The 68,930-nt window shown below is 54.3% G+C and overlaps 2 protein-coding genes and 2 long non-coding RNA genes across 17 annotated transcripts in view; 3 read left to right on the top strand and 1 right to left on the bottom strand.

The window, feature by feature from the left end:
• The window catches only part of SPON2 (spondin 2), a 3,271-nt gene extending 765 nt beyond the window's left edge, over nt 1-2,506 (top strand). The window contains exons 2-6 of the mRNA XM_070462411.1: nt 1-55; nt 377-600; nt 674-865; nt 983-1,157; nt 2,182-2,506. The exon at nt 1-55 is cut by the window's left edge and continues 171 nt beyond it. Of these exons, the coding sequence (XP_070318512.1) occupies nt 1-55; nt 377-600; nt 674-865; nt 983-1,157; nt 2,182-2,366 (831 nt within the window). The 3' untranslated portion in view covers nt 2,367-2,506. The remainder of the gene's footprint in view (nt 56-376; nt 601-673; nt 866-982; nt 1,158-2,181) is intronic.
• A 21,646-nt stretch (nt 2,507-24,152) lies between these two features.
• LOC139033421 (uncharacterized) lies at nt 24,153-44,598 on the bottom strand. The gene is made up of 2 exons (XR_011485997.1): nt 44,498-44,598; nt 24,153-28,302 (listed from the first exon to the last, which is right to left on the bottom strand). It is a non-coding gene; the product is annotated as an uncharacterized lncRNA (long non-coding RNA).
• LOC139033422 (uncharacterized) lies at nt 40,198-42,481 on the top strand. The gene is made up of 3 exons (XR_011485998.1): nt 40,198-40,652; nt 41,374-41,520; nt 42,297-42,481. It is a non-coding gene; the product is annotated as an uncharacterized lncRNA (long non-coding RNA).
• On the top strand, nt 44,260-68,395 carry RNF212 (ring finger protein 212). Of its 14 annotated transcripts, none has more exons than XM_070462588.1 (13): nt 44,260-44,409; nt 47,120-47,181; nt 49,367-49,441; nt 51,330-51,791; nt 53,792-53,848; nt 54,574-54,632; nt 55,277-55,326; nt 55,395-55,478; nt 56,347-56,392; nt 57,785-57,848; nt 64,403-64,602; nt 66,810-66,879; nt 68,003-68,085. In XM_070462588.1, exons 4-12 carry the CDS (start codon nt 51,626-51,628, stop codon nt 66,843-66,845), a joined length of 762 nt encoding a protein of 253 aa, XP_070318689.1. In that variant the 5' UTR covers nt 44,260-44,409; nt 47,120-47,181; nt 49,367-49,441; nt 51,330-51,625; the 3' UTR covers nt 66,846-66,879; nt 68,003-68,085. The 14 variants fall into 14 exon arrangements, with proteins under 14 accessions (XP_070318689.1, XP_020755116.1, XP_020755117.1 ...); XM_020899457.2 differs by lacking the exons at nt 44,260-44,409; nt 51,330-51,791; nt 64,403-64,602 and adding exons at nt 44,630-44,768; nt 53,154-53,253; nt 68,210-68,395 and having other exon boundaries at nt 68,003-68,124; XM_020899458.2 differs by lacking the exons at nt 44,260-44,409; nt 51,330-51,791 and adding exons at nt 44,630-44,768; nt 53,154-53,225 and having other exon boundaries at nt 55,418-55,478.
• Nucleotides 68,396-68,930: the final 535 nt, after the last annotated feature.

Below are 68,930 nucleotides of genomic sequence, written 5' to 3'. Positions count from 1 at the left end.
TTCCCCAAGCAGTACCCATTGTTCCGCCCTCCCGCGCAGTGGTCGTCCCTGCTGGGTGAGTGCAGCCCCCGCCCTGGCCCTGGGGCGCCCCGTGGGGACCAGAGGGGCTGGTTACCCAGCAGAGGCTCCGCACCCCTCACTTCAGTGCAAGAGATATTTGCTAAGGTCTTTCATGCACCGCAGCTGTGCCCAGCCTCAGGACCGTGGGGGGGCAGGGTCACACAGCAAGGTGCCGGGGTGGGGGGCGGACGGCGTCCCTGGGGTGCTCCTCACTCAGGCAGGTGGTGCCCGTCCCTCAAACCCGGGGTGCTGGGTTGAGGGTCCAGGCAGCGGCCCCAGGGTGGCGCTCACCCAGGCTGGCGGCGGCACGCCTCAGGGGCCGCACACAGCTCGGACTACAGCCTGTGGCGAAAGGACCAGTACGTGAGCAACGGGCTGCGGGAGTTCGCGGAGAGGGGCGAGGCCTGGGCGCTGATGCGGGAGATGGAGGCGGCGGGGGAGCGGCTGCAGAGCGTGCACGGCGTGTTCTCCGCCCCCGCCGTGCCCAGCGGCACCGGGCAGACGTCCGGCGAGCTCGAGGCCCACTCCAGGCACTCGCTGGTGAGGGGGCAGTGGGGCCGGCGGGCAGGCGGGCGGGCGGCTCGGGGGCCCCTGCTGAGCACTCGGCCCCCAGGTGTCCTTCGTGGTCCGCATCGTGCCCAGCCCCGACTGGTTCGTGGGCGTCGACAGCCTGGACTTGTGTGACGGCGGCCGCTGGCGGGAGCAGGTGGCCGTGGACCTGTACCCCTACGATGCTGGGACCGACAGCGGCTTCACTTTCTCGTCCCCCAATTTCGCCACTGTCCCGCAGGACACGGTGACAGAGGTGAGGGCCGGCGGCTCTCTGGACCCTGGGAGGGTCCCGGGGAGGCCCGCGGAAGCCCGCAGCGGGGGGCTGGCGCCTTGGTGTGCCCCAGGTTTGGACTCGCCCCCTCCCCTGCAGATCACGGCCTCCTCTCCCAGCCACCCCGCCAACTCCTTCTACTACCCGCGGCTGAAGGCCCTGCCCCCCATCGCCAGAGTGACTCTGGTGCGGCTCCGGCAGAGCCCCAGGGCCTTCATCCCACCCGCCCTGGGCCTGGGGGCCGGGGGCAACGAGATCATGGACAGCCTTCCAGGTGAGCGTGGTTCCCACCCCACCCTTCACACATGTGACCCCGCTGCCAGGTGCTGGCGCTCCCAGCAGACAGGAGCGGCTCTCTGGTGTGGGCGTCATTCCGGCGGATGCTCGGACACCACCTGGTCCTGGGCCTCCAGCTCTGGCCTCTCACCCTTAGAGACCCTTGAAAATCAGTGTCTGCCCTGCAGACTGACCCCACGGGGAATGCCTGTGATGTGACAGCCGCCAAGGTCACCGAGGCGCCCCGGCTCCACGTGCACCCCCCAGGGGCACCCCCCACCCCAGGGCCCGCCGGGATCAGCCCCACTGCCAGACTCGAGTACTGATCACCAGGCCACACAGCCTGGAGAGGTGATCCGTCCATTCTGAGCCAGGCTGCTGGGGGGCCACGTGGGGCGGGAGGACGGGTTACACCGGGAAAGGCCTCTGGCGCTCAGACGCCCAAGCCCAGGCCCTGGGGTTACGTGCCTTCAGAGGGGGGTTGGAGAGGAGTGCTGGGCCCTGGACGCAGGCTGGTGTGCTCAGCTCCAAGCTGCGGAGCAGACCTGCACAGCGTTTCCAGCTTCAACTGCCCAGAAGTGAGTGGTGAGATGTCACAGTGCCCACCCCGTGTCCCTGCTGACTGAGGACGAGCCCAGGGGGCCCCTCTGGTCTTCCCGGCGCCGGACGCTGGGGTCGGCGCCGCGGAGAAGGGGCGAGCGTGAGGCTGTGCGCGCTGGGCGGGTCGGCTTCCCCAGGGGTGGGCGCCAGAAAAGCAGAGCGGGCGGTGGAGAACCCACGGGTCTGTGATAGTCAGCGCGCGGTTCCCCGCCCCTCCTCCTAACTGCGCGGGTGGAGGGTCTCAGGACGGAAACCCCCGCCAGTCGCCCCGGTGGCTTTTAGGGGGCCTGCGTGCTGGCGGCGCCCTGGGGCTCGCTCCCAGCGTCCTCACCCCGCCTGGAGGCGGGTCTGGGGCGGGGAGCCCTCCCCCCCTGCGGCCCCGCCCCCTCACCGCCCCCCCCCCCCCCCACCGTCGCCCCCAGACCCTGAGACGCCGCTGGACTGCGAGGTCTCCCTGTGGTCGTCCTGGGGGCTGTGCGCCGGCCCCTGCGGGCGGCTGGGGGCCAAGAGCAGGACGCGCTACGTCCGCGTGCGGCCGGCCAACCACGGGGCGCCCTGCCCGCCGCTGGAGGAGGAGGCCCCGTGCGACCCCGACAACTGCGTCTGACACCCGCGCCCACCCGCGCCCGCGCAGAGACTGGCCCCCGGCCCGGCTGCGAAATACCTCAGACCTGGGGCCCCGGGTCACCGGCCTCGTCAGGGTCCCATCCCCGCTCCAGAATAAAGACCCGTGTCTCCCACACCACAGCCGTGGCCTCGTGTGTCCCCGGCGGAGTGGGGCGGCAGGCGGGGCGCACGCGCCACCGGACTTTTCCCCAGGAGCAGGTGTCAACCTGCGGGGATGAGCCGGGGACCACCACGCACACAGGCGCACACACACTGCACACACACCACACACGGCACACACATCGCACATACACGCAGGTCACACACATACACGCCAGACATGGCACACACACGCAGGACACACACATCACACATACATGCAGGTTACACACATACACGGCACACACACACACACAGGACACACGGCACACACAGGACACATACACGCAGGTTACACACATACACACCACACAAACACACATACACGCCACACATGGCACACACACACAGGACACACACTGCACACACACCACACACGACACACACATCACACATACATGCAGGTTACACACATACACACCACACATACACGGCACACACACACACACAGGACACACGGCACACACAGGACACATACACGCAGGTTACACACATACACACCACACAAACACACATACACGCCACACATGGCACACACACACAGGACACACACTGCACACACACCACACACGACACACACATCGCACATACATGCAGGTTATACACATACACGCCACACACACAGGACACATGCTGTACACACACCATACAGAGGGCACACACACAGGACACACACATATGGGACACACACGGCACACACACCACACAATGGCACACACATCGCACATACATGCAGGTTACACACATACACGGCACACACATCACACACACACAGATTACACACACATACAGGCCACACACGCCACATGCATTGCACACACATGGCACACGGCACACACACATGGCACACGTATTGCACATACATGCAGGTTATACACACACACACCACAAACACACAGGACACATGCTGTACACACACCATACAGAGGGCACACACACAGGACACACACATACGGGACACACACATACATCCACACATAGCACTGACACAGGACACACACACACACGGGGAGCTTGAAGGACCAGCAGCATGAGGCCTGCTGCACCCGAGGCCTCTGACCATTGAGGCCCCTGAACTTGCAGTGGAGCCCTGAGGCCTTACCGTTGACCAGCCCCAGCTGAGATCAAGCCATACCCTGACACCCGCTGACCCCTGGCCCCTGCCATCACACCCTCTGACCTGTGACCCCCAGGTCCTGCCCTCACCCCTCTGACCTGTGACCCCCCAGGCCCCGCCCCCACACCCCTGAGCTGTGACCCCAGGCCCTGCCCTCACACCCTCTGATCCCAGGCCCTGCCCTCACACCCTCTGACCCCAGGCCCTGCCCCCACACCCTCTGACCTGTGCCACCCAGGCCCCGCCCCCACACCCGACCTGTGACCCCAGGCCCTGCCCTCACACCCCTGACCTGTGACGCCCAGGCCCTGCCCTCACACCCTCTGACCCCAGGCCCCGCCCCCACACCCTCTGACCTGTGACACCCAGGCCCTGCCCCCACACCCCTGACCTGTGACCCCAGGCCCCGCCCTCACACCCTCTGACCCCAGGCCCTGCCCTCACACCCCTGACCTGTGACGCCCAGGCCCTGCCCTCACACCCTCTGACCCCAGGCCCTGCCCTCACACCCTCTGACCTGTGACCCCAGGCCCTGCCCTCACACCCTCTGACCTGTGACCCCCAGGCCCCACCCCAACACCCCTGACCTGTGACACCCAGGCCCTGCCCTCACACCCCTGACCTGTGACGCCCAGGCCCTGCCCTCACACCCTCTGACCCCAGGCCCCGCCCCCACACCCGACCTGTGACCCCAGGCCCTGCCCTCACACCCCTGACCTGTGACGCCCAGGCCCTGCCCTCACACCCTCTGACCCCAGGCCCCGCCCCCACACCCTCTGACCTGTGACACCCAGGCCCCGCCCCCCCACCCCTGACCTGTGACCCCAGGCCCCGCCCTCACACCCTCTGACCCCAGGCCCTGCCCTCACACCCCTGACCTGTGACCCCCAGGCCCTGCCCTCACACCCTCTGACCCCAGGCCCCGCCCTCACACCCTCTGACCCCAGGCCCCGCCCTCACACCCTCTGATCCACCTCCTCTGGTGGCAGCGCCTCTCCTCTCTGACGCCTCTTCCCATAAGCTCAGCCTCGGGCCTCCGCACCATCCTCTCCGCAACATTTCTGTCCCTAATGGTCACCCGTGATCTCTGGGACGAAGGAGTGAAAGCAGCCGCCTGTGACCCGTTCCTCCCCACCCACGCGGACGGAAGCCCTTGCGAGCCAGCGCCTGGACGGCCTGCCGACAGGCCGCAAGTTCCAGGAGGAGCCTTGCCTGCCCAAGGTGCCCAAGGCAGAGGCACTCCGAGGACTTACGGGCACAGTGCTCCCCGGCGTGGGTGCCGCCCACACCCCCAGGAGCTCAGGAAGAACCCCGCCAGGCACCGGCCGCCCCACGGGCCCACCTCCCTGCACAACATGCCGAGCCCGCTGGGCCAGTCTCCGCGGGAGGCAGGAGCACAGACGTTCCTACGGCGGGCAGCAGGCTCCTGGCCAGCGGCTCGGAGGTGCGGGGTCACCTCGGAGTGGACAGGGAGCTTGACTTGCCTCCTCTGTTTTGTCCTGACACGGAGCTGCTGGCCGGGCCCAGTGGGTGGCGGGACCCAGGGCCAGCCTGCTGAGGAGGAGGCAGGAGTGGCCAGAATGTCCACTGCTGGGGAAGCGGGGGGGTCATGAGATAGCAAGCAGGTGGTGCGGGTGGGGTGGGCAGTGGGGGCACTGGGGGGGGGTGCTGGGCAGAGGGTGGGATGCTGAGAAGTGACAGGAGGGGTCTTCCTTCAGAGCCAATGGGCCAAACACATCCAAGTCTACTCCCACGGAGACTCCACGGAAACCACAGAAAATGATGTTTAGATGGCAAAATCCAGACGCCTGCCTTGGGCACCAGGTTTGCCCCTCACCCTGAGGACACTTCTTCCATTCCCTCTGTACAACCAGACCCCTAACTCTGGACAGACACACCATTTAAGACACCGCCTTTTTCATAAAAGGTGGGACGTACTCTCACCTCCTTCCCCACTTCCCAAAATAAGCACACGAAAAGGGGACGTGGGCCTGGAGCAGAGGGATGAGGTTAGGCCTGCAGGGCTGCGGCTCAGCTCCGGTCAGCAACAGGGTCTGGAAGACCCTCCTGCACTGAGCTGAACTCTCAAGGTCAGCAGTGGCCCTTGAGTAAGGGAAGAGGAGAAACTAATCTCTCTGTAGAAAGCTTTCCTAATCAAAACCAAGCTGTGAGTGCAACACAAAAACCACCAATTAAACAAGAAAACAAGTCATTAAAATGGAAAGTCAGCAGGAAAAAAAAAAAACCCCAAGATCACAGATAATGAAATTGTCAGAAATAAAACACAGAACAGCAACAAAAAATGACCAGTCAACAAGGGATAATTAGAAACAAACAGATAAATCTGGAAAAAAAACATTGTGTGGAATGACAGTCCTCAGTGGGTTGAACAGCTGAGCTGGGCATAGCTGGAGAAAGAATTAGTGAACTGGAAGATATACCACCCAGAATGCAGCACAAAAACACAAAGAGATGGAAATATTCAAAAAGATAGGGGATATAAATGACAAGTTATAAAATGTTTTAAATCAAACTCTGAAAGATATAATAGGGATAATGGGGAAGAGATGATATTTAGAGAAAAAGTGAAAGTTGTAGGACCGGCTGAAATAAAAAGGTATCTTCAGAAACAGAAAACACAGTATATCTCAAAGATGACAAATGAATGAAAGCAATCCATGTCCAATAGGGATAAAAATCAAACAATGCAGGGGTGGGGAAGGCTGTTGCCCTTTTAAATCCCCAGAAGTCGCTTCAGCTGGAGGGGGAGGGTGTTGAACCATGAGGAAGGTGCAGCAGCCATGGCCACCCGCCTGTTCATCTGCTGCTGTTATTAGAAGCAGCAGCGCTGACAGCACAGTCCCCAGTATCTGCTCAGTTCAGTTCAGTCGCTCAGTTGTGTCTGACTCTTTGCGACCCCATGGACTGCAGCACGCCAGGCCTCCCTGTCCATCACCAACTCCTGGAGCTTACTCAAACTCATGTCCATCGAGTCGGTTAGATGCCATCCAACCATCTCATCCTCTGTCGTCCCCTTCTCCTCCTGCCCTCAATCTTTCCAAGCATCAGGGTCTTTTCTAACAAGTTAGCTCTTCGCATCAGGTGGCCAAAGTATTGGAGCTTCAGCTTCAGCATCAGTTGTTCCAATGAGCATTCAGGATTGATTTCCTTTAGGATTGACTGGTTTGATCTCCTTGCAGTCCAAGGGACTCTCAAGAGTCTTCTCCAACACCACAGTTCAGAAGCATCAATTCTTCGGTGCTCAGCCTTCTTTATGGTCCAGCTCTCACATCCACACATGACTACTGGAAAAACCATAGCTTTGACTAGACAGACTTTGTCGGCAAAGTAACATCTCTGCTTTTTAATATGCTGTCTAGGTTGGTCATAGCTTTTCTTCCAAGGAGCAAGCATCTTTTAATTTCATGGCTGCAGTCACCATCTGAAGTGATTTTGGAGCCCAAGAAAAGAAAGTCTGTCACTGTTTCCATTGTTTCCCCATCTATTTGCCATGAAGTGATGGGACCAGATGCCATGATCTTAGTTTTTTGAATGTTGAGCTTTAAGCCAGCTTTTTCACTCTCCTCTTTCACTTTCATCAAGAGGCTCTTCGCCTTCTGCCATCAGGGTGGTGTCATCTGCGTGTCCGAGGTTACCGATGTTTCTCCCGGCGATCTTGGCCCCAGCTGGCGCTTCCTCCAGCCCGGCGTTTTGCTCGGTGTGCTCTGCGTGTAAGTTACTGAGCAGAACAACGGGCCACGTCCAGAGGAGTACCAAGTTCAGCAGTGCGACAGCAGACAGCCTCGGCGCACTCTCTTCCCAATTTGGAGCTAGTCTGTCATTCCATGTCTGCTTTTAACTGTTGCTTCTTGACCTGCATACAGATTTCGCAGGAAGCACGTCAGGGGGTCCGGTATTCCTATCTCTTGAAGAATTTTCCACAGTTGGTTGTGATCCACACAAAGGCTTTGGCATAGTCATAAAAAAGAAGTAGATGTTTCTCTGGGACTCTTGCTTTTTTGATGATCCAACGGATGTTGGCAATTTGATTTCTGGTTCCTCTGCCTTTTCTAAATCCAGCTTGAACATCTGAAAGTTCTCAGTTCACATACTGTTGAAGCCTAGCTTGGAGAATTTTGAGCATTACTTTGCTAGGGTGTGAGATGCGTGCAGTTGTGTGGTAGCTTGAGCATTCTTTGGCACTGCCTTTCTTTGGGATTGGAATGAACACTGACCTTTTCCAGTCCTGCAGCCACTGCAGTTTTCCAGATTTGCCGGCACACTGAGTGCGGCACCTTCACAGCATCATCCTTTAGGATTTGAAATAGCTCAGCTGGAACTCCATCACCTCCACTAGCTTTGTTTGTAGTGATGCTTCCTAAGGCCCCCTTGACTTCACGCTCTAGGATGTCTGGCTCCCATATCTGTACAGAGTCTTGTGTACCCACCCCAGTTCCTGCAAGCCGTGTGTAGGGTGCCCAAGTAGCAGAGGCATGGCCCCCCATCTAGTGACTCAGGGTTGAGGGGTGGGGAGCCACTACCCACTGAGAGTTCAGATGGACCAAAATTAACTACACTTTGCCATTCAAGGCTTCCCCTGGAAGCGGCAAGCCTCCAGAAGACTCCAGAGTTCCGACTGCCACATCAGAGGATTCTGCCCCAGCAGTTGTCCAGGTGAGAGACAGATTCTCACCTCCCAAGTGTTTCCTGCTGTGCCATCTTCCCCTGTCTTCCAACTCCTGTGTCTGTTGGGCAGAATAACATTAGTTCCTTCATAGGAAACCCTGGTGTAAAAAGTGTTTTGTATTGGGCTGCTGTTGCCTTTAAGCTTTTTCAGAGGACAGAGCTAGGAGATGCTTTTGTGCTGAAGCACATCTTTTAAAGTCCCTTGGTGTTAAAGTCTCTCAGTTTTTGTTGATCTGAAAATGTATCTAAGCACTCATTCTTGAGAGCCGATACTGAGGTCACGACTCTGGGCTGCCAGCTCTTTGCTCTCAGCATGTCAGAAACTCTGTTGCGCTGCCTTCTGACTCCCTTGCTTGCCGTTGAGAATCTGCTGTCTTTCCCACAAACACTCCTGTATAGGCGATCTCTCCTCCTCCTCTGGGTCCTTGGAAAGTCTTTGCTCAGCAGAATGACAGAAGTCCCTCCCTATTAGCCATTACTTTATGTGGAAATGGATTAAATGTTCTAATCAAAAGACAGACACTGGCAGAATGGATAAAAACACATGACCCAACTATATTTTGTCTGCAAGAGAATCACTTTAAATCCAAAGACTCAGAGGAATTGAAACTGAAAGGACAGAAAAAGACACTCCTGCAAACGGGAGCCAGGAGAGAGCAAGGGTGGCTAACACACAAGCATCGTGCCAAACAGGCCTTGAGCCAGAAACAGTCACAGGAATCTAGCATGGTAAACATTGATGAGGCTCTCAATACAGCAAGACAATACAACAGTCACAAATATTTACACACCTAATGATAAAACATCAAAGATGTATGAAGCAAAAATTGACAAAATTGAAGAAATAGTTTGACAATAATAGATGGAGACTTCAATACCCCACTCACAATAATGGACAGAACAACCAGTCAGAAAGCAAGTAAGGAGACAGAGGACTTAACCAACACAGCAAGCTAACTAGATCTAACAGAAGTGCACAGAACACTGTACCGACAACACACACACAGTCTTCTGAAATGCACACAAGACATTATAGACTAGGCCATACATCAGGCCGTGTGTGTGTGTGTGTGTGTGCGTGTGCGCGTGCATGCGTGTGTGTGTGTGTGTGTGTGTGCGAGTCACTCAGTCATGGGCAGCTCTTTGTGATCTTATGGACTGCAGCCCGCCAGGCTCCTCTGTCCATGGGATTCTCCAGGCAGAATACTGGAGTGGGTTGCCATTCCTTTCTCCAGGGGATCTTCCTGACCCAGGGATTGAATCCAGGTCTCCTTCATTGCAGGCAGATTCTTTACAGAGCCACCAGGGAAGCCCAGGCCACATATCAAGTCTCAATCGATTTTAAAAGGTGATGTCATCCAAAGTATCTTCTGCAACCACAACAGGATGAAGTTAGAAATCAACAACAGAGGTGAAATTTGAACATTCACAACTTTGTGGCAATTAAACAACACACTATTAAACCAGTGGATTAAAGAAGGAATCACAAGGAAATTAGAAAATGCTTAGAAACAAATGAAAATTCATGCATGCATGCCGCCAGGCTCCTCTGTCCATGAGATTCTCCAGGCAAGAATACTGGAGTGGGTTGCTATGTCGTCCTCCAGGGGGTCTTCCTGACCCAGGGATCGAACCCACATCTCCTGCATTGCAAGCGGATTCTTCACCCTGAGCCACCAGGGACATTGAAAATGAAAACACAAGATACCAAAGCATGGAACGCGGAGGAAGTAGTGCTAATGGGGGAGACTGCAACCGTGAACAGGGCTTCTCAAGGGGTGCAAGGGGTAAAGAATCTGCCTTCCAGTGCAGGAGATGCAAGTGATGTGGGTTCAATCCCTGCATTGGGAAGATCCCTTGGAGAAGGAAATGGCAAACTACTCCATCATTTCTTGCCTGGAGAATTCCATGAACAGAGGAGCCTGGTGGGCTACAGTCCGGGGTCACAAAAGAGTTGGACATGACTGAGCGCGCACACACACACACACACACACACACAAAAGGGTTACAAGAGTACTATGAGCAACGGTACACAAATAAATTAGATAATTTAGTTGAAATGGACAAATTCCTGGAAATACAAAGCCTACCAGGACTGGATCATGCAGAAATAGGAAATAAGAATAGAAATATAACTAGTAAGGAAATTGAATCAGTAATAACAACAATAATAAAACTCTCAACAAAGAAACTGGACCTAATGGCTTCACCAGTGAATTCCATGAAACATGGATCTAATCTCAACCTTTCTCAAACTTTTCACAAAAACTTAAAGAGGCGGGGATACTTCCTAACTCATTATTTGAAGCATTACCCTGAACCGAAACCAGACAAAGACACTAAAGGAAAGCTACAGACAAATATCTTTTATGAGCACTGATGCAAAAATCATCAACAAAATATTTGCAAACTGAATTCAACAGCATATGAAAAGGTTTGTACACCATGGCCAGAGCAGGACCACTGATATCTTGGCCTGTGTTGCTAGGCAACAGGATGCCCACGCCCGTTCCTCCCAATGTGGTCCTCAGCCCAAACCGAGCGGAGCCTCTGGATAGGGAGTCAACACTTGCCCTCAGAGCTGGTCCACAGGGCAGCAGTGTCCCGTTGGTCCAAGATGCACATTGAACACTGATGAGGGAGAACAACCTCTGATCTAGAATTTGCTTTAAAATACTCCAGGAAAAGTGTGAGTGCGCCTTGTGTTGGTTAAATGAAATAAGATTGGGGTTCATCACACAATCCCCTGGTTTTATGTGCTTGAAATTCCATAATGAAAGTTTGGTGGAAGTGCATGGAGTTGGAGCAGTCAGGACGTCTTCAGGGGTCAGGCTGTGACACAGTAACGGCAGACATTCTGGAGGTTCTCACAAGCCAGGGGTTCTACTCTGAGCACATCACACGTGTATTACGTGGGCTTTACAAAGCCCTGTGAGGCAGAGACTATTATCATCCCTGTCCTGCGGGTGAGGAGACTGAGCCGCCTCAGTCTTGGAGAAGGCACGTATGGGCGGGGCAGCCCAGACTGGCCCGTGTTCCGGCCGTGGACGCCCCCCGTGGCGCTGCCCACAGGCCGGTGTTCCGGCCGTGGACGCCCCCCGTGGCGCTGCCCACAGGCCGGTGTTCGGGCCGTGGACGCCCCCCGTGGCGCTGCCCACAGGCCGGTGTTCCGGCCGTGGACGCCCCCCGTGGCGCTGCTCACAGGCCGGTGTTCCGGCCGTGGACGCCCCCCGTGGCGCTGCTCACAGGCCGGTGTTCCGGCCGTGGACGCCCCCCGTGGCGCTGCTCACAGGCCGGTGTTCCGGCCGTGGACGCCCCCCGTGGCGCTGCTCACAGGCCGGTGTTCGGGCCGTGGACGCCCCCCCGTGGCGCTGCTCACAGGCCGGTGTTCCGGCCGTGGACGCCCCCCGTGGCGCTGCTCACAGGCCGGTGTTCGGGCCGTGGACGCCCCCCGTGGCGCTGCTCACAGGCCGGTGTTCGGGCTGTGGACGCCCCCTGTAGCACTTCTCTGAGGGACAGCCTGGTGGCTGTTATGGTCTGAATCCATATGCTGGAATTCCGACGCCCCCTCCGTGATGGTGCCAGGACGGGGGCCCTGGGAGGTGACGGCTGGGACCACTGCCCTCACAGGACGCCCCTCAGAGCTCCCTCGCCCCTCCTGCCACGGGAGGATCCAGCATGAAGGCGGCCATCTGCGGACAGAAGCAGGCCCTCACCAGACACAGCCGGCCTCCAGGACCGTGAGAAACGAACGTCTGTAGTGTGCGGCTGTACCGGCCCAGACAGATGGAGACCAAGGCCCAGGAGGGGCTGGGGAGCCGTGGGGGCCGGCAGGGAGCAGCCAGCACGGTCCCTGAGCACAGGCGAGGACAGGCCGCAGGGCCAGGAGGGCTGGGGCGGGGTCATGGTGAGACGCCGCGGAGGACCTGTGCTCAGCGGCCGCTGCCACACCAGGCCCCCCAGGCCGGCGTGCAGCCCCGCCCTGCCGCACGCTCCTTGTCCTGGAGGCCCCTGCGTGCCTGGCGCGGAGTCAGGGCCTGACGACCCTTGGCTCCATGCCTCTTTAAACATCTGGACTCCCTGCTGTAACATCTGTTGCCACCTACAGCTACAATGAAGTGTCCTCCTGGAACCTAGTGTACATTTAAGAATGTGTTGTGCTAAGTCGCTCAGTTATGTCCAACTGTTTGCAATCCCATTGACTGTGGCCTGCGAGGCTTCTCCGTCCATGGGATTCTCCAGGCAAGAATACTGGAGTGGGTTGCCATTTCCGCCTCCAAGGGATCTTCCCGACCCAGGGATCGAACCCGCGTCTCCTGCCTCTCGTCTCTTGCATTGGCAGGTGACTTTACCACCAGAGTCACCTGGGAATAAACTTTATTTAAAAAATTAAAGGAAAAACATTGGCTGCCAGAGCTGAAATGTGGTAAATCACACCAGGTGACTGTAACTCTTTTTAATCAGGAAACGGAGCCTTGGAAAGTTGTTCAGGGCGAGGACTGGGGTCATAGTCAGGTCTCGCCCTGTCCCAGGCAGGAAACTTTCACTTCAGCACCTGAGCCTTCCTCTTCCCTGCGTCCTCACCAGCCTCCCCCGTGTCTTCCTCCTCCCTGCGTCCTCACAAGCCTCCCCCGTGTCTTCCTCCTCCCTGCATCCTCACCAGCCTCCCCCCGTGCCTTCCTCCTCCCTGCGTCCTCACCAGCCTCCCCCCGTGCCTTCCTCCTCCCTGCGTCCTCACCAGCCTCCCCCCTGTGTCTTCCTCCTCCCTGCGTCCTCACCAGCCTCCCCACTGTGTCTCCCTCCTCCCTGCGTCCTCACCAGCCTCCCCCCGTGCCTTCCTCCTCCCTGCGTCCTCACCAGCCTCCCCACTGTGTCTCCCTCCTCCCTGCGTCCTCACCAGCCTCCCCCCTGTGTCTCCCTCCTCCCTGCGTCCTCACCAGCCTCCCCCCTGTGTCTTCCTCCTCCCTGCGTCCTCACCAGCCTCCCCACTGTGTCTCCCTCCTCCCTGCGTCCTCACCAGCCTCCCCCCGTGCCTTCCTCCTCCCTGCGTCCTCACCAGCCTCCCCACTGTGTCTCCCTCCTCCCTGCGTCCTCACCAGCCTCCCCCCTGTGTCTCCCTCCTCCCTGCGTCCTCACCAGCCTCCCCCCTGTGTCTCCCTCCTCCCTGCGTCCTCACCAGCCTCCCCACTGTGTCTCCCTCCTCCCTGCGTCCTCACCAGCCTCCCCCCCGTGCCTTCCTCCTCCCTGCGTCCTCACCAGCCTCCCCACTGTGTCTCCCTCCTCCCTGCGTCCTCACCAGCCTCCCCCTGTGCCTTCCTCCTCCCTGCGTCCTCACCAGCCTCCCCCGTGTCTCCCTCCTCCCTGCGTCCTCACCAGCCTCCCCCTGTGCCTTCCTCCTCCCTGCGTCCTCACCAGCCTCCCCCGTGTCTCCCTCCTCCCTGCGTCCTCACCAGCCTCCCCCGGTGCCTTCCTCCTCTCTGCGTCCTCACCAGCCTCCCCACTGCGTCTTCCTCCTCCCTGCGTCCTCACCAGCCTCACCCGTGTCTTCCTCCTCCCTGCGTCCTCACCAGCCTCCCCCTGAGCCTTCCTCCTCCCTGCGTCCTCACCAGCCTCCCCCGTGCCTTCCTCCTCCCTGCGTCCTCACCAGCCTCCCCCGTGTCTTCCTCCTCCCTGCGTCCTCACCAGCCTCCCCCCTGTGTCTTCCTCCTCCCTGCGTCACCAGCCTCCCCCCTGTGTCTCCCTCCCCCCTGTGTCTCCCTCCTCCCTGCGTCCTCACCAGCCTCCCCCCTGTGCCTTCCTCCTCCCTGCGTCCTCACCAGCCTCCCCACTGTGCCTTCCTCCTCCCTGCGTCCTCACCAGCCTCCCCACTGTGTCTCCCTCCTCCCTGCGTCCTCACCAGCCTCCCCACTGTGTCTCCCTCCTCCCTGCGTCCTCACCAGCCTCCCCCCTGTGTCTTCCTCCTCCCTGCATCCTCACCAGCCTCCCCACTGTGTCTCCCTCCTCCCTGCGTCCTCACCAGCCTCCCCCCCGTGCCTTCCTCCTCCCTGCGTCCTCACCAGCCTCCCCCCGTGTCTCCCTCCTCCCTGCGTCCTCACCAGCCTCCCCACTGTGTCTCCCTCCTCCCTGCGTCCTCACCAGCCTCCCCCCCGTGCCTTCCTCCTCCCTGCGTCCTCACCAGCCTCCCCCCGTGCCTTCCTCCTCTCTGCATCCTCATCAGCCTCCCCCCTGTGTCTCCCTCCTCCCTGCGTCCTCACCAGCCTCCCCCCTGTGTCTCCCTCCTCCCTGCGTCCTCACCAGCCTCCCCCCCGTGCCTTCCTCCTCCCTGCGTCCTCACCAGCCTCCCCCCTGTGTCTTCCTCCTCCCTGCGTCCTCATCAGCCTCCCCGCTGTGTCTCCCTCCTCCCTGCGTCCTCACCAGCCTCCCCCCCGTGCCTTCCTCCTCCCTGCGTCCTCACCAGCCTCCCCCCTGTGCCTTCCTCCTCCCTGCGTCCTCACCAGCCTCCCCCCTGTGCCTTCTCCTCCTGCGTCCTCACAGCCTCCCCCTGTGTCTCCTCTCCCTGCGTCCTCACCAGCCTCCCCCGTGTCTCCTCCTCCCTGCGTCCTCATCAGCCTCCCCCGTGCCTCCTCCTCCCTGCGTCCTCACCAGCCTCCCCCCGTGCCTTCCCTCCCTGACGTCCTCACAGCCTCCCCCTGTGTCTCCTCTCCCTGCGTCCTCACCAGCCTCCCCCCCAGCTCCCCCCCTGCGTCCTCCGCCTCTCCCCTGTGTCCCCTCTGCGCCTGGTGTGGCACTCCGAGTCCTCTTCCGGCTGTGCCTTCTCGCCTTACTTTGTCTTCATTCACCTTGGAGCACTTCAATCCCTTAAAGTAATAGGTCCGAAGGAATTCTGACGTCACATCAGCAAGGCCACAGGGTCAGACGACTTTGATCTGCCCCTGGGACTTGCAGCTCCTGGCCAGGTGCTGCCACCATGTGTCACTTCTCACAAAATCAATTACAATAAAACGAACCACAGGAATCAAACACTCCGCAGCGTATCATGAGTTGCTCCATTTCTAAAGCAGTACAGGTGGCTAAAGCAACGAAATCACAAGTTAACATTTCCTTTTGAGTTTTGTTTTTCACTTCACTGCTTTTTACTTCCCGTCGGGAACGAGAGGAGAAATGCTATAGAAGACATTCCGAGCACCCCTGATACAGGTGGGTTAAATGAGTTGCTGAACACTTGAACTCAGGATGCTGTCTCTTGGCTATTAGGTTATTATGCTACTTCTTGATGTTAAGTATTTGGCAGAGAGAATCACCCTGTCCAGTTTCCTCCTGAGACGTTTTTTTGCATATCAAATTATGCAACTGACTCAAAACAGGCTTAGAGTGAATTGCGTCAATCATAAAAAGGTAGCCAGACACAAAGCCCAGAACCCCAGCTTGATTTGTTTTGTGTCAGGTCTCTTCAGTTAACAATCTCTGTGCCATGAACATGCTGATTGTGTTGAATTCTTGAAAGATGCCCAGGTCTCTGACTGGTTCGTAACACAAGGCAAAGCAGCAGAGGTCAGGTGTCTTCTGAACTCAGCCTCATTAAATCGAGGCTGATTTATAACATAAAAAGAGAACGCAGGCGTGTGTTATGTATTTTCATACAACTCCCTTACATTGACGTTTTGAATTCTCCTCTCAAATTATCTTGCCTCACATCTGAGTATTCTGTGCAAACTGTCATACTCATCCCCGCTAGAAACCCCAGGAGATTGCGCAAGTGTGGAGCAAGTGAGACTGCGAGTGAGAGCCTCGGGCTGATGGGATGGAGGAGGCAGGTGAAGTCCTCTCCACTGCGTCCTCTAAGCCTCCCCCCCGTGTCTTCCTCCGCCCTGCGCTCCCATCACCGCCCCACCGTGCCTTCCTCCTCCCTGCGTCCTCACAGCCTCCACGTGTCTCCCTCTCCCTGCGTCCTCATCAGCCTCCCCCTGTGGTCTCCTCCTCTGCGTCCTCACCAGCCTCCCCCCCGTGCCTTCCTCCTCCCTGCGTCCTCACCAGCCTCCCCACTGTGTCTCCCTCCTCCCTGCGTCCTCACCAGCCTCCCCCCTGTGTCTTCCTCCTCTCTGCGTCCTCACCAGCCTCCCCCCTGTGTCTTCCTCCTCCCTGCGTCCTCACCAGCCTCCCCACTGTGTCTCCCTCCTCCCTGCGTCCTCACCAGCCTCCCCCTGTGCCTTCCTCCTCCCTGCGTCCTCATCAGCCTCCCCCCTGTGTCTCCCTCCTCCCTGCGTCCTCACCAGCCTCCCCCCCGTGCCTTCCTCCTCCCTGCGTCCTCACCAGCCTCCCCCCTGTGTCTTCCTCCTCCCTGCGTCCTCACCAGCCTCCCCCCCCGTGCCTTCCTCCTCCCTGCGTCCTCATCAGCCTCCCCCCTGTGTCTCCCTCCTCCCTGCGTCCTCACCAGCCTCCCCCCCGTGCCTTCCTCCTCCCTGCGTCCTCATCAGCCTCCCCCCGTGCCTTCCTCCTCCCTGCGTCCTCACCAGCCTCCCCCCTGTGTCTTCCTCCTCCCTGCGTCCTCATCAGCCTCCCCCCGTGCCTTCCTCCTCCCTGCGTCCTCACCAGCCTCCCCCGTGTCTCCCTCCTCCCTGCGTCCTCATCAGCCTCCCCCCTGTGTCTCCCTCCTCCCTGCGTCCTCACCAGCCTCCCCCCCGTGCCTTCCTCCTCCCTGCGTCCTCATCAGCCTCCCCCCTGTGTCTCCCTCCTCCCTGCGTCCTCACCAGCCTCCCCCCCGTGCCTTCCTCCTCCCTGCGTCCTCACCAGCCTCCCCACTGTGTCTCCCTCCTCCCTGCGTCCTCACCAGCCTCCCCCCTGTGCCTTCCTCCTCCCTGCGTCCTCACCAGCCTCCCCCTGTGCCTTCCTCCTCCCTGCGTCCTCACCAGCCTCCCCCCTGTGTCTTCCTCCTCCCTGCGTCCTCACCAGCCTCCCCACTGTGTCTCCCTCCTCCCTGCGTCCTCACCAGCCTCCCCCGGTGCCTTCCTCCTCCCTGCGTCCTCACCAGCCTCCCCCCCGTGTCTTCCTCCTCCCTGCGTCCTCACCAGCCTCCCCCGTGTCTTCCTCCTCCCTGCGTCCTCACCAGCCTCCCCCCTGTGTCTCCCTCCTCCCTGCGTCCTCACCAGCCTCCCCCCTGTGTCTTCCTCCTCCCTGCGTCCTCACCAGCCTCCCCCCCGTGCCTTCCTCCTCCCTGCGTCCTCACCAGCCTCCCCCGTGTCTTCCTCCTCCCTGCATCCTCACCAGCCTCCCCACTGTGTCTCCCTCCTCCCTGCGTCCTCACCAGCCTCCCCCGTGTCTTCCTCCTCCCTGCGTCCTCACCAGCCTCCCCACTGTGTCTCCCTCCTCCCTGCGTCCTCACCAGCCTCCCCCCCGTGCCTTCCTCCTCCCTGCGTCCTCACCAGCCTCCCCCCTGTGTCTTCCTCCTCCCTGCGTCCTCACCAGCCTCCCCCCCGTGCCTTCCTCCTCCCTGCGTCCTCACCAGCCTCCCCCCTGTGTCTTCCTCCTCCCTGCGTCCTCACCAGCCTCCCCCCTGTGTCTTCCTCCTCCCTGCGTCCTCACCAGCCTCCCCACTGTGTCTCCCTCCTCCCTGCGTCCTCACCAGCCTCCCCCCCGTTCCTTCCTCCTCCCTGCGTCCTCACCAGCCTCCCCCGTGTCTTCCTCCTCCCTGCGTCCTCACCAGCCTCCCCACTGTGTCTCCCTCCTCCCTGCGTCCTCACCAGCCTCCCTCCCCCCCGCCTCCCGAGCAGAAGCGACCAGAGAGCCGTCCGGCCTGGTCACCGCTGCGCGGCTCGGGCCCTCGCTGGGCACGCGCTGGGTGTGGCACTCCGAGTCCTCTTCGGCTTGTCTCTTCGCCTTACTTTGTCCTTCATTCCCTTGGAGCACTTCAAAATCCTTAAAAGTAATAGGTCCGAAGGAATTCTGACGTCACACTCAGCAAGGCCACAGGGTTCAGACGACTTTGATCCTGCTCCCTGGGACTTGCAGTCTCCTGGCCAGGTGCAGCCACCATGTGTCACTTCTCACAAAAATCAATTTACAAAAAACGAACCAAGGAAATACAAACACTCCGCAAGCAGTATCATCGGCAGTTGCTCCATTTCTAAAGAAGCAGTACAAGGGTGGCTAAAGCAACAGAAATGCACAAGTTAACATTTCTTTTGAGTTTTTGTTTTTCACTTTCAACTGCTTTTTACTTCCACGTCGGGGAACGAGAGGAGAAATGCATAATAGAAGACATTCCGAGCAACACCCTGATAACAGGTGGGTTAAATGAGTTGCTGAACATTGAACTCAGGATGCTGTCTTATGGCTATTAAGGTTATTATGCTAACTTCTTGATGTATAAGTTATTTGGCAGAGAGAATCACCCTGTACAGTTTTCTCTTGAGACGTTTTTTTGCATATCAAATTATGCAAAACTGACTCGAAAACAGGCTTAAGAGTGAATTGCGTAATTCATAAAACAGGAAAGCCAGACACAAGAGCCCAGAACCCAAGCTTGATTTGTTTTTCTGGTTGTCAGGTCTCCTTCAGTTAAACAATCTCTGATGCCATGAATCATGCTGATTGTGGTTGAATTCTTGAAAGATGACCCAGGTCTCTAGACTGGTTCAGTAACAGAAGGCAAAGCAGCAGAGGTCAGGGTGTCTTCTGAACTTCAGCCTCATTAAATCAGGAGGCTGATTTTATAACATAAAAAGAGAAGCAGGCGTGCTGATTATGTATTTTTACATACAACTCAACCTTACATTGAACGTTATTGAATTCTCCTCTCAAATTATCTTGGCCATCACATCTGAGTATTCTGTTGCAAACTGTCATAACTCATCCCGCAGAAACCCCAGGAGATGCAGCAAGTGTGGATGCAAAGAGAGAGAGACTGCCGAGTGAGAGCCTGGGGTGAGGGATGGGGAGGAGGCAGGTGAAGTCCTCTCCTGAGGCTGCAGTCGCTGTGGGCAGAAGCTGTGTCTGTGGCCGCGGGGAGTTAACAAAACCGCCCGGATCTAGCCCAGAGCTGCTGGGAATTGCCATCTGCCCTGGGCAAGCTCCTAACCTCTCTGCTCCATTTGCAGAGTGAGATAAAGTTGTGATGAAGACGGGCCCAATGCTTGTAAGGCTCCTGGAAACCCGGCAGACACACAGAAGGCGCTGTGTTTGCTGCTGTTTCCTGGCCCTGACTCTCTTGCCCTGGGGTGCGCTCCGAGCCCCCGGCTCTCCGGCAGCGGGCCGTTCTCCTAGTAACCTGGGGGGTTTCCAACCTGCATTAGCAGTGGCAGAGGAGGAGGAGAGGGGCAGGAGCGGCCTGCCCACCTGCCTGCTGGCGGTCCACCAGCTGGGCGGACTTGGCCTGGACGTGCTCACGACACAAGCCCAAGAAACAGCTGGCCCAGGAGAGGGTCTGAGGCAGGAAGCAGGTGCGGCAGGATGGCGTCTGGCAGCTGTGCAGGAACAGGCCCTGAGTCAGGGACTCCCGAGAACCCCTGTGATCACGGACATGGCTGCTCACACCCCTCCTCGTCCTGCCCTGCTCCCCCACCAACCTGCCTGCCTTGGTCTCTGTCCCCCGCCCTGAGGTCCCCTCAGCCACCACCCCCAGCAGTTACACGGAGTCAGAGTCAGCTACTCAGTGTCTACTGCAACTACAGGGATAATGTGGAAACGTCAGGACAGACGTTTCAATTTTTCTCTAAAAGAGAATATGGTCCTAGAGTCTCAGAATATATAATAAGCTAAAGGAGAAAAATGGAAAAAATACTCAATTTTTTAAAAAATGCAAGAAAGAAGGGGAAAAGGAACAAGTAGGACAAATGAAAAGCAAATAGCAATATGGTGGGCTCAAACCCAGCTACACTTTACATTACATTAAAGACAGTTTGTAAAGAATCTGCCTGCAATGCAGGAATCCCCAGTTTGATCCCTGGGTTGGGAAGATCCCCTGGAGAAGGGAAAGGCTACCCACTCCAATATTCTGGCCTAGAGAATTCCATGGACTGTATAGTCCATGGGGTCACAAAGTGTCAGACATGACTGAGCGACTTGCACTTTCACTTTCAAGTGTAAATGGGCAAAATTCTCCAATGAAAAGACAAAGATTGTCATACTAAACTAAAAAAAAAAAAAAAAACTCATGTGGCACAGTGATAAGAATCTGCCTGCCAGTGCAGGGGACATGGGTTCGATCCCTGGTCTGGGAAGATCCCACATGCCATGGAGCGGCTGAAGCTCCAGAGCCGCAGCCGCCGAGCCCAGCCTGAGGGCCTGCGCTCTGCACAGTAACAAAGACCCGGCCTGGCCAAAAATAAGCAAGACAACTAATTTATTTCCTTTAAAAAAACAACTATGTGTGGTTTCTAAACAAACCACTTTAAATATATGGAAAGGTTGGAAGTAAGCGAATAGGAAAAGACATACCTTGTAAATATAAACCAAACCAAAGTTGGTGTAGTCAAAGTAGATTTTAAGAAAATAAACATTACCAGCGTTAAAGAGACACAAAAATCACCGAGGCCAGCTTTAGTAATAGATGTTTTGGAGATGTTTCCTACTTTATGAACTTCTTTTTAAAAGAATTTTGAACATGATGGGCCATCACTTAAGTCTCTATTCTTGTCATTATTTTTCCTTTAATTATGATCAGATCTTCAATCATCAGCCCACTTCTTTGATGCGCTAAATAGTATAACAGCATACCCCCAAATACAATTCTTAAAACATTTCCTTTAAAAATCCCTTTTATAACAAACTTTGCTGCATCCTTACTCTGTTTTTGTTCACTGTGTGTTGCAAGCCCGTTCGTCTACACCTCAGCCGTCTGCTGGCAGTGTGCATTCCCGACCGCAGTAGGCTCTGCGTGGTGAGGCTGCCTGCTCCACAAACGACTGTTTCCACTCCCTGCCTCACTGAACTAACGCTAAACCTTTGCTGCCCGTCACAACCTGACTTTCGCTTAGCGATACTTGAACACAAGTGCACGGGTCAAATCCTACTTGGTTAAGAAGTGCCAATCAAGAACACGCTATAATTAATACTTAGATCACCAAAGTGGGGAAACAGATGTTAAACCTTTCTGGGGATCTGTGGGGACCTGAGATCTTGTCAGACACCCTGTGTCCAGGAAGAGCTCACGGCGGCTCAACCTTCTCTCCTTCCAGCTCAGAGTTCCAGAGGAGGCCAGGGAAACAGCTTCCAGAATGATGAAGGGAGATGACCTTAGAGCCATTTGGTCAAATCTAGACCCGAAAGTGTGTTTTTGCTCCTGCGGGCTAAAAATAGGCCGTAGGGCATCAGAGCAGCCAGCTGCCCGGTGCCCAGAGGCGGCCACTGAGGGCACCACAGGCGGGCAGTGGTGTGCAGGTGGTGATTCTGCCGCCGACGTTTGTTGACTCTGAGCCCCGTCTCCTCACCCGTGAGCTGGAGCAGCTGGCTGGGCCCCTGACAGCCACAGGTGTGTGTGCGGGCTTCCTCCCACCCTCCTGGACTCTGTGTCCAACCTGGCCAGCTTGGTCTCCCAGGGTCTGTCCGAACCTTCCTGGGAAACAGGGTGGCCTCAACTCCGGCTCCAGCCCCTCCCTGAAAGGGAGGAAATTTCCGAGAAGAGCCCGGAATTCCTGTGTTGAAGGTTAAAAGGGTAAGGGGCTCAGACGCCCCCGGTGTGGGGGTGCAGGGTTCGAGAGCTGCCCGCACGCCCTGGTGTCCTCCCAGTGGCGGGAGCTCCGGCTCAGGTTTCTGAGCTCCCAGCCGGGGCCTCACCCAGAGGCTCCCCTCACCTGGCCTCTCCCCCTCCCTCTCCTGGGCGGGCGCCCCTGTGGTGAAGCACTTGTGCTGGAACCCTTGGCTCGGGCGGGGGTGAGGCTTCAGAGGCGCCCAGGCCTCACGCTCCCGTGCGGTGAGGAGTGGCGGTCCTCCTCCTTCTTGACTTCCTCCTCCGCCTCCTGGTCTCCGGGAAGCTTTGCGCTTAAAGGAAAGAAACTACAGAACCCCGGGAGCTGGCCCAGCGCCAGAGTCACGTCCAGGGACATTTCAAAACGCGACCAGCAGCGAGACTTCAGGGCTTCTGAATTCTAATTCCTTTCTTTTCTTGGCTGGGGCCCGGGGCATGCAGGGTCTTTTTTCCTCGACCAAGCCAAGGACTGCCCCCGGCAGTCAGAGCGAAGGCCTAAGGGCTGGAGCTCCAGGGAATTCCCTCATTACTTTCCTTTTAATGAACAGTCTCCACACGTGGTCACTGCACTGCATGGCACCTCTCCCCTCACTTGGCACCTGCCTTTGTAGGAACTCACAGCTCGGTTTAAAGTGTCCGCAGGGACCAGCAAGCAGGTGGCCGCACTGCCCGTCGGGCGGTTACTGAGCTGACGCTCTCTGGAGTTCCTCGTCCCTCTCCTCTTTCTCCCCCGAGAGACCTTGCTGCTCAAGTTCATTAAAAAAAACCCGGAGCTTGTTATTAAAGAGCATTGCTAAGAAGGGCTAAGAGAAGCAGAATGAAGGGACACAACAGATCTGACTGGTTTCCAAACAAGTCTCCAGGGCAAGGGTTTCATGCCCTGTGTTGGCGGCATGCCCGCCTGCCTCAGGCCCCCTGCAGACACCAGGGACCCGAGGGCCCAGGTCCCAGAGAAGCGTCTGCTCTGCCATCCTCTCCTGGCAACACCGTGATTCTGACAGCAGCGCGAGTGTGCGAGGAAGATCACGCCTCTGCACCCAAGGGGCCAGCACGGAGGACGGTCCTGTGGTCAGGGGAGGAGGCCTGGCTGGGGAGCAGCAGCTGCCCCACAGGAGAGGAGACGCTGGAATGGCCAGGGGTGGGCGGCAGGGCGCTGACTCCACGCCCAGTAGGCGACTCAAAGCCCAGCCCTAGACGCGGCTGCACACCCACGGGTTGGAGAACAGGAAGTAGCTGGAGGGTCGGCAGGTGTAGCCGCCCGGCTCCAGGCCTAGCCCTCACCCCGACACACGTGGCGCCCCCGGAAGATGAACACATGCCCAGCCTGGATCCAGGTACACGCGGGACTCGCCCAACAGAAACGCACACACGAGCTCAGGAGACCCTTCAGAGCAGCGCAACCCGAAAGGGCCCACACCGGGACCCTGCCGTGCCCAGGCCAGCGAGGAGGAGTCAGTCATCCGTTCACAGGACAGGACACTGACGGCAGCGACAGGGGCGGTGGGCACCTGGACCACGTGGCAGACCCCCACACACAGGCCAAGCGCTTTCACAGGAGGACACGCACGGAACAGAGTACAGACACCACGTGCTGCGTCTTTACAGGTCGGAGGGCTGGAGGGCTGGGCGCGGTGCTGAGGGGCACTGGGGCGTTCCGGAGGCTGGCTATGATTTGGCCGCAGACTTGGTGGGGACTGCTGGTTGGCTGGGCCCGATGGGGCGTGCAGCGTAGGAAGTGTGCACACCTGTGCTCGGTGTCAGCAGCCCGGGGCTCCCCCCCCCCCCGCACAGAAAGAACCGCAGCCAGCTTCACAGGCTGGAAGGAAGCCAAGGGAGCCAGGGGCACCTGGAAGGGGCTGCTCTGTGTCCACGATGGCCTCGAAAGCACTTGTCTTCATGCCAGGCTGCTCCCGGGTCGCCCGGACAGCTGGTCTGAGTGACCCCCGCACAGTGGCCGTCCTGGCTCTTGCCCTGGCTCCCTGACATGGCGGGGCCAGTTCGTGTCTGCAGAGCTCCGGGCTCAGTGCTGGACATGACGTGGTTCTCTCTTCAGCTCTCTGAACAGACCTCAGTCAAGTTACACAAGAGCATTTAAGGACATACAAGGATGGCTGCAAAAAGCTGGTGGAAAAATCAAATCAGACTTGTGCAGTATGACCTCATTTTTTATAAAATATACTATGTGTCCGCTTGGGAAAGCCTGGAAGGGTAACACCGAGCACCAGAAGCCTGTGGTGGGGGCTTTTACTTTCTGAAATTCCCGCCACGGCTGCATCTCACTTGTCCAGTTTCAGCTCAAATGGCCCTGGGCTCCAGCCTCCAGGACTTGAGTCTGGAGCAGAAGACACAGCTGCCTCAGGGTGGGGAGAGCTGACAGTCTCAATAGGCGCACCATGGGGCAAGGGGTTCCGGGAGGCAGCCTGGCTCCCCGCCAGGGCCGCTGAGTAGAGCCCCAGAAGGAGGAGGCCCCTGGAGGACAAGGTCAGCGCAGAAGCTCTGCAGGGAGGGTTAGCACACCCACCACACTGCCAGGGCCAAGCCAGAGAGAATCAGCCCATGCGATTTTCACTTATTTTCACCCCGTGTCATCTTGCTTTAGGGCTTCCCTGGGGGCCCAGTGGTAGAGAACCCAGGTGCCAATACAGGAGAGTCAAGTTTGATCCTTGGGTCAGAAAGATCCCCTGGAGAAGGGCAGTGCAACCCACTCCAGAATTCTCGCCTGGGAAATCCCATGGACAGAGGAGCCTGGTGGGCTACTGTCCATGGAGTTGCGGAGTTGCACGCGACTTCGTGACTGAGCGCACACACTCCTGTCGCAGTCCGGAGGGCACTGATAAGTCAGTAAGCTCTCCAGCTCACGCTCTCCTCTGCTGTGAATGTAGGTACTGTTATACCGACTTTGCAGGGTTGCAGCACCTAATGGGAGTTGACAGGAAACACCACTGCATGTGAAAAGCCCAATAACAACTAAGGAATAGTTCATCGAGTTCTTGCATCAGGCTCACCATGTGCTACGCTCTGCATTAAGCCGTGCACCAGTGGTCACTGGGTCATCGCACCACAGGGGGATACGCACCGTCGGGGCAGGCAGCAGGCTGGCTCTGCGCGCCCCCGCCGGGACCGTCCTGTCCGCGCCCACTCGCCGGCCAGCAGTGCTGCTCTCCTGCCACCTGGTGGCGGCCATGGGGCATGACGCCTCCCTGGGCCGGGAACCCCGGGCCGTGGGTGCACAGCCGTTCAGAGTGCTTCACTGAATAGGTACCGGGGACACGCACAGTTCAGTTCAGTTCAGTTCAGTCGCTCAGTCGTGTCTTGACTCTTTGCGACCCCATGAACCACAGCACGCCAGGCCTCCCTGTCCATCACCAACTCCCGGAGTTTACTCAAACTCATGTCCATCGAGTCGGTGATGCCATCCAACCATCTCATCCTCTGTCGTCCCTCCCGCCTTCAATCCTTCCCAGCACCAGGGTCTTTTCCAATGAGTCAGCTCTTCGCATCAGGTGGCCAAAGTACTGGAGTTTCAGCTTCAGCATCAGTCCTTCCACTGAACATTCAGGACTGATTTCCAGTCACCCCACAGAGCCTCACCAAGCTTCGACCTCCCTCTGTGCCGCGCCGGGGGCCCGCAGAAGGGGACACAGTGTGTCTCCAGGCCCCCGGTGAGGGTGGCTCGCAGACAGGACGAGCGTGGGTGGCGAGTGTGGGGATTGTGGGGATTGTGACCACAGCAGGGCCCTGGGGGCAGGAGGGCGGCTGCTGACAGGCCAGGGGGCAGGCGGGGGCGGCAGGTGGCCAGGGGCCAGGGTGCTAAGGGGGAGACGCTGGGCAGGTCTGCATGGGTGAGGTGGGAGGGACAGAAGGAGGCCCCCAGGAGACCCAGGTGCCCCGGTCCTCTGGGAGGACGGGAATCACGAGGCAGATGTTTCCAGGTGCCCGCGGGCCTGGAAAGCCACTTGCCTGGCTGTGCGCTCCTCCAGGAACACTCAGCAGCTTCGGCAAAGGAGCTGGGGCAGACTCAGGGCTTTGCTGCCCAGCTTGGTGAGCCGTCCACGCACACTTGAAGAGCAGCGTGTACCCTGCTGTCTGGGGAGACACGTGGGGATGCCAAGCAGGCACAGGGACGGTGAGAGTCAGCTCCTGCATGGCCAGCAGCCCCAGCGCGCCGAGGAGAGCAGGCAGCCCTCAGGGTGTGGTGGACTCGTCCGCGTCTCTCTCAGCAGTTTCGCCTCCCGTTGTTTTGAAGCATTTGGCATGGTCGTGTCTTCACACCGAACTGACCCCTTTGTCATCACGTGAGGCCCCTCATGTCCTTCGCAACTTCCTCTGCTGTGGCGTCTTCTTTATCTGATATTTATGGAGCCACACGAGCTTTCTTTTGATTGTTGCAATGATCAATCTTTTTTATCCTTTTACTTTTAACCTACCTCCCTTCAACTGTCAAACAATTTTTTTTTTAATGGAAGAGAAAATTCTATTGCGATTTCCCTTCCCTGGGGTTGACCTTCCCATTTTTCCTCCTTCATTCCTGCTATTCCAAATTTCCTTCTTACCACTTTGTTTTAAGAAGTTCCTTTAGCAATCTTTTTACAGCAGGTGTTCTAGTGACACGTCTTCCTAGTTTTCCTTGACCTTAAGAATACTTTGCCTTCATTCTGAATGGTATCTTTGGTGGGTATAGAATTGTTTGACAATTTCTTCTCCTTTCAGCACTTGGAAGTGTGCCCCTTCCTTCTGGCTTCCACATTCTGATGAGAGGTCCGCTGTTACTCAGGTCATTTTCCCTCCTCAGCAATGCAGTTTCTCTCTGGCTATTTCCCGTATTTTCCACAGGTCTTTTTTTCCTTGGTCTTGAGAAGTTTAATCATGCCGTGTCTGGTGGTGAATCTGGGAAGTCTGGCCTTGTAGGGTCTGCTTAGCTTCTTGAGTCTGTGGGCGTCTCTCTCTCACCCAGTTTGGGGGGTCACTCGTTATTCACTCAGCCCCTCCTTCTCTCCTCTCCTCCAGACTCACAAATCCTAGACCCTCGGTTACTGCCCCAAGGGTTCATGGGGTTGTTTGAGGTTCTTCTCTGTCTCCATTGACCAGATTTGATTATTTCATTGATCTAGTTTCAAGTTCGCCGAGTCTTTCCTCCCTCATCTCACTCTTTTATTGAGTCCATTCAACTTCAGATACTGTGTTTTTCCTGTTCTAATGTGTCCTTTTTTCCTTTTATGTCTCTACTCTTTTTCTGAGACTTCCTACCTTTCCATTTGAGGATGTTCAAACTCACTGATGTATTTTTATGGTGACTTTAAAATTCTTGTCAGATAATTTCAACTCTATGTCATTTTGATGCTGGGGTCTATTAGTTGTCTTTTCTCATGCAAGGCGAAGTTGTCTTAGTTCTCCGTATGCTCTGTAATTTTGTAATGTATCCTAGACATTTTGAGTATTATAACATTGGTTCCTATTTAAACATTTTATTTTAGCAAGTAGTCAACCCATTTATGGCTTCCCAGGTGGCACTAGTGGTAAGGAACCTGGCTCCCAATGAAGGAGCTGTAAGAAACAGGGGTTCAATCCGTAGGTTGGGAAGATCCCCTGGAGAAAGAAATGGCAACCCTCTCCAGTATTCTTGCCTGGAGAATCCCATGGACAGAGGAGCCTGGAGGGCTACAGTCCATGGGGTCACAGAGAGTCGGACGTGATCGAGTGACTAAACACGCACAATCCATTTAGATTCGGATGACACACCCTAATGTCTTTCTCCTGAGGCTCTGTACCACTTTCCTGGCCTACCCTGGTCGTGTGCTACCCAGAGGCCAATCTGAAACCCAGATGTTTTCCACACCATGGTTGGGTTTGCAAAGGTTTTGCTGTGTTTGTTCTGGTTTGTGGCAAACACAGGCTGCTCAGAGGGGGTAACCAGAACATCCCATGCACAGATTTAAAGATTGCTTCCTCCTGTCTCTCTGTAACCCTCCCCTTAAAAGAGGACACAGTGCGTCCTCTGACTCCAGCCCTTTACAGAACAGGTGGGGCGCTGACCCTCCAAGCAGTTAGAAATCGATGTGTAACTTGCAGGTGACCCTCCACGTCTGTGGGTCCACATCCCCAGGTTCAAGCAGCCATGAGTCGTGCAGTAGTGTAGTATTTACTACACTGAAGAAATCCCACATAGAACACACGCTGACCTGCACAGTTCAACCCTGGGCTGCTGGGGAGTCAGCTGTCCTTTAGAGCCAGTGGGTCATCCGACAGGCACGTGATGAGCAGCTCCCTTCAAGGGGGTGAGAGCAGCTGGAGGACCTGAGGAGAGACGAACAACAAGGACAGTGTCTTCGTTCTCACAGAGAACAGACAAGGAAACATAAAACATCAAAGGTGCTAAATATGCTGTAAGAGGAAGCAAGTGGCAGGGCAAGAGTGTGGGGGCATGCACTGATTCTGTGGGGAAGTCAGGCAGAGCTTCTCTGACACTGCGCCAGGAGCAAGGAGGCGAAGCTGCAGGAGGACAGAGGCAGGAGGCCTGTGGGCAAGGGGCGGTCCTGCCACAGGACATCGCCCTCCACGGGCAAAGCTGCTGTGGGCTCACTATTCTCAGCAGACCTCGGAGAGATGCAATGCTGAGGTCTGGAGTGGCAAAGTGACTGGTGAACAATGGTGAGAACTGCACCCAAAACTCTACATTCCAGAATCTTCCAACGCCACTACAGGAGCTGACCACCAAGACAAGTTGTTGTTCAGTCACTCAGTCGTGTCTGACTCTTTGTGATCCCATGGACTGTAGCACGCCAGGCTTCCAGGTCCTTCACTATCTCCCGGAGCTTACTCAAACACGTCCACGGAATTGGTGATGCCATCCAACCATCTTAACCTCTGCCACCCTCTTCTCTCCTGCCTTCAATCTTTCCAAGCATCAGGGTCTTTTCCAATGAATCAGTTCTTCGCATCAGGTGGCCAAAGTATTGGAGCTTCAGCTTTAGCATCAGTCCTTCCAATGAATATTCAGGACTGATTTCCTTTAGGATGGACTGGTTTGATCTCCTTGCAGTCCAAGGGACTCTCAAGAGTCTTCTGCAGCACCACAGTTCAAAAGCATCAATTCTTTGGCACTCAGCCCTTCATGGTCCAACTCTCAGATCTATATGTGACTAAGCTGTTCAAAATAGCAGCATTTTTTCTGATTTGGACAATTTGAAGATTTAATTTCTCAGTAATCATGTATAACTATTAATTTATTTTATAATAAATGTCATATCTTTGAAACAGGGAGTTTCAAGATACAACAATGGGACTTAGGCAGACACGACTTCCTTGAATCTGCTCCTGGTCTGGGAATGTTTGTGACTGTTACAACTTACAGTGATGAGGTAAAACACACTTTTTGTCTTGTTACTGGAATTATTTTCTAAAAAATCAGGTGTCATGTATGCCCACAGACTTTTAAAATCTCTACACAAGTGCTCACAACCCAGCATTTCATTTTTAACGAGTGTGATCCTGACAAAGCACCACACCGAAACGTGGGAAGTGCCTACAGTCCCGCGGAGCACCAGGGACTACTCCAAGTGAAAGCACAAAACCACACAGAGGGCAGGCCCCTGCGGCTCTGCTGCTCCTGCCGGGCGGGAGGAACCCATGGGCCAGCGTGCCCCTCTGGTCTTGCAGGAGCTGCAGCCTCACGCAGCCACGAGGGCCACGAGGGCCGCCCTCCCGTGTTCCCGCCTGGCGGGGCCCCTGTAAGGGACGGGCAGCCTCTGCACCTGGCCGGCCTCCCAGGGCACTGCCTCGCCGGGAGCTGGCAGGGGAGAGAGGCACCAAGGCCACGGGGAAGACTGAGGACCGCGGAGCCGGGCCAAGGGTCGCTGCAGACCGCCACCTACAGGCTGACTCTTGAGAGGTCGCCTGGCTGCTTTAAGCCGGTTTTCTCCTTGTCCGACGGCAGATGCTGTCCCCCACCAGGCCGGCTCAAGGTACAGTACTGTGGCCTGCCCTTCCAATAATTCCAACGGGATTGTGGTAACCACCTCCCCTTGAACTTGTCCTGGGAATGCGCTCACGGCATGGCAGGTTGGTGGTGGAGCAGAGCCTCACAGAACAGATGGGCAAGAAGAGGAGGGTACTTGATGTGGACGGGCCCAGGTTCCAGTCCTCAGGACAGCTGTGCTCAAGCCAGAGCTGTGACACCCCCACACACGTGGAGACCGGAAGATTCAATGCAGCTGGACCGCTGGACACCGGCTCCTGCCGGCTGTAGCAGCCCCCTCCCAGTGCTCTGGGCACCCTGTGACAAGAGTTCCCCTGGGTCCATTCTCCCAGGTCTAGCACAGCTGCCTTCTCTACCTGATACCCCCTCCTTCACTTCCTGCCCAGTTAAACCAAAACACAATTCTCTGCTTCCTTTTCTGTCACCTTTCATGCTGCTCAGATGCTCAGTCATATCCGACTCTTTGCAACTGCACAGACTATAGCCTACCAGGTTCCTCTGCCTATGCGGTTTTCCTGGCAAGAATACTGGACTGGGTTGCCATTCCCTTCTCCAGAGGATCTTCCCAACCCAGGGATCGAACCTTGCCTGGGATTCTCCAGGCAAGAACACTGTAGTGGGTTGCCATTTTCTTCTCCAATGCGTGAAAGTGAAAAGTGAAAGTGAAGTCGCTCAGTCATGTCCGACTCTTAGCGACCCCATGGACCACAGCCTACCAGGCTCCTCCATCCATGGGATTTTTCAGCAAGAGTACTGGAGTGGGATGCCATTGCCTTCTCCTCTAGCACTCCCTAAAAGATGATGCTGTGAAAGTGCTGCACTCAATATGCCAAAAAATTTGGGAAAACTCAGCAGTGGCCACAGGACTGGAAAAGGTCAGTTTTCATTTCAATCCCAAAGAAAGGCAATGCCAAAGAATGTTCAAACTACCGCACAATTGCACTCATCTCACACGCTAGCAAAGTAATGCTCAAAATTCTCCAAGCCAGGCTTCAACAGTATGTGAACCGTGAACTTCCAGATGTTCAAGCTGGATTTAGAAAAGGCAGAGGAACCAGAGATCAAATTGCCAACATCCACTGGATCATCAAAAAAGCAAGAGAGTTCCAGAAAAACATCTATTTCTGCTTTATTGACTACACCAAAGCCTTTGACTGTGTGGATCACAACAAACTGTGGAAAATTCTTCAAGAGATGGGAATACCAGACCACCTTACCTGCCTCCTGAGAAATCTGTATGCAGGTCAAGAAACAACAGTTAGAACCAGACATGGAACAACAGACTGGTTCCAAATTGGGAAAGGAGTACGTCAAGGCTGTATATTGTCACCCTGCTTATTTAACTTATATGCAGAATACATCATGTGAAATGCCGGGCTGAATGAAGCACAAGCTGGAATCAAGATTGCCGGGAGAAATATCAATAACCTCAGATATGCAGATGACACCACCCTTATGGCAGAAAGTGAAGAAGAACTAAAGAACCTCTTGATGAAAATGAAAGAGGAGAGTGAAAAAGTTGGCTTAAAACTCAGCATTCAGAAAACTAAGATCATGGCATCCAGTCCCATCACTTCATGGCAAATAGATGGGGAAACAATGGAAACAGTGACAGACTTTCATTTTTTTGGGCCCCAAAATCACTGCAGATGGTAACCACAGCCATGAAATTAAAAGACGCTTGCTCCTTGGAAGAAAAGTTATGACCAACCTAGACAGCATATTAAAAAGCAGAGATGTTACTTGGCTGACAAAGGTCCATCTGGTCAAAGCTATGGTCTTTCCAGTAGTCATTATAGATGTGAGAGTTGGACCCTAAAAAAAAGCTGAGCGCCGAAGAACTGATGCTTTTGAACCATGTTGGAGAAGACTCTTGAAAAGTCCCTTGGACAGCAAAGAAATCAAACCAGTCAATCCTAAAGAAAATCAGTCCTGACTATTCATTGGTGCTGATGCTGAAGCTGAAACTCCAATACACTGGCCACCTGATGCGGTGAACCAACTCATTGAAAAAGACTCTGATGCTGGGAAAGATTGACAGCAGGAGAAGGGGACGACAGAGGATGAGATGGTTGGATGGCATCACTGACTTGATGGACATGAGTTTGAGCAAGGTCTGGGAGTTGGAGCTGGTGATGGACTGGGAAGCCTGGTGTGCATGGGGTCCATGGGGTCGCAAAGAGTCGGACATGACTGAGCGACTGAACTGAAGTGAGCACCCCACAAGGACTCTGACTGTTCCCACCTGGAGGAGGTGCCGGGGCACAGGGTGCTCTCGCGTGCCAACCTGCACATGTGCCATTTGTGTGGCACTGTGGTTTTCAGGCTGGTAAGGCCGTTGGGGCAGACAATGACAAGATACATGCATCACTCAGACTGTGCATTTTGTATTCCATTTTCTGTTATTCCATGTCCAGTATTTCTATTCCATTTTGTAGAAGGGAAACCTGAGGTTCTGAGAGGTAAAACGACCTACACCAGATCACATCATCAGCAAGTGGAAAAGCTGAGGTTCAAACTCAAGCATGTCTTTCCTCAACACACCAAACTAACAGGGACTCAAAACATGCTTGCTGACTTGAATATTCACTGGAAGCAGAAACCTGACATGACACTGAGGCTCAGAAATTGAAGCTAACAGGTGATGAATCTTCCCTGAATAGTTTTTCAGGAAAGAGTGCTCTGTTATTCATAAAAAATTAGAAATCAATTGGAAAATCTGACTCGAGTGCAGTTTTATTTAACAAAATTTCCTATCAACAATCTGTTAAGTGAAATTAAGTACATGGCAAGATGCTTTAATTTTCTTCAAATCAAAATGGAAACTTAAAAAAAGAGAATCTTGGCTGCATTTTTCTATGTGCAACATATACCTGTTCTTAAAGTGATTTAACAGTCTTCTCAAGCAGCTTGAGGTTCATAGAATTCTGCAGGAAGCACCGCATTCCCACGTTCCCGCCTCTCCCAGCAGGAGCACCTCATGGCGCAGCGGTTATAATTGACGAGCTGCATGGAGGCATCCTCTTCACCAAAGCCCAGAGTTCATGTTAGACTTCATCCTTGGTGTCATACATCTACGGTGTGACGAACGTGTCCATCATCGCCACATCAACACGGAGCAGTCTCACTCCCACACAAACCCTCCGCGACCGTCTCTTCATCCCCACTCCCGCCCCCAACCTTCGGCGACCACTAATCTTTTCGCTGTCTCCATAGTTTTGCCTTTTCCAGAATGTCACATGGCTGGAACGATACAGTAGGCAGCCTCTCTAAACTGGCGCCCTTCACTTAGGAATGCACACTTAAGCCTCCTCCATGTCTTTTCCTGGCTTGATAGCTCATTTCTTTTTAGCGCTGGATAATATTCCATTGTCAAGATGCAAACCATGGTTAACTGGTGCATTCGCATGCAGCAGGACATCTTGATAGCTTCCTCATTTCGGCTGTTATAAATAAAGCTGCCATAAACATTTGCGTGCAGGTTTTCATGCGGACACAAGTCTCCATCCTACTCTGGTAAATAAGGAGCACAGTGGCAGGTTTGTATGGCACATGTATGTCTAGTTTTCTAGGAAACCACCAGGCTCTGCCACTTGGCATTCCCACAAGCAGTGATGAGAGTCCCTGTTCCTCTGCATTCTCTCCAGCATTTACTGTTGTTGTTTCATAATTTTGCCATTCCCATAGGTGTGAAGCACCTCACTGTTGTTTTTAATTGGCAAGTCCCTAACGACATATGATGCTTGTGCTTATTTGCCATCTGTATGCTTCTTCGGTGTGTTGTCTATTCAGATCTTTTGCCCATTTTTCAACTAATTTGTTCATTTTCTTGCTGTTTTCAGAATTCTTTGTAGATTCTAGATAGCAGTACATTATCAGATATGTCTTTTACAAATAGTTTCTCCCAGTCTGTGGCTCGTCTCTTCACTCTCTTGACAGAGAGACAGCTCTCTCTTTGCAGAGCAGAGCTCTTTAATTTTAATGAAATTCAATGTTTAATGTTAAACATTAATGTTAAATGTTTAATGAAGTTTCATTTTAATGAAGTCCAGCTTCTCAATTCTTTCATGTATGGTGCCTTTGGTGTTGTACCTAAAAAGTCATAACCAAACCCAAGGTCATCTAGACTTGCTCTTATGTTACCTTCTAAATAGTTTAGTGTTTTGCATTTAGATATGTGCTCCATTTTGATTTAATTTTTGTAAAAGGTGTAAGATCTGCATCTACCTTCATTTCTTTGCCTGTGGACGTCCAATTGTTTCAGCACCATCCGTTGGAAAGACTGCCTTTTCCCACTGAATTGCCTTTGCTCCTTGTCAAAGATCAGTTGGCCACTGTTGTGGTGGTCTGTTTCTGGGCCCCCTGTTCTGGTTCATTGGTCTGTTTTTCATCAACAACACCCCATCTTGTCTATTGTAGCTTTACAGTAAGTCTTGAAATCGAGAGTGTCAAACCCCTGACTTTATTCTTCTCCTTCAATACCATGTTGGCTATTTTGGATCTTTGGCTTCTCCATGGAAACTTTAGAATCAGCTTGTAGATATTCATAAAATTACTTGCTGACATTTTAACTGGGATTGTTGAATCTATGGATTAAGTTGGGAACAACTGAGATTTTCACAACATTCAGTCTTCCTGGCATGAACAAATAATATCTACCCATCTATTTTGCCTTCTTTGATATCTTTCATCAGTTTTTAAAATTCTCCTCATGTACCTTACACATATTTTGCTTACATCCAAGTATTTCATTTGGGTGGATTCTAAAGCAAATGGTATTGTTTTTGATTTCACATTCTATTTGTTCATTACAGATGCATAGAAACTGATTCACTTAACATATTAATGTTGTATCCTTTAACCTTGTTATAATCATTTATTAGTTCTGGTAAGTTTTTTATTATTTTGAATTTTCTACATAGACAATCCTGTCATCTGTGAACAAACAGCTTCATTTCTTCCTTCCCAACTTATATACCATTTTTTCTTTTCTTCTGTTACTGAATTAGGTAGGAATTGAACTGTGATGTTGAAAAGGAATAGCAAGTGGGGAAATGCTAGTCTTTCTGATCTTAGTGGGAAAGCCTCTAGTTGTTCACTATTAAGTATGTTAGTTTTAAGCTTTTTGTAGATTTTTAAATGAAATTGACAAAGTTCCCCTATTATTAGTTTGCTGACAGTTTTTACCATGATGGATGTTGGATTTTGTCAAATGCCTTTTCTGCATCTATTGGTATGATCACATCATGTTCTTTAAGCTGCTGATGTGATGAATTACATTAATTGATTTTAAAATGTCAAACTAGCCTTGCATATCTGGAATAAATCTGACTTGGTCATGGTGTATAATTCTTTTTATACATTTCTGGGTTCAGTTTGCTGATATTTTGTTGAGTATTATTTGTGTCTATGTCCATGAGAGGTAATGGTCCATAGTTTTCTTGTGTCTTTCTCAGGCTTTGGTATTAGGCTAGTGTTGGCCTCAGAAAACGGTGCAAAAAGTATTCTCTCTACACTGTCTTCTGGAAGAGATTTCAGAGAATATGTTGGATTTCTTACTTAAATCTTTGGTGAAATTCACCAGTGAGCTCATCCTGGCCTGGTGTTTCCTGCTTGGAAGTTATTATCAATTCAATTTCTTTACTAGATGTAGATTGTCTATTTCTTTTTGTGTGACTGGTGACAAATTTTGCCTTTCAAGGAACTGGTCTGTTTCATCTAGATTACCAAGTCTGTGGCACAGCATGGTTCACAGTATTCCTCTATGACCTCATTCCCTAGCATTCCTCAAGGATCCTGTTGATGACCATGAGGCCTGTAGCAACACTCTTCTTTCATTTCTGATATTACTAACTTGGGTCTCTTTTTTTCTTTGTTAGCTGAGCTAGAGTTTTGTTGATTGTAATGATATTGGTTTTCTCTACTTTATTTCCTGTTTTCATTGATTTCTGCATTAGCTTTTATTAGCATGGATCTTATTTCTCCTCTTATGCTTATTTTGAATTTAGTTTGCTCTTCTTTTTTCTGGTTTCCTAGGCTTAGATGATAATGAACTTTAGAACTTTCTTGTTAATACATGCATTCAATATTATAAATTCCCCTTTGAATATTTCTATCACTGTGACCTCAAATTTTGATTATGTTGTATTTTCATTTTAGTTCAAATATTTTTTGATATTTTAAGAATACATAAAATTCACCTTAATAATAACCAAGTACATTGTTCAGTGGTATTAAATATATTCATAATGTTGTATAATCATCACCCTCATAACTCTTCAATCTTTGAAGTGAAACTACACCCATTAAACAATAACTCCAAGATTTTAACTACTCTCATCTCATAAAGTTGACCCACATAGTATTTGTCTTAAGACTGATTTATTTCATTTATCATAATGCACTCAAGATTCATGCAGCACAGGTAGGAATTCCCTTCCTTTTTAAGGCTGAATAATATTTCACTGTATGCATATACCACACTTTGCTTATTCATTCATCTGTCAATGGACACTTGAGTTGCTTCCACATTTTAGCTATTGTGAATAATGCTGCTGTGAACATGGGTGTACAGATATCTCTTTGAGACCCTGCTTTCAATTCTTTTGGGTATATATCCAGAAGTGGTTACTGGATCATACAGAAATCCTACTTTCATATTTTTGAGGAACCACCATACTGTTTTCCACGGTGGCTGCACCATTTTACATTCCCACCAACAATGCACAAGGGTTGCACTCTCTCCACATTCTTGCCAGTACTCACTGTCTTTTATAGCAGCCACTCTAATGTGTGTGAGGTGGGCCACTGTAGTTTTGATTTGCATTCCCTTAAGGGCCAGTGAAGTTGAGCTGCCTTTCTCATGTGCTTTTGGCTTTTTCTGTTGTTGTTTTTTTTTAAAAAAGCACTTTGAGTGTACCTGCCCACTGCCTCTGTTCTCCAAAGTTCTGGTGAGAAATCTGCTGCTAATCTTACTGAGAATCCTTTCTATACAATGACCTCAAAAGTCCCTGACTTTTGTAGGATAGGGTCTGTTATGCCTACCCCGGCTTCTAAAGGCTGTGTGCAGGCTGCCCCCGGAACAACTGCACAGCTGCCGGCCACGTGGCTGGGGCAGGGGCGGGGGGAGGGGGAGCGGCTGCTACTGTTCTGAGAACTGAAATCGACCAAAATCAACCACAGTTTACCATCCAAGTCTTCCCCCTGGAAGTGGCAAGACTTCAACAGACACCAGAGCTCCAACGTAGTTCCAACATAGTTCCATCAGACAGATCCTCCCAGGATAACTGTTGTCTCAACAGAGATTCCTGTTGCCTCCTGGAACATCACCTTCCCAGAATCGTGTCGATAATTCAAAATACTTTTTCTTTTGAGACGTCTTCCTTGACTCATGAGCTATTTAGAAGTGTGCTGTTTAATCTCTAAATATCTGGGGACTTTCCGGCTATCTTTTAGTTACTGATTTCTACTTTAAATTCCATTATGGTCTAAGAGCATACACTGTATGGTTTCTATGATTTTGAATGTGTTAAGGTATGTTTTGTGGCCCAGGATGTGGTCTGTCTTGGTGAGCTTGAAAAGAATGTGTATTCTGCTTTGTTGGATGAAGTAGTCTATGGATACTGATTATCCAGTTGGTTGATGGTGCTGTTGAGCTCAACTGTGTCCTTATTCATCTGCTGCTGGACCTGACCACCTCTGATGGGGGGGATCAATGTCTCTGACTATAACAACGAGCTCCTCCATTTATCCTTGCAGTTCTATCAGTTTTTGCTTCATATATTTTGACACTCTGTTATTAGATGGATACACATTAAGATTTGTCTTCTTGGAGAGCTGACCACTTTAGACCTCTTTATTACTACGTAATGCTCTGTTACGTAATGATTCCTGGTGATTTTCCTTGTTTTGAAGTCTACTCTGAAGTTAATATAATGACTCCAGCTGTCTTTCGATTAAGGTTGGCTAAAAATTAACATATACATTTTTCTCTGCCCCTTAACTTTTAATCTATATGTGCCTTTACATTTAAAGTGGGGGTTCTTATAGACAATACATAGATGGTTTGTTCTTCTTTGTTTTTTTGTTTTTTGATCCACTGTGACAATGTTTTAAATGGTACATTTAGACCACTGACTTTCAAAGTGACTATTGATATAGCTGGGTTAATATCATCACATTAAAAATATATATATATCATCATGTTTATTACTGTTTTCTGGTTGCCACCCTTGTTATTTGTTGTTATTTTTGTTTTCCACTCTTTTTGTGTCTTTTGTGGTTTTAATTATTTTATGATTCATTTTATCTCTTTTCTTGGTTATCAACTACAGTTCTTTTAACTTTCTGTCAGTGGTTGCAATATACCTTTACAACCAATCCAAGTTCACTTCTGAATAACAACATTTCACTTCACAGGTAGCACAAGTGCCTTATAATAACAAAACAGTCCTAATCCCTATCTCCCATCCCTTGCATCTTTGCTGTTACTAATTTCACTTATACATAAACTGTAAAAATCAAATTCATTGCTATGATTTTCAAAGAAGTATCTATTAACTCAGTTAACAATAATGAAAGTTTTAATTTTACCTTCACTTATTCCTTCTCTAATGCATTTACAACTTTCATGTAGATCCAAGTTTCTGACCAATATCATTATACTTATGTCTGAAGAACCTTTAACATTCCTTGTGAGACAGGTCTACTGAGAAAAGTTCCTTCATCTTTTGCTTGAGAAAAGCTTTCTCTATTACTTTTGAAGGAGAGTTTTGCAGGATACAGAATTTCTAGATTGATGGGGTTTTTTTTTCTCTCTCTCAACACTTTAAATGTTTATTCTCCTGCTTGCATGGTTTCTGGGGAGAACTTGTGTATGACTCTCATCTCCCCTATAAATAAGGTCCTTTTCTGGCTTCTTTCAAGACTTTATCTTTGACATCTGTAGTTTAACATGATTCACCTTGGTGTAGTTTTATTGGCATTTCTCCCGCTTGGTGCTCTCTGAGCTTCCCAGCTCTGTAGCTTGGTGTCTGACTAACTTGAAATTCTGTTATCATTTTAAGTATATTTTCTGTTACTTTCTTTCTCCTTTCTGGTACTCCCAATGCATGTATGTTACATCTTTAATTGTTATCCTGTGGTCCCTGGATAGTGTTCCTTTTTACTCCCTCTTTTTCTGCTTTGTAGCTTTAAACATTTCTGTGGATATATCCTCAAGCTTAGAGTCTTTCCTCAGCCCTGTCCAGTCCACTGAGCCTATCGAAGGCACTCTTCATTTCTGGCACTTCTTTTTCATTTTTTTGTAGAATTTCAATCTTTCTCCTCACATTTGTTCTCGCATGTTGCCTACTTTTCCCATTAGAGACCAGAATATTAATCACAGTTTTTCTAAATTCCTGACATGATCATTCCAATATCCCTGCTATATCTGAATCTAGTTTTGAGACTTGTTCTGTCTCTTCAAACTATGTTTTTCACCTTTTTTGTATGTCTTGCTGTTTTTCTGTTGTTGTTGAAAGCTAGACATGACATGCTGGGTAAAGGAGCCCAGTACTGGTCCCCACAAGCTTCCGCTCTGGTACATTGGACTCTCTGCATTTGTCTGTGTCTCCAATTTTGAGGGAAGTAGCCTGCCTTAGGACCTCAATTCTCTGACAAATCTAAGAACTGACTTCCTTTTCATGCAGCTTTTTACTTGTTAATACGGAGTAACAACTTCTAAGCCGGAGTAACAACTTCTAAGCTCCTTATGTACCAGACTAGGAGTCCTATACTATTTTTAAAATGTCCAACAATATAGAAATGTACTAAGCAGAAAAGTCAAAGTCCCAAACAAACAACTGCCTAATAGCTTGGAATCTTTAGAATATTTGGAACCTTTAGAATCTTCTTCTAAGCACATGCACTTTTACAAATAATACGTTTCACAAAATAGGATCCTATACAGCCTACTCCTAATATCGTGGACACCTTTAGTATAATATGGGTGTTTTATGGGTGTTGTAACAGCCTCTCTTACTAGCAATTTTTCATTTGTCTTCACCTAAACTTAATCAGTCCCTACTGAAATATATTAGTTATTTCAGAAATGCAAACTTTAAAATAAATACCATTACACTGAATAGCTCTTACATGTAACTTTGTCTACTTGAGCATTTCCATAGGATAAACTTCCATAGGAAGCTCTGTTGGGTCAATGGTTAGATACACTTTAACTTTTCATATGTACTACCAAACCATTCTCTGAAATGGCTGTTCAATCTACATTCTTAAAACAGTGTTCAGAGGTAGCATTTCTCAATACTATCCCCGTCCCAGGTACTTTTAAGTCTTTGCCAATCTGATAACTAACAAGGAATATCTAACTGTGGTTTGTACTTTATTGACTGGCAGAAAGAGTGAATATTTTTCTTGTTATTGGTAATTTGATTTCTTCTTTAAGAACTGCACAAATTTCACTAGGTTACATAGGGATGGTTTAATTTTTTTTAATGGAATATAGAGAATGATAAATTTAAACTATGGAAATCCTTAATCCTAGGTATTATTGTCAAAGTTATATGGCCCACAAGGAACATTCTATTTCACTTCACATTCACCTGGTGAACACATCATTTGCTTACAATCTAATTCTACAAGGCTTGTGTCATTTGGAGGGAGTAAGCTGGTAAGTAAATGCCCTCATGTCCTTGCACATGAACAGCGTCAGCATTACTCAGGTGTGACAATGATATGCAGAATAATTACGTCCAGGCTATATTAAAGTCCTGCACCCAGATCTTAGAACAGCAACTAAAGAGGGAGCTGGAGAGCTTGGAAGGGGTTCAAAGCGGAGCCACGAAGTTGATTAAAGGGCTTGAAAAATGAGAACTGGGAGGGAAGGTTAAGAACTGTGATTATTCAGGCTTGAAAACAATTGAAGGCTGAAGGGTGAATTAATAATGGAATTCCAATAAATGAAACTCTTACACGGTAGATGGTGATTGGATATTTTCTAAAGGTTGTGAGAACAGATGGAGAATTTGTATGTTAGCATCAGAAATTTAGTTGTATGTAGAGAACCTTTTCCTGAGAGTAATCCAATTGTCTCAGGGCCAAAGGCATGTGCCCAGAACTCTAGAGGACATAGCTCAGGAAGGTGTAGTTGCTCTTTCAGGGCAGCAGGTACCACTTAATGCATTATTGTGACAATGAAAGACTCCTGAGTATAACCTGGAATGGAGCGGCAGTGAAGCAAAAAGAGAATGAAGGAGTATTTACTCTCAGAAAGGTGCGGGGGTTGGGGCACTGGAGAAAAAGGAAGGACTGGTAGGACACAATGAGGGAAAAACAAGGAAAATGAGCGAGCCACATGAAAACACGTTTCCTCCCTTTTACTGTTTGTACAGCGGATCCACTTAGATATTCGAGTCGGAGAACATGACCTTGATGCAGCCATTACTCAAGCAAAGGACAAAGTTAATGAAGTTAGCTTCAAGCTTGAACATCTAATCGAGCAAATTGAGCAAATAGTCAAAGAACAGAACTATCAAAGGGTCAGTCTGCCTAATCAGCTTACACCCCCTCTTCCTGCCAGGAACATAATTCTTGACTGAGCCCCTGAACCAGGGAAAGAGAAAACTGCCTCTTTCCTAGGTTTCTCCAGGACTGTGTGGATGTGCAGGGTCGGTGGGGGTACTCTTCTGCTGTCTGCTAGACTATGAGCTTCTCTAGGAAAGGGACTGTGGCTCGCTCGCCTCAGGGGTGTGAGCTCACAGATGAATAAATAAGGGCTTCCAACACACCCTGTGCATCTGCAGTCGAGGGTGCCCACTTTCTACAGCATTATTTTGTTCCTGTGACATTGTGTGTTTCCCAGGTCACTGTGTTCAGTGGACCCTCCCTGCCTGGATGTGGGCGCCTGAATCTCTCCCCACTCACTAACCTTCTGTTGTCTCTAAGCTTCAGCTTCCTTATCTGGAAAATAAAATGAGCGCAGTGCCCAGCTTAAAGTAAAGTAAGAACTGGGACGATAAAAAAAGTATCAATTAGGCAATATACACTTTGATGCTAACAAATAAAACATATAAAGTAACAGGTCAAATACTTGATATTTTACACCAAAATATCAAAGTATGTTTTATAAGGTTGACGCCCCCTCCTTATCTTTGGCTAAAAACACACCTTAGCTCAGAAAAATCAGATACTGCTCTTTGGCATAAGATATTACCTGGGTGACATTAAGTACCTTGAATATATATAGCACCTTCCCCTCAAATTCATGCATGAAGCGCCTTAAGAAACCTAACCTGAATATTCCTCTTCTATATAGGACCGTGAAGAAAAATTTCGAATGACCAGTGAAGATACAAACAGCAACGTCTTATGGTGGGCATTTACACAAACGTTAATCTTTATCTCAGTTGGAATTTTCCAAATGAAGTCCCTTAAAGACTTCTTTATAGCTAAGAAACTTGTATAAAAATAAATAAAAAGTAAAGGCAAATGATTACCTTCTACCTTGCATAATGTTTGAGTTAATAAAATATATTCATAAGTATGCATTATTTTCTGATTTCAAAGACATCTAAGGTTGGAATTGATGTTATAGCATTGTAACACTGATAAAATGTCCAATAGTCACGTACGAATGTGAGAGTTGGACCATAAAGAAGGCTGAGTGCTGAAGAATCGATGCTTTCGAACTGTGGTGTTGAAGAAGACTCTTGAGAGTCCCTTGGACAGCAAGGAGATCAAACCAGTCAATCCTCAAGGAAATCAACCCTGAATATTCATTGGAAGGACCACTGATGCTGAAACAGAAGCTCCATTACTTTGGCCACCTAAAGCGAAGAGCTGACTCATTGGAAGACTGATGCTGGAAAAGACTGAAAGCAGGAGAAGGGGACAACAGAGGGTGAGATGGTTGGATGGCATCACCGACTCAATGGACATGAATTTGAGCAAGTTCTGGGAGATGGTGAAGGTCAGGGAAGCCTGGTGTGCTGCAGTTCATGGGGTCACAGAGTCCAGACATGACCAACAGACTGAACAACAACACTGATAAAATGTCACTAACAATACAGCTTCTGAGTTTGACAGAATAAACACATGATTCTGTTCTTAAACTTGGAATAGATCAGCCCTGTCCAACAGAAATAAAATGTGAGCCATATATGTAAATTTTAATTTTTCTGGTTGCCACATTAAACAAGGTTTTTTAAAGAGTAAAATTAACACTAGTGACATATACTTAACCTAATACATCAAATACACTACCATTTTAACATGTAATCAATACAAAATTACTAATGAGATAGTTTACTTTTCTTTCTTGATAAGAAGTCTTGGAAACTCAGGTGTATTTTGCAATCAAAGCATATCTCAACTTGGACCGAGTCCCATTTCAAGGTCCAATGGCCAGAGGAGGCTCCCGGCTGCAGCCTGGGACAGAGGGGTACATATTTTCCCTAACGCACTCGTCAGTCATCCTGAATCTCTGAGTCTTCCTGTTTCCCTGGAAGAAGGCCACTTTTCTCCATTTGCACAGAGACTTCCTCTGAACCAAGTTTGCTTCGCAGGTCCCACCTGATCCCCCTCCACCTGGATCAGGGCGATGGAAACGGCTCTTCTACAGAGAGTGTGGGGCATTCCACGACGTTTGAAATAATATGAAGTTAGCTTCCCTTCATTTTCTCTAATTTTATTTTTCCTTTGGACTGCACAGCATGTGTAATCTTGGTTCCCCAACTGGGCACAGAACCCACATCACCTGCACTGGAAGCCCAGTCTCAACCACTAGATGCTCAGGAAAGTCCTTCTCTAAATTCTAATTACAAGTTCATTAGAGGCTACAAAAAACAGAACAGTCCTTTCCACCAGCTCCTCTATATCTTTGTAAATGGAAAACAATCTTCTCTAGGTCAAGACTTTTCATATGCCCACGCCAGAGGCAAGCAAGGCCCTGGCTCGCCTGGCCCAGCTTTGCCATGTGACCGGGTCAGCTGGTCCTGGGCCCTAGTCACACCCCACGCTGATCCATCAAGCCCTCCTGGCGCCCCAACCTGGCCCAACGATCTCCTAGAACCCCACCCCAAGGTGTCCCCCCACCCCCACCTCCTGTTCCTCTGACCCCACTGGTCCCTCGTGGCCCAGGGCCCCTTCCCCTCCCACCTCCAGTCTGCAGCCCTCAAGTCCCCTCACCTTCCCCACCGCCACCACAGCACAAGGGCCTCCTGGCCCGTCAGCTCAGCGCAGCGCGCTCAAGGCCGGCACACGTCACGTCTCCCCGTGGCCGGCTCCACCCTTCGCCCAGGCACTGCCTCCTGTGAGGGTCCCTGAGACTCGGCGGCTTCCGCGCACCTCGGCACCGCCCGGGGGTCCACATGGCTCCTGGAGTACCGCGCACTGCACTCAGGAGGATCACTGGGGATTGCAGCGCCGGAGTGAGTGCGGCTGGGTCCCCACCTGCACGTTCCTCCTCCCCTACGTCCGGCCGAGACAACCCACAGACGGCAAAGTGTAATTCCTCACCCTGTCCCTTCCTGCCTTGGTACCTTCCGGGGCGCGTTTTGGAGGGGGCGGCACAACTATGGCGCGCAGGCGCGGAGTCACGCCCTCGGGCCAGGCGCAGATCCCGCGTCCAGGTCTCGCGTGGCTCTCGCGCGGCGGCGGCGGCACGGCCCTGGGCCAGACATGGCCAGCTGGGTGTTCTGTAACCGCTGCTTCCAGCCGCCCCAGGCGACGTCGTGCTTCAGCCTGACCAACTGTGGCCACGTGTACTGTGACGTCTGCCTGCGCAAAGGTCAGGGCGGGGCGGGCAGCGCTGGCCGGCAGCCGGGCTCCTGGGCGGTGGCCACACAAGGAGGAGGCGCCCTGAGGCGAGCGGGAGGGCCTTCGGAGCAGGGCTTCTTGGGGGAGGGCTGGCGGCACCAGGGCCAGGGCGCCGGCCAAGAGGCCCGGGCTCGCGTCTCCTGGACGCCTCTGGGCTGGCGCAGCGGGGCCGCCGGCACAGTGGGCCGCGCGGGGCCCTGCACCTCAGTCCCACCTGCCCCTTGGAGCCCGACGGGCTTGGGGCGGGAAACGGGGAGGCGGGTGCAGAGCGGTCCCCAGAGGCGGCGGTGCGTGTGAGGGCCTGAAGCTAGGGGAGGGGGCCGGGCTGCCTGCGGGGCTGTGAGGTGTGATCCGACCCCCACCCCAGGACCTGCGAGCCCCTCACCCACGCCTGTGGCCCCACCTTGACAGACATTCTCTGTTTCTGAAGTGTTTTTATTGACCTAGAGAGCTCAGGCAGGAAAAAAGCCTAAATGAAAATGCAGAGATTTCTCACAGAGTGACTGACCTGTGATACCAGCTCACAGATGAGGAAATCAGAACATCACTGCCGCCCCCCCCCCCCCCCCCCCGAAGGAAATGGCACCATCACCTTGGGCAGCCGTGAGCAGGGGCTCCAGCCAGTGCCAGGCTCACCCCACACTCCGCCCCTCGCGGGCCCGTGTCTGGGCCTCTCCCTTCAGGACCCTCGGTGCACGCTTGCCCCTCGCACCCCTTCCCCACCACACCTGCTCCGGCCTGGCATGTTTCCCAGCTCACCACTGGCCCTCGGGCTCCTCCAGGCTCTGTCTGTCGTGGTGGTGCCACAGGCGTGCTGGTGCTGGGCTCGCAGGTTCTGGGGTTGGGGCGGCAGAGGCGTGTGCCCAGGTGGGCTGGCTGAGCATGGATCCTGGCAGCCGGAGGACGCAGGATGGGGGCAGGGGAGGCAGCACTCTGGGAGGAAGCGGAGCCCAGCACAGGGAGACGTGTCTAAGCAGGACAGCCGCCAGGGCTGGACAGAAGCAGGGCTCATGTTGGGCAGACTTGAGTCTGGGCGGCAGCTGGCCAGATTGGGGGTGGGGCCCCCCTGGCCATCCAGAGTACCAGGGGAGACAGCAGGTTTGAGCTGAGGCTTAGGACCTCACATTTGGAAAAGAGGTGCCGGGGCCAGCCGTGCAGGGAGGCTGCAAAGGGTTGTGAGCACACAAGGGTCTGGTGGTCCAGACCGGAGTGCAGTGGGGAGGGGACTGGAGGGGCTGGAGAGGGGAGGGTGGGAGGCAGGAGACACGCAAGCCTGTTCTCACCTGGGACAGAGCGTTTCCTAAAGAAGCTGGGTGAGGGCAGGAGGAGGCTGGGGCGGGGAGAGACCAAAATATCAAACCAGGCCTCCTAGGCAGTCAGGGCACCGGCCTGAGGATTACCTGCCTAAGTGCCCTGTGGAGAGGAGAGGGGGACTGTCTGGGTGCTGGGAGGAGAGAGGGTGGGCGGAGGCAGAGCTTAGGGGGTCTGTGGGAGGCAATGGGTGGGAGAGGAGGTGAGCCCTCCCTTGAAAGACTAGGCCTGGGGTGGGGAAGGGGAGGCGTCCCCTCAAGACACAGGAAGGGGGCCGAGCTCATCAGCTCTGGTGTGGGCCTCATGGGGCCTCTTTCTCAGGCGATGACTGTGGAGGGGACAGCCCTGGGATTGGGCCACTGGCGCTGCCTAGGAAGACCTGGGGCAGCCAGGTGTGGACACCTGGCCTCCGAGCTGCCTTGTGGAGAAAACGAGATCAGAGGCTGTGAGGACCGGGCAGGGCCAGAGAGGAGCTGGAAGCGAGGGGGCTGAGGAGGGGGAGCCTTGCGGGGCCCAGGGCCAGGCAGTGGAGGAGGGGTGGGTGGGAGGAGGCCGAGCATGGGCGGGGCGGCCAGGGGACTAGCCACCTCGGCTCTGGCTCTCAGCCCCTCAGCGGCCTGGCCCTCCCAGGAGCCCTGCTGCCAAGGCCAAGCTGCAGAGCAAAACCCTGGAGCTGTCAGGTTGGGGGGAGGAGCTTTCATTTTGTAGTGTTTAAAATTTTCAGCTAAGTTATCCCCATTTTATTTCTATAAAATATGCTTGGAAATAATCTGGGCTGATCTAAGTTTAAGAGTTGTTGATCTGTATGGCCACTGTTTTGGAGCATATTTGGATAACAAGAAAAAATGGATTGTTACTGTGTAAGTCTTTTCAGCTATGTGCATGCCCCCAGGCTTTTCCACGGTAAGTGCTATAATCCTGTATACTTTTACAAGTACTGTAATTTAAGGTCTGCATTTATATATGTTTAAAAGCACTGTTCACTGTAATAAAGTGTGCTTTCTTTTGTAGGTAAAAGGGATGAATGCTTGATTTGTAAAGTTGCTTGTCGTACAATTCTACTTTCAAAACATGTAAGTAGAAGTCTATAGTATATTAATATTAATCAGTGATTTTTTTTAAAAGTGTGATGTTCAATTTTTACTTTGATTTGCTTGGTGTGCTAGGAGATCATGCAGACTTTCTGTATAAAGTCCACTAGTGGTTCTGAATACCTCACACAGCTGTTCCCTCACCAGAGCCTGAGTGCTGCTTGAGGACGGGCGTGGGGCGTCTGGGGATGGGCGTGGGGCACTGGTTCCTGCAGCTCCTCATGGTGGTGGGGTTGGTCTCCTTGGGGTCCATTCTAGTTAAGAGGGTAAAGTTGATCCATTCAAGTTTAGGTCCCAAGATGTGTATTTGATCTGATGTTTAATCTGTAAAAGTTCTTTTTATGATTACAAACATAAAATTACCTCAAACTTCAAACATAACAGAAAACCATAACAGAATGTGAAAGTCCCCAACTCCTGTTTTCCAAGGACAACAACCAGGAGTGTGGGCCCTGCTCTGGGTGTTGGTGGGATTTTAACAAAGTGGTATTTCCCAGTTGACACTACATGTTCTAAAGTGTACACACCCACATTCTCTAAAAATGACTTCCTGGTGTGATAGGAAAAAACCTTTGGGATTTTTCAGTTTTTTACTATTTCAGTCTTAAAATGAACATTTTTTTTATTACCATAGTTCTACATACTTGTAAGACTATTTCTGGAGCATAAATTCCTAGAAGTGGGGAAAAGTGAGGCCTGGTGGTGTGGGAGGGTAGGGTGGTGGTGCAAAATGTCTTTCTAACCATCACAAACGAAAAGAGAGACAGAGAGGCATTGAGAACCCAAGTCTGACTGATTCCCAAGCCAGCCAGGGTTCTTGACCACCACATTGTCTTCAAAATAGAAAGAGTGCATCACTTCATTAAACCTCCTCCACCTAGGGCTTCTCAAATGCATTTGCGACAGAACCCTTTTTCAAGGAACGCATATTAATATCCCATGGTCCACACTTGGAGGAACTGTTCTCCCATAATAAGCTTCTAGGGAGTAACCAGTGTGTCTTAGTGTGAGCCCAGCTCTGGAATTTGGCAGACCCAGAGCAAATTCTCGTCCTAGCTGTGGGCTCCTGGAAAGGTCCCTTTCCCATCTGCTCTGGGGCCCTCATTGCATTGTTGAAAAGATTAAATGAAATAACACTCAGAATTTTTCTATTAATATTTCCTCCTTCGTGCGTAGGGAGTGCAGGCCCCTTCTGTGCCGTTGGGGCTCCCCATCCCTGTTTCCCTTCAGGGAAGCCCTGGGCCCTGGCAGGTCAGCACCGACACCCTCGCCTCCCCCAGGGCCCGGGAAGGTCTCCTTGTGGGGCCTGGTCCTTAGTGGGCATCAATCCGGTCTTCATCACTGGGGCCCTTGCCTCTGTGTGTAGGGCTCACCGGGGCCCTTGGAGGTGGGGGCAGGCTTCTGTCCTGTTTCCTTTGAAGTACGGGGCTCAGGGCGTCGGGTGCTGTCCAGGGTCTCGGGTGGAGATCTGAGTGTGGGGCTCGCGTGTACTTGGAGCGCCTGCAGCAGGCCCCCTGCCCTGCCAGTGCCCTTCCCAGCCCCTTCTCTGAGAGGAGTCTGGGGCTGCTTCCCCTGTAGCTGCCCCCACCCGCAAAGCAGCTGCCCCCTCTCCAATGAAGCAGCTGCCCCCTCCCCGCCACAAGGTCTTCCAGCAGCTCCTGGGGCCCTGACCCTTCAAGTGCTTCCTGGTTTCTTCTGCGGACCTCTTTCCGAGTGCAGCGTGACTCATTTCAGCGGGGACAGGCCCATGTGTGTCCTTGTCCGCGCCCTCTGTGCCTCTCGTGCTGACGAGGGGAGAGGGGAGGCAGGAGTGCCTGCAGGAGGCGTGCCGGTGGGCAGGTGCCAGTTCATAAACCGTCTTTTGTCACGTTTACGCTCAAGTAACTCAACACATACTTGTGAGAGTTAGAAGTTGTGCCCGTTGCTCTTCCTGCTTCTGATTCCACCGTTTCCTTTGTACCCGGCTGCCCCAACCCCGGCAGCTGCCCGAAACTCCTCAGCGCCACCCTTGGTCCCTAGGAGGTGGCGCTGCCCCTCGCCCACACCAAGGTGTCCTCGGGGGCCCCGGGAAGCCGCTGCGACAGCGTCCTAGCCGGGTCTCGGCCCTGAAGCGCATGGACCTCCGGGCCCTGGAGGCAGCATTGGCAGAAGCAGCATTTTCTTTCAGACAGACTCCGACATCCAGGCGCTCTTCATGGGCATAGACAGTCTGTGCAGGAAGTATGCCAAGGAGACCTCCCAGGTGAGTCCCCTGGCCATGGAGGTGGGTTGGGAGCCCAGTCCATGTCCACCCCCACTGTGGAAGGCCGGGCACTGTTCCCATGTCTGCGGGTGTGAAACAGCGGCTGCTCGATCAAGACGCCCATGCTGCCTCAGGGTTTGAGGGCTGGGCCCTAGCTCTGGGTTTGGAAGGTGGGCCTGAGGCGTCCAGACACCAGGCAGCGGGCTGACTCTTGACAAAGTGTCTCCTGACGCCCTCTCTTCACACTCTCTCCTACCTCCTTGTGACTGTGCATCCTCTCCTGACCCCTAGTGCCTGCGTGTCCTCTCCTGATCCGTCCTCATGCCTGCACATCCTCTCCTGACCCCTCGTACCTGCACGTCCTCTCCTGACCCCTCCTTGTGCCTGCACGTCCTCTCCTGACCCCTCCTAGTGCCTGCACATTCCCCTCCTGACCTCTCCTCGTGCACGCGCATCCTCTCCTGACCCCTTGTGCCTGCATGTCCTCTCCTGACCCCTAGTATCTGCCCATCCTCTCCTGATCTCTCATGCCTGTGTGTCCTCTCCTGACCCCTCCTCGTGCCTGCACGTCCTCTCCTGACCTCTAGTGTCTGCGCGTCCTCTCCTCATCTGTCCTCATGCCTGCACATCCTCTCCTGACCCCTTGTACCTGTACGTCCTCTCCTGACCCCTCCTCGTACCTGAGCATCCTCTCCTGACACCTTGTGCCTGCACGTCCTCTCCTGACTCCTCGTGCCTGCGCGTCCTCTCCTGACCCCTCCTCGTGCCTGCACGTCCTCTCCTGACCCCTTCTCGTGCCTGCACGTCCTCTCCTGACCCCTCCTCGTGCCTGCACGTCCTCTCCTGACCCTTCGTGCCTGCACATCCTCTCCTGATCCCTTGTGCCTCCGTGTTAGCTCCTGATCCCTCCTCATGCCTGCACATCCTCTCCTGACCCCCATGCCTGCGCGTCCTCTCCTGACCCCTCCTCATGCCTGCACGTCCTCTCCTGACCCCTCCTCATGCCTGCACATCCTCTCCTGATCCCTCCTCATGCCTGCACATCCTCTCCTGACCCCCCATGCCTGCGCGTCCTCTCCTGACCCCCCCTCGTGCCTGTGCGTCCTCTCCTTACCCCCTCGTGCCTGCACGTCATCTCTGCTTCTTGCACAGTTGCTCCATCCCCAGCCTTAATGCTGGGCATTCCTCACTAGATGTCATTGGACAGCACTCCCCTATCTTTCTGTTAAAGGTGCAGACCCCACATTGGCCGCCTGCCACTTGCCCTCGGGGTAAGGCCAAGTAGGGCAGCGGCAGGGGCCGACTGTGGCTGAGGCCCGTCCTGGGCACTGCTGCTCACAGGACCGTGGGCTTGTGGGCCTGGAGACCATGGTCAGCCAGCTTGGGGGACTGTCCCGTCCCTGGGAGGCCGCTCTCTGGCTCTGCCAAGAGCACCAGCCGGGCCAGGGCTGACCCCTCGTGCCGGGGTGGCCAGGGGCCCCGGGAGACCCTCGGACTCAGCATCAGTGCGAGGTGAGCGCTGGGCAGGACTGCCTCTGTTGCCTCAGTCGAAGTGGAGGACCTCTCTCAGGCCAGGCGCCGAGGCCAGAGCTGCCCCCAGTGGTGATCCATGGGAAGTCCACGGGAGCCCTGCGCCTGGAGGGGTCTCTCCAGGGACGGCCCAGCACAGAGCCTGGGGCCCCGGGGGAGGCTGAGTGCCCGCCTCTCCACCTCCGGCCACACGTGCGCCCACCAGGCGTGGTCAGGCAGCTGGTGGTGGTCAAGTGCCCGCCTCGTGCAGAGTGGCCCACAACAGGGAGCAGGGCAGCTCGCTGTGGATGCTGGCATGCTGAGTTTGCTATGACTTTCAGTGCATTTAATAAGCATCTTTAATTTCTCACTGCGTTAGTTTCTTACAGGGCAGTCATTTGTAGGTAAAACCCGTGGAACGGTCTCTGTGGGGCCCTCTGTGACTCGAAGAGAGTGAAGCCAGCCGGGACCGAGGCTGCGAGCGCCTGCGCGGGGCCTGGGTTTGCCTGAGCGGTGGCAGCACCACCGGTTCCTGCTGAGCTGACTGAGATCCGCCCCGAACCCTCCCCACCTCTGATGCGCTCACCCGCCAGCCTCTCCCCATGACGTGGAGAAGGGACACAGGGCGCTGGGCTGGACAGAGTCTCCTGACCCCTCAGCACAGACACCCTCGGCATGTGCTGCTCCCAGACCGTAACCCGACCCAAGGACATGCGTCTTTCCTCCGGCCCAGTCCTCCCACTGTCCTGGGCTCCAGGGTGGCATGGCCGCGGTCAGCTCCTCCTCGGCCTCTGCGGAGACCCAGGGTTGGCTGCTGTCAGGCACGGCCTGCAGACTTTGTGTGAGTGTCATCAAGTCTCACCTCTGTCTCGCTCCAGCTAGGGACTCAAGCCCTTTTTCAATTTGTTGCTGTCGGTCAGGCCGACACTGAATCCCAGAGGCTGGCTAGGTGGTGCATGGCCGCGCCCAAGCACACACGAAGCCCTTGCCCTCAGTGGGGCTGCTCCCACCTGCTGCTCGGGGGCCGCCCCCTCCCCGGCCTTTTGCCCACAGTCAGCCTTGCCCATGGCCCTGGTCCTGCTGTGGCCTCACCTGTCCTGCTGCGTCTGAATCATGGAGCCCTGCATGCTTGTCCTCACCAAGGTTCTCCTTGGAAGTGGCCTGTCCACGGCCCTCTCTGGGCCCAGTGCCTCAGAGGTGGGGTTCCCTGTGACTGGCTCCCCGACGCTGTTGAGCAGGAGCCCGGGGCCACGCCCAGAGGCGGGGCCCTGCCCCAAGGCATGTGTTCAGGGGTCAGCTTCCGACATCGGTCTCTCTTGCCCTGAGCGTGGGACCCTCGGAGGAGTGAGCTGAGAGAAGTGACTGTCACCTTGTTTTGCTTCAGTGATGGGAAGGCAGCTTTAGACCTGTTCAGACCTTTCCCGGGGGCACGGCTCTCACCTCCAGTCCTGCCTGGGGGAGGTAGAGGGAGGGGCAGGATCAGTTCCAGCTAATGAGTGAGGACTGGGCATCTGCTGGCGAGGGCCCAGTGGGGGCGGCGGGAGTGAAGGCCGTCGGTGTGATCCAGAGCCTTCCTGGGACGGGGCCTCAGGAGCTGTGAGGCCTCCTGCAGGGGCGGCCCTGGGTGCCCTCGCATCATTTCCCTCCACAGGCAGGCGCGCTGGGCAGAGCCTGTGTCCACTGACCCTCCCGTGGGTGGAGATGCACATCCGTTGTCCCGTGGGGCGAGTCCCCAACAGTGAGGGCTCTGAACCCCTCTGATGAGCCAGATGGCAGGGGCTCTGGGAGGGTGTTTGCCCTCCACCTGTGGTTCCCCCTGCCCTGAGACAGCCAGCCTCCTTTGCACAGAAGGACTTCTTCCCTCCATTGGACCAGACCCGTGAGCCCTGGGAGCATGCCCTGCCGTCTGCATGCCTGGGGGCAGCGAGTGACTGGGGGAGCGTTTACATGATAGAGGCCTCAACCAGCTTACTCAGTACGTCTCCGCTGTCTCTCAGCTGTGCACAGGTGACAAGAATTAGGCCTAAACAGTTCAGTTCAGTGTTTCAGGAGGGTGAGTGTCATCTGAAAACCCCAAGGTTTCAGAATAGCTCTCTCTGAGGCCTTCCCTGGTGGTCCAGTGGCTAACACTCTGCGGTCCCAGTGCAAGGGCCCAGGTTCAATCCCTGGTCAGGGAACTAGATCCCGTGTGCTGTCACTGCAGATTCTGCATCCTGTGAAGAAGATGGGAAACCTTGCGTGCCACAGCCAGGACTCGGCACAGCCAGATAAATACGTAAATGAACAGCTCTCCCTTCCCAGAAGTGAGTCAGTCATTCTCCCGTAACATCCGTCAGCACCTCCAGGAACAGTCCAGGCTCTGCTCCATAGACATGGAGGTTGGGGCTCATGATTGGAGACCAAGGATGGTGCTGGTTTCAGGCACTGCTGGCCTTGACTGGGCTCCCAGAGCAGTGTGGCCCTGCCAGCCTGCCTGGTGGTGTCCCTGCCCAGCGAAGTCCTGGTGGGGGGCTCCTGAGATCCAGCGGCTGCTCCCTGAGGGATAGCGCGTGGTGATTGGCCCGTGTGGGTCGTGTCCTGTCCTGTGTCCTGAGTGCCCCTGGAGCCACGTGGAAGGGGGCAGAGCAGCCGTCGCGCCCACGTGATCTGCACGTGAAACCCGTGGTGCTCAGCACCTCTGGGTGGAGCTCACCTGGCCAGGGCTGTCCACTGAGCCCGGGGTCTGCCCATATCTGCTCTGGCTGCTGGGCAGCAGGGGGGCCATGCCTGGGGAGGAGCCAGGGGCTTCGGGAAGCCCCCGGCCTCAGCCTCTGCAGCAGCTGATGTGTGTTGTCTTCTCAGATCTCAGAATTTCAAGAAAAGCACAGGAGGAGACTGTTAGCCTTCTACGGAGAAAAGGTAACTCCAGTTGGCGGGCCGCAGGGAGCAAGGTGTCTGCATCATCCCCTCCTGGCACGGGCTGCTGGGCGGTGTCTGCTGCAGACGCTCAGCCCGCTGCGCGGTGCCTCTCTGAGGTCAGCCACGCAGCCGCCTGGAGACCCAGCTGTGGTCTCGCTTCCACCTTGGACATCAGTACAGACCCGCAGTCACCCCACGGTCTATGTGGTACTTTTCCATGAATGTGAGCATAAAGTAGCTCTGGCTGATCTTCACAAAAGGAGGTTTAGTGCCCATTTGCTTATCCCCAAAGCATCCTCCTCACTTGGTTTTGAAACTCAAAAGAAGGAAAATAAAGCTTTAGTGAAAACAAATGTGGAGCTTCAGCTTGACTTGGGTTGAAGCCTCCTTTTGGGCCGTGTGGGTTGAGAGGAGCAAGGGGCAGGCGTCAAGGGGGCGCTTGGTGGGCGGGGAGGGTGCTCTGGCCGGAGGGTACTCTGCCCAAAGGGTGCCCCGTGAGGCGCGGCGGTGCTGGGCTGGGCTTCACACTTCCTGGAGAGATTCCTGGAGCCCGTTTCCGACACACTTGGTGACCTGGACTTGGTACAAACTCTCACAAAAAGTGCGAGGGCTGTGGCCGCATCACTTGCATTGATTCCTGGGTTTAAGAACTTGAGGATTCACTTGTCTCCTCTAAACTGTCACCCGGCCTGTGTGGTAACGGGAAGTCGTTTGGCCGTGTCTAGGTCTCTCAGTTGGAGGGGTCTCTCAGGAAGTCGACGCTGCGGGTGGAGCAGCTGCAGAGGCGAGTCCTGGGGGCGTACGGCGGGGGGGAGGGCACGCGGCGGGTGGGAAGGCTCACAGCACTTTGTGTCTCCAGGTTCAAGTCTGACTGTTTTCCTTGGTCTCTAGGTGGGGTGTTTCTGGGGCGGTGGTTTCTGGGCCAGGCCCCCTCGCTGGCCACTCCACTCCACTTGCACTGGTGTGGCTTGCGGTCTCCCTCCAGGGGGAACCCCGCAGCTGGCACCCTCGCCCCAGATCACGCATACCCAGGTTTCCCCTCCCTGCCCTGGTGGTGTCTCTGCTTCTGGCTCTGTCTCGGGGACCGTGGACGCTTGTCCACCCCACACAGTAGCACCAGACTTGTTTCACGAGGTCACCTGGAAGTAGGCACAAATGCCCTTTGGGAGCTGGGCCCAGCAGCCGGTCCTGCTCAGCAGACTTTGAGGGAGCGCCCGCTGTGTTCTTGGCGCTGCCTGCTGTGGGTTCTGGGGACTCAGGGGAGCCCCTCTGGGGTGGACCAGGCCTGTGCAGGTTCCCGAGGTGAGGAGGGGCCAAGGCATGTCATGGAGAAATGGGTCGTTTCTGTTTTCCTTACTTCACGTTGGAAGGAATTACCTGGATGTAAATGTTTGCGACTCAATTAATGCCTTTCCTCCATTTATTTAGGGTGAGGTCACAACAAGCAGTTTTCAGCACAGTAAAAACTCCAGCTTCCAGTAAGTGAAGTGATGCCTGGAAGGGGTGGGGGGTGCAGGTGCTGGGTGTGCCTATAGCTCCAGCACAGTGGTCTGTGCTTTCTCGTCACAGCGCCTTCAGCAAGGCCAAACGGACCTCTGTTCCAGTCCCGTGACTCATCAGCCTCTGAAAGGTCTGCGCCCTTAGTCCCCGTCCCCAGCGCAGGCCCTGGGCCCCCCCGCCTGCCCGCCCCCCCCCCCCACCTCTGCCGCTTGCCCCTTACTCCCATCCCCAGCCAGAGGGGTGGGTGGGGTGGCCACGTGACCAGGCTGGGCCCTTCCTTTGACTGGGATGAGAGCGGTGGGCCGGTGGCAGCCTCTGGAACCTAGACCCCTGGTGGAGTGTCTTTCTTGGAAAGTTGCAGTTGGGCCCGTGGGCAGCAAGGCTGATGGGGGTGCTCTGGCCGTGCCTGGCAGGCCACACCCCCGTCCCCAGCTCTTCAGAAACTAGGGAGCAAGGCCCTCCTCCCAGCTGCTCTGTGCACCTGCAGGAAGGCCTGGTCCCGTCCCCACCAGCCTGGAGCAGGTTAACTAGGGAGCTCATGTGGATGAGCACTGCGTGTGTAAACCACGTGGGCCAGGCGGTAGGGTGGACAGAGGTGGGGTCCCGCCCTGGACATCCGGCAGGAGGTGGAGCAGCCCAGTGACGGGGCAGGTGGCGAGGAGGAGCTGAGAGTGGACCTTCCAGGGGCGGATGGGGGGCAGGAGACGGGAGGCTGTTCCAGTCACACGGTGGGCGCGTCTGTGTCGGTGGGCGCGTCTGTGTCGGGCAGGTGTGTCTGCTTTACAGGCCTTGCTGGCCTTGGCGGGGCTGTGATCACTGCGCTCTGGGAGTGCTGAGCAACTGTAGGGAGGAGGCCCGCAGGGCCTTGTGTGTGCACGTTTGCGTGCGTGCGCGTGCATGCATGCATGTGTGTGCGTGTGCATGTGTGCGTGCATGCGTGCGTGTTTCTGTTACTTCCATGCAGTCAGGCCGTGACCGTCTCGCTGCCTGTGTAACAGGGTCGAGTCCATGGAAGTTGACCTCACGCCCTCTCCAAGGAGAAAGGTGAGTGCACCGACATCACATGTGTGGTCCCAGGCACTTTGCACAGATGGTCCTTCCCGGCGTGGATAGCTGTCCCACGGCGCACATGCAGAGGTGGCTGGTCGCCAGGAGGCTCCGAGGAGAGGCCTGGGGGGAGGCTGGGGTGCGGTCACGGGCGGGGGAGCCCCCTCTCTCCCTGGCCCGGTGGCCTCGTGACGCCTCAGTTCCTGGAGCTGCTGCACTCACGCCCCCTCCAGCCGGGGCAGCGGCAGTGCCCACTGGATGCCCTGCGCCTGCATAGTCTTCCTGTGTGCTGGCATAGGCCCTCCTGCAAACAGGGGGCTCGGCCTGTGAGGAGAGACGGCTCTGCCTGGCAGCGCTCTGTCCCCACGCTGTGGCTGGCTCCTCAGGCTGGCCTCTGCTGGGCACGGGGCGCCAAGTGTGGGATGCGCTGGGGGTGGGGGAGGAGCGGGGGGCCAGAGGGGGCCTGGGAGGGGGGCCAAGCCGGAGGGGCTCTGAGCACAGCGGCCGAAGGAAGGCTGAGGTGGGGCCTGCTCACACGCAGCCACGCCGCCTCGGCGTGCAGAGCCAGCCCGGCCATCCCCGCAGGCTCTGCGAGGTGTCAGCCTGCGCTGAGTGGGCAGGGCCTGGAGCCCAGAGGCAGGGAGCTGCTCCCGTGGGTGGACACCAGGTTGCTGGGCAGCGCAGCCGCGCTTGCAGAGTGCTGGGGGTCCCTCTGAGGCTGTCGTCCTGCAGCAGCGGCGAGGCTGGGGTGGAGGCGTCGGCAGAGGGGGCCGTAGACCGAGACTGCCACAGAGCTGGCGCTCACCGCGCGACGGAGGAGCAAGGGAGCGCTGTGCTGCCAGGCCTGGGAGCGGGGCGAGGGCGCAGTGAGGGCATGGGGCGTGCTGGCCAGTGGGCAGCAGCAGTAGTGCCAGGCCCAGGCTCCTGGCCCCCATGGGGCGTGTGCCCCCTACCAGGCCCCACCGCGCAGTTAGCGGCGGGCTCGGGGCAGCGGGGTGGGGTGGGGCCCCGCCTGGCATATGCACACTGCGGAGCACGCCTGCCCTCGCCGCCGCCTGCCAGTGTCTGTCAGCATCTGGATTTCTAGGTGACGAGACGCTCCCAAAGTGAGGATTACTCAGGATTTTCGAACTCCTCATGTCAGCCAAGAACTTCGTTTACTTTTCTTCTTGTGAGATCCTTAAAGTCACCAGTGGAACCTTCATTCACTCACCACCTGGGCCCCCTGGGGCGGCAGGCGCAAAGTCACCAACAGCCGTGTTCCCGCACACAACACCAGCAGTGTATCAGATAGATGCGACTGAGGATCTGTGTTCTTAGCAAACAGGGACAATCTCTGCTCCTGAGCCAGTCTGGAGCATCAGCGGTCGTTCTCTCTTTACAATGCAGCCTGAGGTCATCGCTGGCCCACCGAGGATCTCCCTGCTCAGCCCACCTCGGGATGGACGCATGGGTAAGTGGAGACGCCTCGCCTCGCCCAGACTGCACACGCTGCAGGGCCTCCCCTTCCCCCAAAGTGAGCCACTCCTGCAGGCCCACCTGAGGCGATGCAGGGGCCGCTGGCCCTGGTGTCCTGTCCTGTCTCCGGGCTGTGCACAGGAGTCCTAGTGCCGCTGTGCCTCCTGGCTGCTGCTAGCGTGGCCGCTGGGTGAGCGCCCGGCCCTCCCCTGAGTCAGCTTGAGCACCAGGCCCAGGCTCAGGCTCACGCCGTCCCCCCCAAGTCCCTCCCGGAAGTTCCCTGGGCGGCGGCGTCATGGAAACACACATGCGTGAGCCACGTGCTGACTCCTCTCTACCCTCAGCACCTTGGCTTTCTCTCACCGCTGCTGCCGCATCTCTGCCCTTGACTTCCTGTCCTCTCTCGCTGAGGCCAAGGTCCTGAGCGTCACCCCTGAGGTGTAGGTATTCTGCGCCGCCTCTTCCAGGGCCTGTTGGTGCCGCCCTGGAATTTAAGCACCTGGTTGGGGCTTGATTTCCTTCTGCCCAGCCTCAGATGGAAACCATGGGTGCAGGTCAGGCCTGTGCCTTTCTGTCTCCCTGCCCTTGCTCTCCTGGGATCTCAGGCCGTCAGTCGCTCCCAGGTGCTTCCTCGCCTCCTGCCCACCTCCATCCTCCTGTGCAGCTGGCGTGTCCACCAATCAGGGCTCCAACTGCTTGCTCCATGGACGCAGCACCTCTCAGCCCCTGTGAAACCTCCGCTCCGGCGTCCTCAGGCACCGCCTGCTTCCTGCTGGCCCATCCCGTTGGTGATGGAGGCGGCCTTCCTCCTGGGCACTGGGCCTTCCAGGCCCCCACCTTGGCATGGCCTTGCACGGATTGGTCTCATACCAGTGTCTGCAGGCCCAAGGCACCGAACCCGCTGCTAGGAGCACCTTCCCCTTAGGAGCCCGGGGTCTGGTGGAGAGTGACCGCAGTACCCCTGCTATCCAGCAGGACCTTGTTGCCTCTCCGTTCTGTCAATATCGTAAGAGCCCATAATGGAAAAGGATAGATAAATGTGTAACTGGAACACATAGCTGTACGTTACAACTAGACAACATTGAGAGTAAACTGTACTTCAATTTTTAAAAAGCAAAAAAGGAAAGAACCATTTTAAATCTGGAGGAATGGAAGCAGTTCCATTAAAAACCATTTAGAAGGCAACACAGGGGAGCACCGAGGCGCAGAGAGCAGACAGCAAGTCGGCAGGAGCGGGCGCGCGCCAGCCCCTCCCAGCTCGTGCTGAGCAGCAGGCCTGCCAGGGAAGACGTAACCCCACCCCTGAGACGCGTTCCAGCGGCAGTGCAGACACGTCAGGGTGAGAGGAGTGACCCCACGCCAGATGATGCCCGAGAAACCAGCCAGGAGCGGGGGAGCCTCCCGGTGACAGGACGCGAGGCTCACGATGGCGTGCGCACCTGACTGCGCGCAGGCGCCCGGAGCAGAGGCTGACGGGCGGCGGGGCGAACCGAGTGCGTTCTGGGCGCACGCTCCCACTCAGAGGCGGAAGCAAGCAGTGGAGTGGACACGCGGCATCGGCCTGGAACAGCGTCTGGTGTGAGTGCCCGCTAGGGCAGAGACCTCTGCCTGCTGTGCACTGTCTGCGGGGGACCTGCCTCGCGCCTGGAGGTGCACACAGGCTGAGACACAACACAGGTACCTCAGCGAGCAGCGGGTCGGGAGCCAGTGCAGCATCGTTACCCTAGCAGGCGGCTGTGCGCCCAGCGGGCAGAGGCTCTTCTGCACAGCTCAGGTCCATTTATCAGACACCCCACACAGACGCCCCCCAAGCACATGGGGCCAAAACCACAGAATTTTTAAAGTAATCATTCCTTCAGCACTTATTTGGACATTCACTGTTAGTAATTGATGCAGCTACTAGACAAGCGATAGTAAGGTAAGTGACCACTTACCTGATAAACACTGTGCCCCCAGCAGTGGTGGGGGAGCAGAGGGAGGCTTTCCAAGGTCAGTTGAAACGTTCTGTGGAGAGGACATTGCACTGAGGCGTGAGACAGGCCCTGACACTTGGGAAGGACTGTTTACACAGAGGGTATTTTGGGGCCAAAGTGGAATTAAGTTGGAAATCAGCAACAGGAAAAAAAATCTGGGAATAAAACAAATATTTGAAAATTAACACAATTATAACTACCTTATAGATCAAAGGAAAAACACAAAGCCTTTGACTGTGTGGGTCACAACAAACTGTGCTCCACAGAATCTCTTGAAAATTGTTCAAAAGATGGGAATGCCAGACCACCTTACTTGTCTCCTGAGAAACCTATATGCAAGTCAAGAAGCAACAGTTAGAACTGGACATGGAACAATGGACTGGTTCAAAATTGGGAAAGGAGTACATCAAGGCTGTATATTGTCACTCTGCTTATTTAACTTGTATGCAGAGTACATCATGTGAAATGCCAGGCTGGATGAAGCACAAGCTGAAATCAAGATTGCGGGGAGAAAGAGCAATAACCTTAGATATGCCACCACAATGGCAGAACTATAATGACTATAGAGTGGAAGTGAGAAATAGATTTAAGGGACTAGACCTGATAGAGTGCCTGATGAACTGTGAATGGAGGTTTGTGACACTGTACAGGAGACAGGAATCAAGACCATCCCAAGAAAAAGAAATGCAAAAAAGCAAAATGGCTGTCTGAGGAGGCCTTACAAATAGCTGTGAAAAGAAGGGAAGCAAAAAGCAAAGGAGAAAAGGAAAGATATACCCATTTGAATGCAGAATTCCAAAGAATAGCAAGGAGAGATGAAGCCTTCCTCAGTGATCAGTGCAAGGAAATAGAGGAAAACAGAATGGGAAAGACTAGAGATCTCTTCAAGAAAATTAGAGATACTGAGGGAACATTTCATGCAAAGATGGGCTTAATAAAGGACAGAAATGGTAGGGACCTAACAGAAGCAGAAGATATTAAGAAGAGGTGGCAAGAATACACAGAAGAACTACAAAAAAGATCTTCATGACCCAGATAATCACGATGGTGTGATCACTCACCTAGAGCCAGACATCCTAGAATGTGAAGTCAAGTGGGCCTTAGGAAGTATCACTACAAACAAAGCTAGTGGAGGTGATGGAATTCCAGTTGAGCTATTTCAAATCCTGGAAGATGATGCTGTGAAAGTGCTGCACTCAATATGCCAGCAAATTTGGAAAACTCAGCAGTGGCCACAGGACTAGAAAAGGTCAGTTTTCATTTCAATCCCAAAGAAAGGCAATGCCAAAGAATGCTCAAACTACCACACAATTGCACTCATCTCACACACTAGTAAAATAATGCTTAAAATTCTCCAAACCACTCTTCAGCAATATGTGAACCGTGAACTTCCAGATGTTCAAGCTGGTTTTAGAAAGGGCAGAGGAACCAGAGATCAAATTGCCAACAGAGATCATCATAAAAGCAAGAGAGTTTCAGAAAAACATCTATTTCTGCTTTATTGACTATGCCAAAGCCTTTGATTGTATGGATCACAATAAACTGTGGAAAATTCTTCAAGAGATGGGAATACCAGACCACCTGACCTGCCTCTTGAGAAACCTGTATGCAGGTCAGGAAGCAACAATTAGAACTGGACATGGAACAACAGACTGGTTCCAAATTGGGAAAGGAGTACATCAAGGCTGTATATTGTCACCCTGCTTTTTTAACTTATATGCAGAGTACATCACAAGAAACACTGGGCTGGAGGAAGCACAGGCTGGAATCAAGATTGCCGGGAGAAATGTCAATAACCTCAGGTATGCAGATGACACCACCCTTATGGCAGAAAGTGAAGAAGAACTAAAGAGCCTCTTGATGAAAGTGAAAGAGGAGAGTGAAAAAGTTGGCTTAAAGCTCAACATTCAGAAAAGTAAGATCATGGCATCTGGTCCTGTCACTTTATGGCAAATAGATGGGGAAACAGTGTCAGACTTTATTTTTGGGGGCTCCAAAATCACTGCAGATGGTGACTGCAGCCATGAAATTAAAAGACGCTTATTCCTTGGAAGGAAAGTTATGACCAACCTAGACAGCATATTGAAAAGCAGAGACATTACTTTGTCAACAGAGGTCTGTCTAGTCAAGGCTATGGTTTTTCCAGTGGTCATATATGGATGTGAGAGTTGGACTATAAAGAAAGCTGAGTGCCGAAAAATTGATGCTTTTGAACTGTGGTGTTGGAGAAGACTCTTGAGAGTCCCTTGGACTGCAAGGAGATCAGTCCTGGGTGTTCATTGGAAGGACTGATGTTGAAGCTGAAACTCTAATACTTTGGCCACCTGATGTGAAGAGCTGACTCATTTGAAAAGACCCTGATGTTGGGAAAGATTGAAGGCAGGAGGAGAAGGGGACGACAGAGGATGAGATGGTTGGATGGCATCATCAACTCAATGGACATGGGTTTGGGTGGACTCCAGGAGTTGGTGATGGACAGGGAGGCCTGGCATGCTGTGTGGTTCATGGGGTTGCAAAGAGTCAGACATGACTGAGCAACTGAACTGACTGGCAGAAAGTGAAGAGAAACTAAAGAGCCTATTGGTGAGGGTGAATGAGGAGAGTGAAAAACCTAGCTTAACTCAACATTCAAAACACAAAGATCATGGCATCTGGTCCCATTATGTCATGGCAAATAGATGGAGAAGCAATGAAAACAGTGGCAGATATTATTTTGTTGGGCTCCAAATTCACTGCAGATGGTAACTACAACCGTGACATTAAAAGATGCTCCTCGGAAGGAAAGGGAAAGTGAAAGTCGCTCAGTCGTGTCTGACTCTTTGCAACCCCATGAATCCATGGAATTCTCCAGGCCAGAATACTGGAGTGGGTAGCCTTTCCCTTCTTCAGGGGGATCTTCCCAACCCAGGGATCAAACCCAGGTCTCCCACATTGCAGGCAGATTCTTTACCAGCTGAGCCATAAGAGAAGCCCAAGAATACTGGAGTGGACAACCTGTCCCTTCTCCAGGGGATCTTCAGGAATCAAACCAGGGTCTCCTGCATTGCAGGTGGAGTCTTTACCAACTGAGCTATCAGGGAAGCCCCCTTAGAGGGAAAGATATGGCAGAGCTAGACAACCTATTAAAAAGCAAGAGACATTACTTTGCTGACAAAGGTCTGTATAGTCAAAGCTGTGGTTTTTTCTAGTAGTCATGTAGAGATGCGGGAGTTGGACCATAAAGAAGGCTGAGCACCCAAGAATTGATGCTTTCAAACTGTGGTGTTGGAGAAGACTCTTGAGAGTCCCTTGGACTGCAAGATCAAACCAGTTAATCCTAAAGGAAATCAACCCTGAATATTCACTGGAAGGACTGATGCTGAAGCTCCAATACTTTGGCCACCTGATGCAAAGAGCTGACTCATTGGAAAAGACTCTGATGCTGAGAAGATTGAAGGCAGGAAGAGAAGGAAATGACTGAGGATGAGATGGTTGAATGGTATCACCGACTCAGTGGATGTGAATCTGAGCAAACTCTGGGAGACAGTGGAGGACAGGGAAGCCTGGCGTGCTGCAGTCCATGAGGTCACAAAGAGTTGGACACGACTTAGTGACTGAACAACAAGTGCAGTGCATTTCCACATGAATCCTAAGATCCACTGATTAGATTCTACCTGAGCTAATGGTTTGGGGGGGTTGCCCTCTAAATGAGACCTGACAGATCTGTCCACTTACTGGTTCCTAAGTGACCTGAAGAATTGTCATTTTCAGAGTACGAGTCTTATGCTTTTTTTGTAAACTGGAACCTTAGGAGTGAGTTATTTGTAGTGGAATTTTCCTCATTGAATTTCGGATTGGGTACAGTATGCACAAGGCATCTTTTTGTCCTTTGCTCTCACCCATCTGCACCTTTGGACCTAAAGTGTGTGTCCCGTGGACACGCGTGGTTGGGTCACGCTCGTGATCTCCACGTCTGGGTAGAGCGTTCAGTCCACTGGGTCGGCACCGCTGTTAACGGGTTTGGCCTGAATGTCTGCCTCTGTGCTGCGTTCTGTCTGCCGTGTGGGGTTCCGTGTTCATCCGGATCTCCTTAGCTGCCTCCTTTTGCATTCACCACTCTTAGTGCGCCATTTGCTGTGGACTGTGTCCCCTTAAAGCTGTGGCTGTGTTTGGAGCTGGGGTTTTCAGGAGGTCAGTGCAGCCCTGAAGGTGGGACCTGATCCTGTTGGATCCATGTCATCGGGATATGCACACTCAGGGAAAGGTCACGTGAGGACATAGCCTGAAGGCATGTCGGCAGGCGGGACCCCGGATCCACCCGATCACCAGGACTCAGATCTGCCTGTGCCTTGCTCTGTGACGCCCGCCTCGGGACTCTGGGAAACAGAGATGGAGGTGGCTGAAGCTGAGCCTGCGGGGGTGGTGCGGAGCCAAGCCAACCGAGGGACGCTGTCCCGTGGTTCTCGTGCCTGGGGAGCCGTAGCCTCTGTTGCCGCCCGACTGAGTTCTGATCAAGTGGCTTTCCCCGTCTGAAGCTCTGTTGACGTGGAGCTGTGGATGACAAGAGCCCACAGTCCGGCTCTCCTGCTTCCTTTAGAGATGCTCACTGTCTTAGAGGCAGGAGGACTCAAGCCCTCTTCACAGGCATCTGCACCCGCCTCCTACCTCCCAGAGCTGCGTGCCTGTCGGCGGTCACTCTTACCCGACCCAAGCACTGTTTCATTGTGGGGCAGCTTGGCCAGCAGTGAGCTCTCCTGGTTTTTGGCCACCTTTGAACAACGTTGTCTTCATTTGAGGGTGAGTTCACTGGGTAGATTCTCGGTTGACTGGCGCCTTGCAGGGTCGTCCTGCTGTCTGGCCCCTTGTTTCTGACCAGGAGTCGCCATCAACCCTGTGCTCGTGTCCCCGCGTCCCCGCGTGTGAGGAAACATTCTCCTAGCTGAGGGCTCTCTGCCCTTTGCTCATTTTGGAGGACTTTTCAAAATGGTGTGAGTCCTGGGGCCTCACCCCGCTCCCCCAGGATGGCCGTGGCTGGTCTGGGTCTGCGTGCTGGCCACAGCGCTGTGCCCTTTCCTCCTCCTCACGTCCTGGGACGCAAAGCCACAGGTTCCCAGCCACCCTCTCTCGGCCCAGCTGAGGGAGCCCCCACCCCGCCGGGCGGCAGTGGGTGTCCAGGTGCGGGGCTGTCAGCTGCCTTGGCGATGTCCTGGAATGGTCCAGTCTCCTCGCAGATTTCAGCTCCCTGGCAGCTGGAAGTCAGTTCTTGGCAAACACCCCTGGAAGAATTGAAGCTGTGAGACCGTGGCTCGATCCCCTTGCCGGTTCCCACCCATGAGCCTGTGCGCGAGGCCAGCCATTCGCCTGTCTCGATCTCCCAGCTGTCAGCACCCAGGGTCTTGTCCAGAGGACCCCCGTCCTGGTGTCATGGGCACGAGCACCGCACACGCCCAGCAGTGAAGTTCACCCTCTTTACATGTCAACATGGTCTCCATCTGAATTTTTCAAAAGGAAATCTTGCCAAACGCCCTCAATTACCATGCTTTCCTGAACTGAAACCTGGCCCTGACCTGGGGGCGTCCTTGGCTGGTCACTGGCTCCCAGTCGGGCTGCAGCTCTGGGTCTGCAACAGATCCGTGCCACCCGGCCCTGCCGCTGCCTCGGTTTCCTGAGCGCTGGGGTCACCACCCTCAGGACAGAGACCTTGACCTCAGGGTCCCTGATTCTCAGGCAGGACCTGAAAGACCACCAACTGAGGGCCTGGCGCCTGTGCTCCTGGGGTCTCGCCGCTGCCCACACAGCCTGTGAGTTGTTGACCTCCTAGGGCCTCAGGGTCCTCGGCGGTGATAATGATAGTCGTCCCCAGAGTCCTGTAAAGCACAGGTGAGAAACTGCTGCTGCTGGCCATCAGGGCTCGAGTGTGTGAGCGCCGAACAAAGGATTCTCTCCAGGAGGCCAGCAGGGTGGGAGCCATGGGCAGGACGGCCTCGCAGTCCCCAGGAGCAGGAGGCAGGGCTGCTCGGGAGCCACAGGCGCAGGCCTGGGCCAGAGCCAGGGTGGGGGCTGGCCCTGGAGGGGCAGCGGGGTGCGCAGGCCGGCAGGTGGCAAGGCTGCCCCGCTTGTCTGGGCCAAGTGCCGCCACAGACAGGAGCCAGCCCCGGCCTGGCTGCTCTCACGTCAGAGGCGCACACAGCTCTTGGGCACAGCGGGCCCACCTCTGAGAGCCAGCCCACTTGGGGGGCCATTCCTCCAGGGTCATCGAGGCCCCAGGTTGTCAGACCCTGTAAAGCCCCAAATATAGCAGGCGTGATGAACACAGCTGTTAAGATGGTTCATCCTGGCTCTCAGCCGTTCTGGGGGTCTCCCACGGTCACCTGCTGTGGGCTGTGTCTTCATAGTCCACACTGCCCCAGGCAAAGAGACGAGACCCCCGTTGGCCACATAGTGTTGGGAGAAGCACTCGCCCTCTCTGGTGTGGGTTGGTCGTGGAAGGGGTACGTGAGGGGACACAAGGGAACCTCAGCTAAACTCTGGCATCCCCTCTTTCCTGCTTCCTCCTGTTGCAACTCCAGAACTGAGATGCAGAGGAATTCAGGTATTCAAAAGAGCGGTGTTTCCATACTTGCCCCCTGGTGTGGCTGAAGCACACCAGGGACCTTTCACATCTTTAACAGAAGCTTTGCACTGGCCGGGAGGGGTCAATGGCAGGAGTCAGAGGGTAAGCCTCTGTGGCTTGGGTGGAGACCACACAGCGGTCCCGGCGCCTGGCGTTGCCGGTGGCTGCCGCCCTCCTCAGAGCCAGAAGGGCCTCCCTGCCAGTGGCCTCGGGGTGGCAGGTGTCCAGATGTGGATCGAGAGCTGCCGCACACAGGGGCGTCCTTCCCAAATGGGGCAGTGGGGCGGGGGGCGGTGGCATCAGGCTGCCTACTCGGCGAGAAGACAGCAGAGCGCGGGGTGTTCTGGGTGGGGGTGGTGATGGGTACAGCCCCCCTGACCTCTCACTGCAGGCAGCATCGCCCACCGCCCTCAGCACCTTGGCCTGACGCCCCGATGCTCCAGCGAGCCCCAGTCGCTCAGGTAGGTCCCACCCTTGGCCTCTGGGGGCACCTGGACCCCGCCCGTCCCAGGCTCTGAGAGAGGCTGTGCCTTGGGCACCGCTTCATGTTCTTGAAGCTGAAACGTGACACGGGTCACTGTCACAAAAACCCTGGAGGAGCCGTCCTGGCTGCAGGACCCCGGGGGTGGCAGGGTCTCCTGGCATCAGGTGGCCACTCTGCAGGCGCTGCCCCGAGGGCTCCAGCTGGCAAGGCCCCAGCGCACCCAGCCCGGCGACACGTCGTGCAGGCGCAGCTGTGCCAGGCATGGGCTGCCTCCCCCGGGGGTTCTTCAGCCCTGGGAGCCCAGGCCATCTCTGCAGATAGCAGACCCCTCCTTCCCTCTCACCCCTCACCCAGCTCCCGTCTCACTTTGCCATTTGGTACCGTCCAGACCCCTGGCCCCTTGCCTGTGACTGACAAAGCCACCCCCTTGCCTGCCTGAACACAGGCTGCAACCCAAACCTCCGTGAGGCCACCTTCATCCCACTCCATGTCAGGGGTCTGCTCTGTGTCCTCTGACCCCCAGCCAGCCAGCCCCCTGCTCCGGGCCGTCTGCCCTCAGGGAGTTGGTCCCCCTACTCCACACCTTCTGACCCCCAGGGAACCAGCCCCCAGCTCCATGCCCTGTGACCCCCAGGAAGCCAGCCCCCTGCTCCACACCCTCTGACCCACAGACAGCAGGCCCCCCTGCTCCATGCCCTCTGGCCCCCAGGCAGACAGCCCCCCACCACCATTCCGTGCCCTCTGACCTCCAGCCAGCCAGCCCATCCCCCGTTCCGTGCCCTCTGACCCCCCAGGGAGCTCCTCTTGCTCCATGCCCCCTGACTGTAACTATCTCAGCATCAGCACAGAGGACCCTGGGGCCCCGTGTGGATGCTCTGGGCCCTAGGAATGAGCAGCGGTTCTCGGGGCCCTGCCAGGGTCACCACAGCCCACAGCGGGCCTCCGGTGAGGCTGCCTGCCGGATGCTGTGTGGGGGCTGCTCCCCCTGGACCCATGGCCCCAGGCTGGCCGTGTGCCCTTGGAAACTGAGAAGCAGCCAGCCCTTGAGTGGCCGTGGGGCCAAAGGCACTGGTGATTTTATCTATCAAATTTGCTGCTAGGATCCCGGCCCTGCAGATGCCCTGTGAGTGGCCCAGGCAGAGCCCAGCGCCCGCGGCGGGCAGAGGAGCAGCACCCAGGCAGCCCATCAGCATCTCGGGGCTGATGCAGAGGCAGCATCCAGGCGAGTGGGGCCCAGGGAGCAGCCAGAGCGCAGGCCCCGAGAGCCCCTGTGGCCCCTCGCAGTGACCTTGTCTCTCTCCCTGCAGGGCCTGCCAGCCTTGGGGGACTTGTGCACGAGTGAGAGCAGGCTCCTCCCGTCTGGGTGTCCATGGGGGGCTCTGCATGACAGCAGGCTCACCCCCGTCTGGGTGTCTGTGGCGCCGGTCCACCTCTTCCTGACAGAGCGACTCGGCCACATGAATGAATAAATGGTTTTCGGGCTCTCCAGGGCAGCAGTGTGACGTGTCTGCTCTTCATGCTGTAGAACCTTCTTACCGGCAGCCAGCACCCACCTCCCTGCTGGGGACTGTGACAGCCTTTGGGGAGGCGGCCGGCTGGTCCAGGCCGGTGGCTGGCGGTGTGGCCTCCGGGTCGGACCCGCCCCTGGGCCCCGTCACACGCAGCTTGTCTGTCTCCAGCCATGGGCTTCGCGTGTGACCTCCTGCGGGCCAGGTGCGCCCTCCTCACCCCATGCTGCTCGGCACACAGCGGGCTGGAAAGAAAGAACTACGGTCCTCAAGTCACAATTAGCTGAGACCTGTCCCCAGAGCCCTAGGTCCTCTCACTTGGGTCAGGCCCACAGCCGAGCAGGCTGAGAGCAGGCGACCTTCCACCCCGGGGAGCCGAGCAGGGCCCGGCCTCCACGGTGCGGGTGTCAGAAATGCTCCTGAGGGCACAGTTGGTGCCGTGCCTGTCTACCTGGGCACGCACCTGCAGGGTGAGCACGACGCCCCAGAAGGGGAGTGTGGGCACATGCCAGGCAGACGG

This window comes from Odocoileus virginianus, unplaced genomic scaffold, assembly GCF_023699985.2.
Source record: "Odocoileus virginianus isolate 20LAN1187 ecotype Illinois unplaced genomic scaffold, Ovbor_1.2 Unplaced_Scaffold_5, whole genome shotgun sequence".
Lineage (NCBI taxonomy): Eukaryota > Metazoa > Chordata > Mammalia > Artiodactyla > Cervidae > Odocoileus > Odocoileus virginianus.
The sequence above is the reverse complement of the archived record's forward strand: the minus strand, read 5'-3'. Positions and strand labels throughout refer to the sequence as shown.

Bases quoted from the DNA above. Each gene is read 5' to 3' on its own strand.
- RNF212 (XM_020899456.2), top strand. From the start codon at position 44,660: ATGGCCAGCTGGGTGTTCTGTAACCGCTGCTTCCAGCCGCCCCAGGCG. The intron at 44,769-47,119 runs GTCAGGGCGGGG...TTTCTTTTGTAG, and splicing joins TGACGTCTGCCTGCGCAAAG to GTAAAAGGGATGAATGCTTG. The intron at 53,849-54,573 runs GTAACTCCAGTT...GGCCGTGTCTAG, and splicing joins TAGCCTTCTACGGAGAAAAG to GTCTCTCAGTTGGAGGGGTC.